The sequence below is a fragment of the Ursus americanus genome, chromosome X (assembly GCF_024610735.1).
Source record: "Ursus americanus isolate L20-20 chromosome X, mUrsAme1.1.p, whole genome shotgun sequence".
Lineage (NCBI taxonomy): Eukaryota > Metazoa > Chordata > Mammalia > Carnivora > Ursidae > Ursus > Ursus americanus.
The window spans coordinates 114388689-114460777 of record NC_142164.1 but is presented as its reverse complement, the minus strand read 5'-3'; the positions used below and the strand labels follow the sequence as shown (position 1 = coordinate 114460777).

General features: G+C 41.0%; 1 protein-coding gene and 1 pseudogene across 5 annotated transcripts; one reads left to right on the top strand and one right to left on the bottom strand.

Annotated features, from left to right (window-relative positions):
* Positions 1-24853: 24853 nt before the first annotated feature.
* Positions 24854-24967, bottom strand: LOC123797295 (U4 spliceosomal RNA; annotated as a pseudogene).
* A 14147-nt stretch (positions 24968-39114) lies between these two features.
* Positions 39115-55477, top strand: MSL3 (MSL complex subunit 3). 5 transcript variants are annotated; one of them, XM_087860229.1, is made up of 15 exons: positions 39116-39345; positions 39889-39900; positions 40210-40339; positions 40618-40700; positions 41089-41184; positions 41512-41612; positions 42177-42262; positions 42846-42968; positions 43761-43921; positions 44722-44880; positions 46788-47050; positions 47707-47816; positions 51675-51774; positions 52265-52349; positions 54665-55477. In XM_087860229.1, exons 1-15 carry the CDS (start codon positions 39173-39175, stop codon positions 54762-54764), a joined length of 1782 nt encoding a protein of 593 aa, XP_087716355.1. In that variant the 5' UTR covers positions 39116-39172; the 3' UTR covers positions 54765-55477. The 5 variants fall into 5 exon arrangements, with proteins under 5 accessions (XP_045661045.2, XP_045661044.2, XP_087716355.1 ...); XM_045805089.2 differs by lacking the exons at positions 39889-39900; positions 40210-40339 and having other exon boundaries at positions 39115-39274; positions 41515-41612; XM_045805088.2 differs by lacking the exons at positions 39889-39900; positions 40210-40339 and having other exon boundaries at positions 39115-39274.
* The last annotated feature ends 16612 nt before the right edge of the window (positions 55478-72089 follow it).

Sequence of the window (72089 nt, the reverse complement as noted above, 5' to 3'; positions counted from 1 at the left end):
ACAAATTCAGTGACATAACACAAATTTATCTTACAGTTGTGGAGATCAGAAGCCCAAAGAAGGACTGCCCTCCTTCTTTCTGGTGGCTCTAGGGGAGAATCTGTTTGCCTCTTCAGGGTTCTAGAAGCCATCTGAGCTCCTTGGTTTGTGGCCCTGCCTTACTCTGATCAGCTTCCCTCCTCCTATCTCCTTTTCTGCTTCAGATCCTCCTGCCTCCATCTTAGAAAGACCCTTGTGGAGCGCCTGGGTGGCCCAGTCAGTTGAGCATCCGAGTCTTGGTTTCTGCTCAGGTCATGATCTCAGGGTTGTGGGATCGAGCCCCACATCTGGTTCTGTGCTCAGCAGGGAGCCTGGTTGAGATTCCCTCTCCATCTACCCCCAATCCACCTGCACACATGCTCAATAAATAAATCTTTAAAAAAAAAAGACTCTTGTGACAGTATTAGAGCCACCCAGATAATCCAAGATAATCTCTCCTTCTCAAGAGCCTTAACATAATCACACTCACCAAGTGTGATCTGCCATGCAAGGAACCATATTCACAGGTACCAGGGATTAGGATGCAGACATCTTTGGAGAGCCATTATTCTGCCTAGCACAGCAGTATTGTCTGTACCTGTCACCGATGACACATCTTCCATTAATGTCTCGGTGTATAAGTAAAACATTTCTTGCCATCTAACTTATTCAAGTCTATGTCTTCTTGCCATCATTATTAATGTAATTTCCTTGAGGGTAGAGACCCTTCCTTAGGTACCTTTGTGTCCTCCAATGTCAGAATTTCATGCATGGTAGTTGTTTGGTTAACACTGATGCATCACATTTTATTTTATCTAAGAGTACACTATGTTACAGGATGATCCAGGTGTAGGTCCCTGATATTTTCCTCCATAAAACATATGCATCAACTTCAAAATTTTTTTAAATTTGTTTTATTTAAATTCAATTAACATATAATGTATTATTAGTTTCAGAGGTAGAGTTTAGTGATCCATCAGTTGCATATAACACCCAGTGCTCATTACATCAAGCGCCCTCCTTAATGCCCATCCCCCAGTTACCTCATCCCCCCACCCACCTCCCCTCCAGCAACCCTCAGTTTGTTCCCCGTAGTTAAGAGTCTCTTACGGTTTGTCTCCCTCTCTCATTTCATCTGATTTTATTTTTCCCTACTCTCCCCTATGATCCTCTGTTTTGTTTTTTAAATTCCACATATGAGTGAAATCATATCACTTTCTTTCTCTAACTGAACTAGAGGGTATTATGCTAAGTGAAATAAGTCAACTTCAAAAAATTTTATAAGGGTTAGGGATAATAGCACATTTACAAAATTCCTATTTGTAGGTAAAGAACAAGGCATAAAATATTTAATCTTCAAAAAAATTTTAATCTTCCTTATTAAGCTGCTTGAAATCTATAATTCTCCTTTCTTCATTCTTGTGTGTTTTCTCTATATTCTATATTTCCTTTGAATAGTTGGCTCTAAATCATGAGTCAATCCCTTATATGTGGAAAGTTAATTGTTGTCTTTCCATAATGAAACTTATATGATACTTTATGGTGATGACGATGTATCACCGAAATGTAATGGGACAATTAATTACATACGCAACCTGAGAAGCTTCTATTTGTGACATTTCCACACTATCGATGTTACTCATTACCCCTTTAAGCATTCACAAGTAAATAGAGTCTTAGAGGTAACTGAAAATGGCCCCAAAGCATGTGCATATGCAAAATAGATTTCTGAACAAACCACTGGTATTTGGAAAGCCAGTAAGGAACTGTCATTATACTTAGGACACCACAATCTCACTCTACCATTTCGATAAAACTACATGCAGCAGTCACAAGACAGACTAGCACCTAGATAAACAATTAAAAGATAGACTAGCACCTAGATAAGCGATTGGCTGCTCTATGTTAGAAACTCATGCTGACCATCTATCTCCTTGGAAAACCATTTCTGGTATGTTAAATAATATAAAATGTCCTCCCCTTTGTGTAGAGATGCTTTTACTGACCCCTATCACCAAGGGATCAGTTGAGAGTAAGTACTGGCACTGATTTACCATTGCCGTCTTGCTCCTTTCCATTTGTGAACAAAGATACGGATTTTTCAATGATGAGCTGGGATCTACAGGTAAAGACTGAAAAAAAATCATACCTGGCCCTACCTGATACCAAATACAGACCTTTAAATTCATTAACACCCTCACAAACTGTAAAATAGAATATGAACAAAGAGATGAAAATGTGCTCAAATTCCTCTGTTCACATATGTAGCGTTGCATGTGTATGTTAACATGCACACACACATCTCACAAACCAATTCAAAAACTAAATTGATTAATTTACAGAATTCCATCAATTAATCTTTGTAAACAATCCAACTAAGAACGTTGGCAATAGTACTGAAACACGATACCATCTGTGTGAATATATGTGCATATACGTGGGCTTAGTTGCAGAGTCCTGTTCAAGTTGCTTCAAGGTTCTGGCATGACATTATTCAACATAACTCATCAATTTCCTGATGAACCCTTTCATTTTAGGACACCAGACCAGGTTCCTGGGCTGTATATTACAATCTCCTGAGTGGAATTAGCCAGAGGTCAATAAGTGCCATTTTGATAGCCAAGGACCTGTCACAGGTACGTTTTGCTTTCTGTTAAATTAGAGGGAATTCTGAATGACTCAGGGCTCTGCCTTCCTATAAAAAAGGCTCAATTTGAGGAAAATGCAAACGAAGGCAGCTTTTACTGCTACCGCTCTCAGCCAGATTTCTTTCCTCCTTGGGATTCTTCAATTTCCGAGCTTTGTCCCATTCTGGTTCATCTTCCATATAAACTAATAAATAGAGTAAGCTAAGTTGCTTAAGAAGGAACGTTGAGGGTCACCTGGGTGGCTCAGTCAGTTAAGCATTTGCCTTTGGCTCGGGTCATGATCCCATGGTCCTGGGATCAATCCCCATGTTGGGCTCCCTGCTCGGTGGGGAGTTTGCTTTTCCTTCTCCCTCTGCCCCCTTCCCCCACTTGTGCTCTCTCTCTCAAATAAAAAAAAACTTAATTTAAAAAAAAGGAGACTTGAATAGAAAGTTTGTGCCATAATAGGAGGCTAAACTTCTGAAGAAAGTAGCTATTATTGTGAAATGACAAGAAGTAGAGTGGACAACGGGACCTGGGGGCCTCTCCAGAACCCCTGAAACTATACCATGTACACCATAACTTCCTAGAATGTAGTTATCAAAAGCTAGACTGTTTTTATTTTTCATGTACCTCTAGGAAAATCCAGTTAGAAGTATTACTTTCTTCTCTTTCAGGGAGAAAAGGAAGATAAGCAATTTCATACATTTTTTAAAGTTTTGGAATTCTTTCTTTATTCCAAATACCATCCCTCATTCTCTCACTGGACCTACTTTTTTTCTCTAAAAGAAAATGATGTCTGAAAACTGACTAGCTGGCATATACAGACTCAAACATCTGGGTGCCAGACTGGAACAGATGTTTTTATGGATCCTGTTATGTAGCAAGCTACAGGCCAATTCATTTGAAGTGAATTGAGCAGAAGACCCATGAGGAAAGGGGATTGAGGGGGACACAAAAGTTCACAGCAGAGCTTAAATGTCTTGGTCCTCTGTTCTCGCTTTCTGCTCAAATTTCTGTTGTTCTCCTGCCTCTCCTCCTTGCTCCTGTTTCTAGTTTTAGATCGCCATATTATAGTTTAGTGATAATGAATACTTCATTCCACAAATGATAGGGATTTTTTCAGACAAATGCTTTCTATAGAACATTCTTACCTTATGAAGTTTTCCCTCCTGTTCACAGTTCAAGGTACAATGATTTAGAACAGAATTTCTCAACTTTGGCAGTGTTGACAGTTGGGGGCTGCCAAACTCTGTTCATGGGCTGTCCTATGAACTGCAGGACATTTAGCAGCATCCCTGGCCTCTTCCCATTAGATGCCAGTCTCACACACCTGCCAAGATGTGACAACCAAAAACGTCTCCAGACATCACCAAATATCCCCGGGGGGGGGGGGGCAAAATATTGCCCCCAGTTGAGAACCTTTTTTTAAAGATTTTATTGACTGATTCATTGGGGAGAAAGAGAGAACAAGTGGGGAGAGAGGAAGAGGGAGAAGCAGACTCCCCGCTGAGCAGGGATTCCCAAAGAGGGTCTCAATCCCAGGACCCTGGGATCATCACCTGAGCTGAAGGCAGACGCTTAACCAACTGAGCCACCCAGGCACCCTGAGAACCACTGCTTTAAAGGAATATGTATTTCTTATTTCCCCAGAGTTGCAATAAATACAATTGAAAATATAAAAATTTCTACTTAAAGTCTTGTGCTGCAGCTGGATATTTTTATTCTTAAATCAGAACTGGTTTCGTATCATTTTGAGTGTCCTTAATAGTCTTTGTAGCCTAACAAACACATTGCCCTTCTAATGTTAAGAGACTGTCATATAAAGTTTATGTCACCATCAAGCTGGATGCTCATGTATGGCAGAGCTGCAGTCCTCATCGCCATTTCTCCCATAGGCTCAGACTTGCACACCAACCTATGTCATAATCACAATAGTAACATCTGGACCTCTTCCCCTGCTCTTTGAATGTAACCCCATCTTCTATCTATTTTCCATTCTGTATCATTCTAAACTTTTTGTTTTGTTCTCTAGCCAGTTTCTCCTTTTTCCCAGGGTTCCATCAAGAATCCCTGCTGTCTTGGGTTTAAGCAGCCCATTAGATGGAACAGTATCAAAGGCTTTCTGAAAATTGAGATTATCCATGTTGTATGCATTACTGTTTTCCAATGTGTCTGTAAGCTGCTCCAAAGTATACAAAGAGCCAGTGAAGTTAGATAGATAACATCTTTCTACATAAAACCCCCTCACTCGGTCTTCTTGAGGCCAAAACACCCATCCGAAAGGGAGAAAGATGCTTGTCGAATATATTTTGAATGCAGTCCAAACATTTGGATGCTTGGCATCATGTCGACAGCCATCTGGAAGGCTGATAAAATTTTTCTTCTAGATAGTTTGGTGGTATGTAGCCAGAACTTCTGAGTCCTCTTGGAATACTAGCAACTGTGGCTGGTTTAGAGTTAACTAACAATTATTGAGCCCTTACCAAATATCACACATACAATAACTATTCAATCCTCATGAACATCCTATAAGGTATGTGGTTTTGTTCCTGCTCAACAAATAAGAGAAACAGGCCTCAAAAGACTGAGGTCACAAAATAGGTGGCAGACTCAAATTTGAACTTGGGTGTTCTGGCTCCTACTCCAGTCTCTCTCCTCTACAACACAGAGGAAAAGCACAGAGTCCCGTACCCAACATACAAGTTTTAATTCTCATTTAGTAACTCTTCACCATCACTACTCAAAATGTGATCCTTGGACCAGCAATGTCAGCAACATCTATGAACTTGTTAGAAATGCAGAATCAGGGGCACCTGGGTGGCACAGCGGTTAAAGCGTCTGCCTTCGGCTCAGGGCGTGATCCCGGTGTTCTGGGATCGAGCCCCACATCAGGCTCCTCCACTATGGGCCTGCTTCTTCCTCTCCTACTCCTCCTGCTTGTGTTCCCTCTCTTGCTGGCTGTCTCTATCTCTGTCAAATAAATAAATAAACTCTTTAAAAAAAAAAAAAGAAATGCAGAATCAGGGGCGCCTGGGTGGCACAGCGGTTAAGCGTCTGCCTTTGGCTCAGGGCGTGATCCCAGCGTTATGGGATCGAGCCCCACATCAGGCTCCTCCACTATGAGCCTGCTTCTTCCTCTCCCACTCCCCCTGCTTGTGTTCCCTCTCTCGCTGGCTGTCTCTACACTGTCAAATAAATAAAACCTTTTTAAAAAAAAAAAAAGCAGAATCAGGGGCTCTACTGCAGACTACAGAATCAGAATCTGCATCTCAACAAGATCCCCAGCTGATTCCTAGGTACAATAGATCTTAGAAAGTACGGCTCTTCAGCTCTATGAATACGGAAAGGCAATCACTTGGTTGGTCACTATGCTATGTTCCTTTGTAACACCAGGTTGATTAGCTACTCAGCCTCTTCCTGTTGCCCCCTGCATACCTTCCTCCACTAGGGTACTCTTGCATCCTCCTGGACATAGCATTCTTCTTCACATTCTAGGCTAGAAAAGAGCAAGAGGTTTCAACTCTTCCCGCGAAGGTTCTATTGGCAGGCTTGTTTCTTCCACATCTTTCAATAATGCTCTAGTCACTTGCAATAAGATGCAGTTTTAAGGTAGGAGGGTTGGTCTGCAAGTACGTCACGGTTTTTTTTTCTTTTCAACTTTATCTATTTTTATTTCTTCTTATTATTTTTTTTAGTAATCTCTCCACCTAATGTGGGGCTCCAACTCACAACCCTGAGATCCAGTCATATGCTCTTCCAACTGAGCGAACCAGGCACTCCCTTTTTTTTTTAACTTTATAGAACTTTATAAAATGTATCCTATTAAGATGGGTTTGGATACTGTATTGTCTGGACCTGTGATACCCAGAAGTTATAAGACCAGTAAATTTGTTAAATTCCTGGAGCTACACTGTTGCTGCCTTCTCCATGGTATACCATGTATTTGTTTCCTGTTGCTATTGTAACAAATTACCAAAAATTTAGTGGCTTAAAATAAGACAAACGTATTCTCTTACAGTTCTGGAAGTCAAAAGTCCTAAGTAAACCTTAAGGGACTAAAATCAAAGCCCCTTTGGCAATTCCTTCTGTAGGATTCAGGGGGAGAACCCATTTCCTTGCTTCTTCCAGCTTCTAGAGGCTGTCTGTATTCCTTGGCTAGCCCCTACCTCCATTTTCAAAGTGCATTACTCCAACGTCTGCTTCTGTCATTCCATCTCCTTCTTTGCCCTTATTGCCTCTCTCTTATAAGGATCCTTGTGATTACACTGGGTCCATCCACTCTGGTATGCCCAAATTTGGAGGTCAAGAGAAGGATCTGACTGGACACTTGGGAGTACTGAAGACACAGAAGCCATACTGGATGACAGAACATTGCATAGAGCAATGACACTTAATGCTCTTGGAGAATCTAATGGACCCTACAGATCTTTGCTTCGGAAAAATTAAAATTCATATACCACTTCACACGCAATTTCAGGGGTTTAAGGGCTCTATAAGTATTCAAGAATGTCAGGTTAGGAACCCTTGGTGTATAGTCATCTAGCATAACTATTCAGTTGGATCCCTTCTTCACACCTCTCACCAAAACACATTCTGATGGATCAAAGATTTGATCATCACAAAAGAAAACATGAGAGAGTTTTAAAAATAATATCAAGGTGATAAAGGTCTTTCTAAACATAAGACAAAAATCTCCAACCCATGAAAGAAAAGACTAGCAAATTCAACCACATAGGAAGATGTGTGTGTATTCTGTGTGCAAATTAAACCATAAGCAAAATCACAAGGCAAATGACAAAATGTAAGGAATATTTGCAACTCACATCAAAAACAAAGGGCTAATTTTCTCAGTATTAAACACATTCTTAAGTTGATAAAACCAATAATTCAATAGATATGAAAAGTTCACAGAAATTGATTAAAAAACATTCTAATACCTGAAAAGATACTCAGTTTCATAATAAAGAAATGCATTTTCAAATATTAAATTGTAAAATATCAAGAAGACAGAGTACAGTCTTGGTGAAGGTACAGACAGAATATCATACAGATACTGCTACTGGGAATGCAATATCTACAACCTCTAGCTCAGGGCTTATCAAACGGAAATGTGCATCCAAATCACTTGGGGATCTTATGAAAATGCAGATTATGGTTCAGTGGCTTAAGGTTAGGCCTAAGATTTTGTATTTCTAACCAGCTCCCAGGTGAGGCCCACACTGCTGGTCCACAGACCACACTCTGTGTTATAGGACCTAATGATCTGGTAACACTTTAAAAAATTTCAGTGCACGTATCTCTTAAGCCAACAATATGATCTCTAGGAATTTATCTTACTTAATTTCCTGCATATGTAGGAAATGTGCGTGCACACAGATATTCCTTGTGAAACTGGGTATAATAATAAAAAACAGTAAACAACATAAATGTCTGTCTTCCTAAGGGTGCTAGCAAAGAACTTTCCCACCCCTTCTTTGTTCCTACTTGGCATCCACAGGGCTTGAAGAAACTAAACACTGCACTTACCAGACTCTCATGCAGCTAGGATTTGTGACATGATTTAGATTTCATCAATGCGCTCTTTGTGTGTGAAACTGAAAATCAAAATGAGACATCTTCCTGATGCTCTGGAGTCTGAAAAGGGAAGTCTGACAAGACACGAGAATTTGCAGCAGCTGGACTCCACTACACCCCTGGGTCTCCTCGCTAGCTCCGGGAATGAGAGGTTCAGCTGCGGCAGCAGCCGTGACAGCAGCAGGAGCAGTTGCCTGACTTGGTAATCACAGTAAGTATGGTGTGACCTTTAAACAATCAGCCCAGTGCTTACCCTTGAATTTAATTCCTGACTTGCTTCCGATGAGTTTCCAAGCACCTAATTTTCTGTAGTAAATCCCTTTCTACTTGAAATTATCTGGAGTGTTGGATTGGGTTTTTTTCTGCATGTAACTCTGACTACAACAGTATTTGTTACCAAGACAGAGAACTGGGATTAGACATCTCACCAGTTTGATGTTTGAGGCAGTGACAATTCCATTACCATACGGCTTATATCACCTCACCGTATAAATAACCCTACCCAACTGAAATACTATCGAAAGGCCAAAGGAACACGGAATGCCAAATGAAGAAAAACATTTGTAAATATCAAGTACAACATCATGATCAGTTGTCAAATTGAGGGATAGCTACATACATGTTTTTCCTTGCCATTTTATGTATATACCTTTATATATTAGCCAAATTCCTTTTCTACTTTCTCCTTTCTACTCTAATTTTATACAAGACATGTAAGTAGTGGTTGTTTTTATCATTTAGTCCTTAGGTTATAGGATATAAAAATTCCAATACGACTAATATTGAGAATATTAAAATTACCCAGGGATGGATTCTGCAACTGATGGAATTGGTTCTCTGTTTTATGGAGGAAGGGTGAATATATTTTTACTTGCATAAGGTATAATTACATGTTGCTGCAATTTAGGGACAGGTGGAAGGCTGGGTATTTATGCTGAACACCCAAAAGGGTGGACAGTGTTGACCAATCAGCCCTTGGTATCCATTTCCACTCCCATTTCTATTTCATTTCTGCTATGAGTTGTTCTTAGACAACAAGAAAGTGAATCCAAGCTGGAAAGTGTCCAGGTGAAAGTGAGACCAGGGCCATCTCTGTGACATTGTGCAGGCTACAGTCAGAGAGGCATGAGTGTATGTGGCTGCTGGCCTCCATCTTCCAGGGTATACTCTCCAGCTTCATGGGTATGAGGCAGCAGTGACACTTGTGGCTATGGCAACAGCAGCTTCTGGAACTCTGTACCATGGCTATGATTGTGTAACTTTGAAATCAACATTCCAGAGACAGAACCATGACTTTCACTCCTTCATCCCTTTCAATTACTTCATTATCACCTAAATCCCCTTACTGAACTTCACTTATGCCAGCAATAGGGTGAATTTCTCCTTTCTGCATTAAATTCTTTTTTTTTAAAGATTTTATTTATTTATTTGACAGAGATAGAGACAGCCAGGGAGAAAGGGAACACAAGCAGGGGCAGTGGGAGAGGGAGAAGCAGGCTCCCAGCAGAGGAGCCTGATGTGGGGCTCGATCCCAGAGCACTGGGATCACACCCTGAGCCGAAGGCAGATGCTTAACTGCTGTGCCACCCAGGCACCCCTCTGCATTAAATACTGACTGATACAAGAGAACTGGTCAAATGAATTATGGTATATCCATATGTTGGCATACTCTACGTCCACCAAAAAAACAAAAACAAAACAAACAACAAAAACCCCGCAGTTCTGTATGTTCATACATGGAACACGCTCCATGATATATTATTAAACAACTGTCTTAGTCCATTTGGGCTGCTATAACAAAATACCATAAACTAGACAGCTTAAAAACAATCGAAACTTGTTTCTCACATTTCTGGGGGCTGGAAGTCCAAGATCAGGACACAGAAATACAATATTAGTAGGGGATTTTAACACCCCACTTACATCAATGGATAGATCATTCAAACAAATATCAATAAGAAAACATCAGCCTTAAACAACACATTAGACCAGATGGACTTAACAGATATACATGGAACATTCCATCCAAAAGCACCAGAATAAACATTCTTGTCAAATGCACATGGAACATTCCCTAGGTTGAATCACATGATAGGCCACAAAACAAGTCTCAATAAATTCAAGAAGACTGAAATCATATCGAGCACCTTCTCCAACACAACAGTATAAAACTAGAAATCAATTACAAGAAAAAAACTGGGAAAACTATAAATACATGAAGATTAAACATGTCACTGAAAAAACACTGGGTAACAGAAGAAATCAAACGGGAAATTAAAAAAAAGAGACAAATAAATACAGAAATACAACATACCAGTATCTATGGAATTCAGCAAAAGCAGTTCTAAGGGGAAATTCAGAGCCATACAGGCCTACCTCAAGAAACAAGAGAAATCTCTAACAATTTAACTTTGCAAACTAAAGGAGCTATTTAAAAAAAAAAAAATGAAGCCTGGGGTGCTTGGGTGGCTCAGTCAGTTAAGTACCTGACTTTGGCTCAGGCCCTGATCTCAGGGTCCTGGGATCAAGCCCCACATTGGGCTCCATGCTCAGCAGGGAGTCTGTTTCTCCCTCTCCCTCTGCCCCTCCCCCTGCTCATGCGTGTCCTTTCTCTTTCAAATAAATAAGTAAAATCTTTTTTTAAAAATGATGGGTAGTAAGGAGGGCACGTATTGCATGGCGCACTGGGTGTTATACACAACTAATGAATCATCGAACTTTACATCGAAAAATAAAAAAAATAAAATAAAATTTAGCTTCAAAAAAAATAAAATAAAATCACATATGCATTAAAAAAAAATGAAGCCCAAAGTTAATGGAAGGAAGGAAATAATGAAGATCAGAGTGGAAATAAATAATATAAAGACTAAAAAGATAAGAAAAAAGATCAATGAAACTAAGAGCTTGTTCTTTGAAAAGATAAAAATTGACAAACCTTTAGCTAGATACAATAAGAAAAAAAAGAGGGCTCAAATATATAGAATCAGAAATGAAAGAAAAGTTACAACTGATACCACAGAAGTACAAAGGATCATAGGAGACTACTACGAGCAATTATACACCAAAAATTGGACAACCTAGAAGAAATGAATACATTCCTAGAAATTTATAATCTTCCAAGACTGAATGATGAAGAAATAGAAGATATGAATAGTCCAATTACTAGTAAGGAAACTGAATCAGTAATCAAAAATCTCCCAACACAGAAAAGCCCAGGACCAGATGGTTTCACTGGAGAACTCTACCAAACATTTAAACAAGAATTATGGCTAATCCTTCTCAAACTCTTCCAGAAAACTGAAGAAAAGGGAAAGCTTCTAAACTCATTTTATGAGGCCAGCATTACTCTGATACCAAAACCAGACAAAGATGCCACAAAAAAAGAAAATTACAAGCCAATATCTTTGATAAATACAGATGTAAAAATCCTCAACAAAATATTAGCAAACCTAATTCAACAATACATTAAAAGGCTCAGACACCATGAACAAGTGGTATTTATTCCAGGGATGCAAGGATGGTTCGCCCTTCACAAATCAATCAATATGACATAACCACATTAAAGATAAAAATCATATGGTGATCTCAATAGATCCAGAAAAAGTATCTGACAAAATTCAACATCCATTTATGATAAAAACTCAGCAAAGTGGGTACAGAGGGAACATACCTCAACATAATGAAGGCCATATACGACAAACCCACAGCTAATATCATACTCCACAGTGAAAGGCTGAAAGCTTTTCCTCTAAGATCAGGAACAAGACAAGGATGCCTACTATCCCCACTTTTATTCAACATACTATTGGACGTCCTAGCCACAACAATTAGGCAAAAAATAGAAATAAAAAGCATACAATCACTATTTGCAGATGACATGAAAATATATATGGAAAACCCTAAAGACTCCCCCAAAAAACTGTTAGAATAAATGAATTCAGTAAAGTTGCAGGATACAAAATTAATAGACAAAAATCTGTTGCATTTCTATACACTAATAACAAACTATCAGAAAGAGAAATTAAGAAAATAATCCATTTATAATTGCATTGAAAAAAAAACCTAGAAATAAATTTAACCAAGGAGGTGAAATACCTAAATACCGAAAACTATAAGACATTAATGAAAGAAACTGAAGAAAATGCAAATAAAAGATATTCTGTGCTCATGGTTTGGAAAAATATTGTTAAAATGTCCATACTAACCAAAGCAATCTACAGATTCAATGCAATTCTATCAAAATTCCAATGATATTTTTCACAGAACTAGAATAATTTTAAAATTTGTATGGAACCACAAAAGACCCAGAATAGCCAAAACAATCTTGAGAAAGAACAAACCTGGAGGTATCATGCTCCCTAATTTCAAAGATACTACAAAGCTACAGTAATCAAAACAGCATGATACTGGCATAAAAAACAGATACAGAGATCTATGGAACAGAGAGCCCAGTAATAAATGCACACATATCTGGTCACTTAATTTACTACAAAGGTGGCAAGAATATATAATGGGGAGGGTGCCTGGCTGGCTCAATCAGTAGAGCATGCAACTCTTGATCTCGGGGTTGTGAGTTCAAGCCCCATATTGGGCATGGAACCTACTTTAAAAAAAAAAAAAAAGACTATTCAATGGGGAAAGAGCAGTCACCTCAATAAGTGGTGGTGGGAGGGGCACGTGGGTGGCTCAGTCTAAGGTTAAGCATCTGCCTTCGGCTCAAGTCATGATCCCAGGGTCCTGGGATTGAGTCCCGTGTCAGGCTCCCCACTCAGCAGAGAGTCTGCTTCTCCCTCTGCCCCTCCCCATGCTTGTGCGTGCGGGTGCAAAAATAAATAAATAAATCTTTTTTAAAATGAGAGGAAAATTTTAAAACAAAACCACAGTGAGATATGACCTTACACATGTCAGAATGTCTAGACTTAAAAAGAAAAGAAATAGAAAGCGTTGGAGAGGATGTAGAGAAAAAGGAACCTTAATGCACTGTTGGTGGGAATGCAAGTTGGTGCAGCCACCATTGAAAACAGTATGGAGTGTCCTCAAAACATCAAAAATGGGACCACAATATGATTCAGCAATTCCACTACTGGGTATCTATCTGAAGAAAGCAAAAACACTAATTCAGAAAGATATATGTACCCCTACGTTCACTGAAGCATTATTTACAATAGCCACCAAATAGAAACACCTGTGTCCACTGATAGATGAATGGATAAAGAAGATGTGGCATACATATACAATGTAATATTAATCAGCCATAAAAAGAATGAGATCTTGCCATTTGCAACAACATGTATGGACCTTAAGGGTATTATACTAAGTGAAATAAGTCAGAAAAAGACAAAAAGTACATGATTTAACTTATATATGGAACCTAAAAAACCAAACAAAACAAAATTCAACCTCATGGATACAGGGAACAGATTGGTGGTTGCCAGAGGGGTGGGGGGGATGGGTTAAGGGGATTCAAAAGTACAAACTTATAGTCATATAATAAATAAGTCATAGGGATATAAGGTATGGCATGGGGAATATAGTCAATAATATCGTATTAACTTTGTGACAGATGGTAACTAGGTTTATAGTAGTGACCATTTCATAATGTATACAATGTTGCATTGGTATGTTGTACACCTGAACAATGTCAATTATAACTCAATAAATTTTTTAAAGCATGACACACAATACTGTATACAGTACTATGCAGTGCCGTGTTTGCATGCCTGTACATGCATAGAATGACTCTGTAAAGACACACAAGAAATCCATAATGGAGGCTCCCCTAAAAAGAAATCAGGTGGTTAGGAGTAGAAAGCCAAGTAGTCTTCACTCATCACCCTTTGTACCCTTGGGATTTTGTACGAACTGATTACACACAAACACACACACACAGTTTATAGAAGAAAGAAAGAAATTTAAAAGGTGTAGTGTAAAAAGAAAAGAAGGCATGGAAGAAAACCCTAAAGAACATCAACAGATAAAGGAAGAGAAGCAGAGACAGGAAGCTGAGGAGTGCCAGAAAGCTTGGAGAAGAACTGCCAAGAATGGTGACACAGAAGCAAAGGGAGTAGAGCATTTAAGGAAAACAAGAGTCATCAACTGGCCCAAATACTGTGAGATGACCAATAAGAGCAAAATTGAAAAACTTGAATTGTCACTTGGTATGGCAACAAGGTCATCAGAGATCTTGGGGAAAGAAATTTTAATGGAATGCACACTCTATCCCTCTGAAGAACACAAAGAGGTCATTGGTCTGAAAGAAGAGACACGAGTGTCCTTTTTTCCAAAGTGGTATTGCTTGTTGAAATGCTGAGTCAATTCAGATGGACTCTAAAGACTGAAATCATTATGGAGACCCCTACATACTAGTAGTGCATACATACTAATAAACTGCTGTTATTAAAAGTCTATTTCTTGCTAAGTGAAATAAAGTCACTTAGGCAGAGCAGTCATTCAGTTGGATTTAGAACATACCCCACAAATATAACTTCCTAGGACATAGCTTGGTTATCCAGTAAGATCTGGCCTCTTATCTCCAAATTACAATCCTAGTCCTTTACTACTGTCTTTATAAAATCTTTAAGAGGTTGACGATTGCTAGTAATGTGGAGGGTAACATGGATGGCTACTTTTAGTTTGTATATGGAAAATGAGATTCAAAGGATTAAAGTGTTCTCATGACTTAAAAAAACGGTTATTAGGAGGAAACAGTGATGTCATGGGTTTTGAGATTTGTTTTATTTTGATTTCTTCCACTAAATTCATGTTAAAGCGCACTATCTTCATTTGTCTTCCAGAATAATTAGATAGCTCAGAGAAATTTATTAGCCACATTTTTTCATCCCTTGGAACTTAAAATCTAATATAAACAATGTTGATGGGGGCACCTGGGTGGCTCAGTCAGTTAAGCGTCCAACTCTTGATTTCGGCTCAGGTCATGATCTCAGTGTCACTGAGATTGAGCCCCATGTCATGTTCTGCACTCAGCGTGGAGCCTGCTTAAGATTCTCTCTCTCCCTCTCCCACACCGCACCCCCGCTGGTGCGCTCTCAATAAATACATAAATACATGCAACGTTGATAAAGGGGTACCTGGCTGGCTTGGTCAGTGCAGTGTGCAACTCTTGATCTTGGGGTTGTGGGTTCAAAAGTCACATGTTGGGTGTAGAGATTACTTTAAAATAAAATACTTTTTAAAATTTTTAAAAACACAATGTTGATATGGATATTCAGTGGTACAGACAGCATAAAGTTTAAATTACATATTAGTTGAAAAAATATATACCTAATATATATTTCATTCCATATATTTCATTCCTCAGTTATAAAAGAATTTAAAAGTCACAATACTATACATTCTGTTGTTTTCATGCTCCTTTTTGAAGATCTATGGGTCTCAAGTCTGTAAGAGACCAATCTGCAAAATAACTAGTTCTCATTATAAAATCGCCTGGAAAATGTTATTAAGCTAATAAAAGTGAGTTAATATTTAGGTCTAGTTGAAATGACACAGTTTAAACAGTGAGTAAAGAATGCATGACTTGTCCCAAGTGCTATTTTACAACATCAGTTTATGATAATCCTAAAAACTTTTTTAAACACTGTCGGATGAAATTTTAAAAGATTTCCAAAAAAGGGAAGTTTGATAACACAAACCTATTTGGTCAGAGACACAGTCTTTATAGGGAATCTAGGAGCTTTCTGTTTATAAAATGAATCCAGTATTATTTGTATTTTTTCCTTAGGGATATAAACAAGGAAAAATGGTAGAAAAGATTCAATAAACTATAAAGTTATCACAATTAATCATCCATCTCAGTGAGAAAACCCAAAGATGTTTATAAGATAGGTGATTCAGATCAGCCACAATCCAATATGAGGATTTAGGAAATGCAGTGAGCTGATGTGACATCCTTGACCACATTTTTCCATTGTCAACTGTGGTCAAAAAGGCCACTCTGGGCATTAAGCAACTCCTGAAGCTCCCTCTGATGTGCAGACTCCAGGCAAAACAGGCTTTGTTCACATCTAAATCTCTGCACACGCTTTTCCCATGTAGCTCCACAACCAACGTTTCCTTTCCAGTTCTCCTTGTCTTTCAGCACAGCATCTCCCCCAGAAAACCCTTCCCTGACCTTCACACATGAAACTGCTTGCTTCTCAATGCAACTTTAGTGCTCTGTACGTGCTATAGCATTGCAGTTTTTTTCTTTGCTGTGTTTGTAAATTAGTCCATGAGGCAAGTCCCTGGTTTCCCGAGGCCAGGAATGAGCATTGGTGCTGTCACCTCCTCAGACTGTCTCTCCTCTAGTATCTAGGGCATACTAAATACCTTCTGCATGAATTAATGATCAACACGATCACACCGCACAATCCTCTCTTCACTGCTCTTGTTGCCTCTCAGCCAGTGTTTCTCCTGCTGGGACACACCTCTTAAAAATTGACATTACGGATTCATTGCAACATAAACTTTTCTCCTTGGTGTAAAAGTACCGCTGGGTAAAAAGCCTACAGGTCTCTTTAGGACTCTCAATTTCCGAATTGTGCCCACTGTAAACTTTTATGTTCATTTCTGTATTAGATCAGGAAGGTTTACATGTCTTGTTTGACAAATTTTTCATGAGTTTGCCTGCCCATACGTTCCTACTGAAAAGGAATGTCCTGAAAACAGTGTTCGTGTCTACCTCTGGGGGTTACATTTGACAGGTGGGAGGGTGGGGGAGGAGGAGAAACAGGACCAGAGGAACGCAAACAATTCTACTTGCCAGGCACACTGTTCTAAGTCCTTTGTAATATGTTCTCATTTAAGCTTTGCAGCAACCCTAGGAGTTAGAGTTAGATAGGAATCTCTTAATCGCCACATGTGGAAATGGAGATGTGAGTGCACACATGCGTGCTGCCTCTCTGTGCCTCTTACAACAGAACCCAGCAGAGGTAACCCGGGTGCTGACCAGGTTGTGTTCTGCACCCACAGTTTGGGGCATTTGTAAAGCATTCACTTTATAATAATTTGTAAGCTATATGTTTAGGTTGTATGCACTGTTTGTATGAATGTAATACTTTGCAATTAAAAAAGAAGTCTGAAAGAGAAAAGGAAGGAAGGGGGGGAAATGGAGAAAGAGAACCAAGGGGAGGGGGCGGGAAAGGAAGGGCCTGACAAAAGAAGCATTATGTAACTATTAGCTATTATTGTCTAAAGACAACTCCCTATGCTCTTAGATGAATTTCTGAATGCAGGAACAAGATATTCATCAGTAAGATATATCCAGCAAAGTGTCATGGGCACACACGCCTAAACAGCTCTCTTTTTTGAGGGGTTCTACTTTTGTGAAAAACAGCACAGCATTTCACTTCCTATTCCTGTTAAAACTTTATTGTAAAAGATTACAGAAAAAGTTAAAGAGAATAATATAACAAATATCTGCATAATTACTATACAGTTTCATCAATTCTTTACCTTGTATCCTGTTTCAGTTATTTTTAAGTAAAAAATAATTAGTTCTACAATTAAGCAAGTGGGACACCCCCTCCCCAACACGCACCTCTTCCCTCCTCCTCTTTGTCTTCCTTCTTTTATGGGCAATCATCATCACGAATTTATTGTTTATTGTTTCTGTGCATTTTTATACAAATAGCATAGATCATAGACACTACTGTTTTGCATGTTTTTTTTAAAAGATTTTAGATTTTATTTATTTGAGAGAGAGAGAGAGCACGAGCAGGGGGAGGGTCAGAGGGAGAGGGAGAAACAGACTCCCCACTAAGCAGGGAGTCCGACGCAGGGCTCGATCCCAGGACCCCAGCTGGGATCATGACCTGAGCTGAAGGCAGACGCTTAACTGACTGAGCTACCCAGGCACCCTGTTTTGCATGTTTTTAAAATTATGTTTTACAGCTTTAATACAATGTTCTGTTATTTATTTGCTGTATAGTGCTCTATTGTCCGAACATGACACATATTTTATCCATTCTCCATCTGTCATGTATTTAGATCATTTTCATAATTTTTTGCAATAAGCAATACTACATTCTCATACTTGTCTCCTGTTACATAAGGTTAAGAATTTTTTCTAGATATCTTCCTAAAAATGGAATTGGTAAATCAAAGGGTGTGTATCTTCAACTTTACCATCTATGGCCAAATTGTTCTCCAAACTTGGTTTCCCCATTTGCACTCCCAGTAACAGCATGTAAGAATTCTCCCCAATTAGTATCTTTACCAGAAATTTGCATTATCTAGCCTTAATATGTTTATCAATTTGAGAACATGAAATTGGTATTGTTGTTTGAAGATCTATTTCCCTAAACACTGAAGAGGTAATACATGTTTTCAAATGCTTCTGTCATTATAATTTTCTCCCATGTTGATTGCCTATTTATTGTTTGCTATTTTTCTTTCAGGTCATTAATCTTTTACTTACTAATTCCTAAGCATTCTATAAAAATTCTTCTCTGACATCTTTTTTCTCTCTGGTAAGCAAATTCTTTGGGTAATTTTTAAAAAGATTTTATTTATTTGAGAGAGAGGGAGGGAGGGTGCACAAGCCCGGGAGGGGGCGGTGCAGAGGGAGAAGCAGACGCTCTGTTGAGCAGGGAGCCAGAGGACGGTCTCGATCCCAGGAATCATGGCCTGAGCTGAAGGCAGGCACTTAACTGACTGAGCCACCAGGTACCCCAGGTAATTTTTTTAATTGACATATACACAAAGTACACAAATCATAAGTACACAGGTCAGTACATTTTCACAAAGGTAACCGGTGGCCACATCACAAAATAGGACATTACCGGCACCCAGAATATCTTTTGTTCATTCTCACAAGTGTACACACTATCTCAATTCCTAATACTATGCATTATTTTTGCCTGTTTTTAAATTTTATGTAAATAGGATTACCCAGTATTTACTGCCTAGTGTGTGGCTTCTTCCATTCAATAATATTGAGATATTCATCTATGTTTGTTCTGATACATTGTGTTCTATTTTATTAGTATGTTATAATTTCTGTATCTAGTCTACAGTTGATGGCTATTTGGATAGCTGACAGTCGAGGTGCTATTGCAAAGAGTGCTACCATGAGCATTCCTGTACACGTCTTTTGGTAAACTTACACTTGCATTTCTGCAAGGCACACAGCTAGAATACAACAGCTGGGTCATAGGGTATTTTATGTTCGACTTTAGCCTCCCAAACAATTTTCAAAGAGTTGTGTCAATGTATACTCCCATCTGCAGGGTATGAGAGTTCCAGTTGTTCCACAGCCTCGCCAAAACTTTGTATTATTGGTCTTTTCCATTTAAGGCATTCTGGTGCACGTGAAATGATTATCTTCACAACGTACATCTCCCTGCTGAAGTCCATCACTTTTTAAATATCCTCTCCCACACTGTAACTTGCTTTTTCGCTATTTTTATGTTGCCCTTTGGTGAACAGAAGTTCTTAATTTCAATGTAGTACACTTTTTCTTTTTAATTAGCTCTTTTAGGTAGCAATATTTTGCTACCTCCAAAATCATGAAGACATTGTCCTATGCATTCTTGTAAGCGTTTTATTGTTTTTACCTTTCGCATATACGCTACAATCCATCTGAGATTGATTTTTGCATATGGCTGAGATTAATTTTTGCATAAGGGTCAAGATACCTTTTTCATATGGACATGGACTTGACTCAGCATCACTTATTAAAAAGACCCTCCTTGCCCAACCACCCTGAAGCAACCATTTCTCATAATTCAAGTGATATGTGGGTGTCTATTTCTGGACTCTCTACTCTGTTCAATTTGTCTATCTTTCTATTCTTATGTTAATACCACAGCATCTTAAATACTGCAGCTTTATAATAAGTCATGATATCTTATTTGTCCTCTAGGTCTTCAAAGTATTCTTGACAATTGCTGACCCTTTTTATTTCCATACAAAATTTAGAATCTGCTTGTCAGTTTTTTAAAAAACTGCCAGGATTGCACTGTATTAATGAATCTGGAGCTCAGTTTGAGGAGAACTAGTATCATTACAACACTGAATCCCCAATCCATAAACATGAGCTATTCCTCCATTTACTTAGGTCTTTTTAATTTCTCAATAATGGTGCACTTTTTGCATCTTTCTTTCATTAAATTTATTCTAGGTATCTGACATTTTTGATGCTATTGTAAATGGTATTTCAAATTTCATTTTCTACTTGCTTATTGCTGGCATATAGAAATACAACTATCTCTGTACACAACAACCTTACTAAATGCACTTATTAATTCTTATAGTTTATAGATAGAGCTTTGGGTTTTTGTTTTTTTTACATAGACAATGATGTCATTTGAGAATAATGATAATTTCATTTCCTGCCCTTGAATCATTTGCCCTTCACATTTACTTGTCTTCTTGCTCTGGCTAGGACCTCAGTATTGAATAGGACTGAGGTACAGTGAGCATCCTTGTCTCATTCCCCAATCTCAGGGGCAAAACTTTCCATAATTCACTGCTAAGTGCAATGTTCCACAGTGACTTTTTTCTGCAATTACTTTTTATCCCTAATTTTTAACACTCATTATACGGGTAGTTTGCTGCATTTAAGAATTTCTTTTTTTATATATAAAAGGTAACCTTGGGGTTTATTTTTTTATTTTGATCGACTGATTGATTTTGAGAGAGAACAAGCAGGGGAAGGGGCAGAGACAGAGGGAGGAAGAGAATCTTAAGCAGGCTCCATGCTCAGCAAGGAGCCCGATGTGGGGCTTGATCTCTCAACCCTGAGATTATGACCTGAGCTGAAATCAAGAGTTGGATGTTTGAGCCACCAAGGCACCCTTGGATTTTTTTTTAAAGGTGAATACTTGATAAATTTCTGGCATATAATTTCCATTTCGGTTATCAATGTAGCTTTCATGAAAATCTGTTAAGGGATCTGTCTCTATTTTTTTGTTGTTTGGATATTATCTTTTTATTGCATTTTGAGAAATAAAATTTAAAAAACATAGATTTGGATTTATATCAAAGATATTCAGGTCACTTACCCACATTTTTTTCAAGAGTGGGAAGGGGGGGGGCGGAGGGAGAGGGAGAGAATCCCAAGCAGACTCCACGCTGAGTGCAGAGCCCAACACAGGGCTCCATCTTACAACCCTGAGATCATGATCTGAGCTGACATCAAGAGTCGGACATTTAACTGACTGAACCACCCAAGTGCCCCTCTTATCTACATTTTTTAATTTAAATTGAGATCAAGATAAATTTTGAAGGCTAAAGATCCACTGATTCATTTCTTTCATTTAAGAAGCAATTTTAGAGCAAATGCAATGTGTCAAGAATGATGCTAGGCTCCAGGAACTCTGAAGGCTGAACATTCGTTAATTAACTATTTCACTTAACAAGTATTTTTTTGAGAGATTATGGTACACCCAGGACTGTGCAAGGCCCTGGAGATATAGAGTTCTCCTCAAAGAGGTCCCAGTACACAGGGGGAGACTGAAACCCAGACACTGATCATACAGCATGGGAAGCTCACTGACATACACACACACATGATCGTACACAGTGGGGCAGCTGCTGGCATCTGCGAAGACTTTGCACAAGAGGTGGTGCCTGAACCGAAGCTTAAAAGAGAAATATAAGTTAGTTAAATAAAAGGGGAAGAAAAGTAGAAATACTACATCAGGAGTAAAGGGCTAAAAGTAAGGAAACTAAACAGCATCATTCATTCATTCCACAAAAACCTACTGAGTTTTTCCTATGTCACAGACATTGTATTAGGCACAAGGTACTGATAAATAAAAATCAATATAGTCCCTGCTCTCCTGAGTACAGCTCTAACATAAAGGAGAAGAGCTTTATTTTTTTAATATATAGCATTTTATATATGGCATTTAATATATGGCATTTTAATAAATGCCATTTATACAATGGCATATAAGACCTTTTGTCTAAATATCCATTAACTTCTTTTTTTTTAAAGATTTAATTAATTTATTTATTTGACAGAAAGAACACAAGCAGGCAGGTTGGCAGTCAGAGGGAGGGGAGAAGCAGGCTCCCTGCTAAGCAAAGAGCACAACATGGGGCTCAATCCCAGGACCCTGGGATCATGACCTGAGCAGACACTTAACCAGCTGAGCCACCAGGTGCCCCTAAATATTCATTAACTTTTAAACACTTTCTGGTAGGGACGCCTGGGTGGCACAGCGGTTAAGCGTCTGCCTTCGGCTCAGGGTGTGATCCCGGCGTTATGGGATCGAGCCCCACATCAGGCTCCTCTGCTATGAGCTTGCTTCTTCCTCTCCCACTCCCCCTGCTTGTGTTCCCTCTCTTGCTGGCTGTCTCTATCTCTGTCAAATAAATAAATAAAAATCTTTAAAAAACACTTTCTGGTAATATAGTCTGCACACTGTTATATTAAGACAAAAGTTAATAACATGTATATTAAATAGCTATAATTTAAGAGTTTCTAACTTTTTAGTGGGAGGTCTCAGAAATTCATTTACAGTTTGGTTGTTCTTAAACAATAGCTTCTAAATGAAACTATATTATAAATCATTGTTAGGTTTACCCTTCGGCCCTCAAAGCCTACATAATGCATAATACACACGGCGTAAAGCATGAATAGTCCTATTTCAAATATACTGAATCATCATTATGTCAAGTGAATGGAAAAATGTAAAGCTCTGGGAATACACTGTAAAAGAAAACATAGACCTACGTCTCATAGAAGTTACAATTTGTGAGAGACAAATAACTATACAAATGAATGTATAAAGATAATCTGAGATGAGTGCTAAGATAAAATGAAGGGATCAGTGGACATATAAGGAGCACCTGAGCCTACCCCTGAGGTCTGGGAAGACTAATTTGGCAACTAGGCAAAGGGATGAAGGAATTAGTATTTTCTTTGGGCAAATACTCAGTAGTGGAATCACTGGATCATAGGGTAGCTCTATTTTTAATTTTTTGAGGAATCTCCATACTGTTTTCCACAGTGGCTGCACCAGTTTGCATTCCCCCCAAAAGGGCACCAGCGTTCCTTTCTCTCCACAGCCTCGCCAACACTTGCTTCTTGTGCTGTTGATTATAGCCATTCTGACAGGTGTGAGGTGATCTCACTATAGTTTTGATTTGCATTTTCCTGATGATGAGTGATCATGAGCATCTTTTCATGTGTCTGTTGGCCACCTGGATGTCTTCTTTGGAAAAGAAGTCCTCTGCCCGTTTTTAATTGGATTTTTTTTCCTCGATGTTGAGCTAAGTTCCTTATATATTCTGGATATTAATCCCTTATCAAGTAATGTACAGAATTGTGGAATCATTACATTGTACACCTAAAACTAATATAAAATTGTATGTTAATTACACTTCAATAAAAAAAAGTGAAGGGGATGAAAGAACATTCTGGATAGGATGTTAAAGGAACTGAGACAAGATCAGCATAGATAATGTAAAAAAAAAGGAAGGAGGAGAGTGCCATGAAAATGCCACTACACAACGCCTTCTTTCCAAGAGCAAAGGGAAGCCCCCGAGAGATCGAAAGCAATGGAGTATCATGGCAGATCTACATATTAAACAGCCCATCCCACTGTACCATGGAGAAAAGATTGTACAGAGTCCAGACTGGAAGCACGGCATCCAGTTAGGAGGTTACCATGCTGATCCAGGAGAGAGGTGACAGTGGCTCAGACCACAGTAGCAGCAGCAGAGATGGAGTAAAAAATAAATGAGTTGGACAGGTATTTAGGTGCTAGGACTTGGTGCAAGATTACTGAGAGGGCAGAGAGAAAGGGGGTGTCAAGAATGAATACAAATTTTAAGAGCTATTTAGGAAGAACTGATTGAATGTTGAAAGTGAGGCAGAAAAGTGAACGGGTGGTATCCAGACATATGCCTTTGATAGACTGCATAATGATTTAGCCACTGAAATTCACTGAGACACAGCAGGAAGTTTAGGAAGAAAGGTGATGAGTTTCATTTTGGACTCGGTGCATTTGAGATACTTTGAGTATTCCATGGGTACAAGACAAGCAAGTAGTTTAGAGACAAGAGTCTGACACTGGAGTAGAGCGTGTGGAGTAGAGACAAAGGAGTGGGATTCATGATTTTGCAGGTTATAGTTGGCCCCATTGGTGGCGTGGAGATGGAACTCTGGGGAAGTACTACCATAAAGAATTAGGGCTACAGGTCTCACCATCTCTTACATTAATTAGAAGCCAACCTCCTTTCAGCCACATGCTAACCCCTAAGTAAATCATATCTTGTCTGTGTAACCTCCCCAGGTTTAATTACAACCCATGAAGGGTTGCCTGAGAATCAGATTCACTATTTTCCTCCAATGGAAACCAAGTGTTGAGTAAAGAAAAGCAGAAGAATTTAACATTTCAGCCTCTTCTGCAATCTTTCTGTTCCTATTTGAGAATTCGTCTTCCTCCACCCTCTCTAGCCTCTTACTGCAACAATCAACATTTGTGAGACAATATGCACAAGCCAGGCTTGTGTGTACCACTCTCAGAAAACCATCTGCAAACCTGGGATACGATTTACCATTATACCTAATATTTATTGTTCATTATTAAAGTTTAATTGCATGCCAAGTCAATGAAAAATTAAATTTGGCATAAGGCTTGTGGACAGCCTTGTACCCCTCTAATACCACCTCTGGTACGATCTTTTATATTTCAAGTTATCACGGCAGGGTACCGGGAAAAGTTTTCAATTAGCAATAATTGCACCTTGGCTAAACCTCATTGGCTACAATACTGTCACTGCACAAAGCTATAATCCTTTATATTTCAAACCTTGTTAAAAGTGTGTCTAGGAGCACTACAGGAAAAAAACTGAGGGTTGCTAGAGGGGAGGTTGGGGTAAGTGGATGATGAGCATTAAAAAGGGCACTTGATGTAAAAAAAAAAAAAAAAAAAGTGTGTCTGGGGCGCCCGGGTGGTTCAGTCGATTGGGTGACTGACTCTTGATTTTGGCTCAGGCCCTGATCTTGGGGTTGTGGGAAGGATTCCATGCTCAGCAGGGAATCTGCTTGAGATTCTCTCTCTCCCTCTCCCTCCGCCCCTCCCTTCAACGCACGCACACTCTCTCTCTAAAAAATAAATAAATAGAGCTTTTTTTAAGTGTGTCTAAAATAACTTGGCTCACTTTCCTGCTTTTGCTACATACAAAATAGTGGCCATATCAGCAGGTACTCAGTATGTTGACTATTACATTCTTTAGGATTCTTGGTTGCAAGTGACAAAAATCCATCTGAAACCAACTTAAGGAAAAAAAGAACGTATTGCCTTTGATAGCTTTGGTAGCTCACTGACTGAATCTAAGAAAAAGCTGCAGAATCTGAGAAATCAGGGAAGACCACCATCAACGCACTTTATCCATTGGGATTTCAACTTGCTTCTGCTTCTCTTTATGAGTTAGTTTCATACATTGTTATATCACCCTCTCTGTGGGGTGGGAAAGATGTCACCCCAGTCAGAGTTTGGCTGCTCCCTTTCCATTCAAGTTGCTTTTTCCCCTTGTCCAAGTAGCAAGAACAGGGAATGATTCTGTTTGGTGGGGAGGTGAGATATTTCATTGGGTCAGCCGTGGGCCAGAGGGACAGATCTGCTATCAGGATAAAGAACATGGCAAATTTTTTGAGGTCTACCAAATAAAATCATTACCATATAATCCAAACATGACCATACAATCCAATCATTACCATACAATCCATATAATGGTGATGCCGAAAATCTTATCTTTTGGGTCGCATGAAAAAAACCTGTGACAATACCTCAGAATCATCCTTGTGAATGTTAATTCTCATTGGGGAGTATTGTATATGTAGACAGAATAAGATTTGGGAGAGAAGCCTGTATGTCACTAACTATCCCTAAAATATATTTGTAGTAAATGTTAAATCTCCAAAAAATAGGATGTAAAAGTCATTTTCAGTTACTTTTGAACTCAAATTTGCCATCTTTATTTTTTTAAAAGATTTATTTATTTATTTATTTATTTATTTATTTATTTATTTATTTATTTATTTATCAGAGCACAAGCAGAGGAAGTGGCAGGCAGAAGGAAAGCAGACCCCCCCGCTGAGTAAGAAGCCTGATGGAGGACTTGATCCCAGAACCCTGAGATCATGACCCGAATAGAAGGCAGATGCTTAACCGACTGAGCCACCCAGGTGTCCCTCAAATTTGCCATCTTTAGTCTAGATTTTGCTACATGCAATACAAGTACAATAAAGAAAAATCTAAACCAGTAACTTTTGATTTAGTGATTGAGCTAATCTTTTTCATGATCCATTAATCACATACTCATATGGTATTCTTTTCATGAGCTTCTGTTTTTTAAAAACACATCACCATGACATAAACATTAATTACAGATTTGAGTAAAGAGGAAGTATACCTCTAGCCATGATTCATGGGAGAACTGAAAGCTAATAATAAACATTTACTGTAGCTCAATTCTCTTTTTCAGTCCTTCTTCAAACACAAAAAATTAATTATAGGGACCAAAAAGCCATTTTCAAACATGATAAAACCAAACAACACTGTTTGGAAGATTCACTAACTGAAATGTGAATGCTTAAATGATCAAGAAACAAATTTCAGAATATGTTTAACAGCAAAATGTAGAGTTTATGTGAATTTGTTCCCCAGTCAAGGTTCACCGATAATTCAAAATATACAACTAAAGTAGTCTTATTATTCAAAATACAAAGTCATTTTTATATGAAATTAGCCAAGAATATAGTCATTTTACTTAGAAATGTCATCTGAGTCTTATGTAAAGCATATTTGACATGAATAAGACATTCGGCACTCCCTTTAAAATTACTACACCAAACTTCAATTAGGCTTTAATATTCCAGAGGCCTTGGCATTTGTACTCTATTATGTAAGTCAAATTTTTAAGAAACTGATTGAATATTTTGGACCTTGTATAAAACTATTTCCTGTAAATTTCTCTGGAATTCCAACTCCAAGGAGACTTTTACTCTGGCTATTGTAGCTGATCTGACTCTCAATATCGTGAAGACTGAAACGATTCTATAACTGTAAGCTCAGTGTCCTTTTGTCATGCAAATGATATTCTCTGTGCTAGCACTAATTTGATATATCACAGGTGCAGAAAGCAGAGATTACACAGTAGTATAAAGACATAGACATTTGAAACCTCTTCAGACTTTTGCATGCCTTTTTCAAAGCTTGTAAAACTTGCTGGGATGTTAACAAGTAAACTAAGAAAGTAGCAGGACCTGGGAACTGGACTCAGAGTGACACATTTATTGACATGCCTCCTTAGGCAAGTCCCTCACTGTCCCTGTGCCTTAGTTTTCTTGTTTTAAGTGGAGGTAATAATAGCTACACCAGGGGACTGTCTGTGGCAATAAATAAAAAGATGAATGAAAACCCTGGCATGTAGCCATTTAACTTCATAAATTATTACTATTATTATTTGATTCTGTTACAAGGAGTAAGCCTCAGCTTTGAACATTTAATTTTGGTTGAGAACCAAAAGTTGTTTTTTGGACTTATCACTAGGGCCAAATCTAATGCCAATAGTGGCTTTACTCAAACTTGCCAATGGATGTCAATGATCACCTGGACCATCTTCAAGAGCACCAGCGGACCCTCGTTAGTGAAGTCCAGAAAGAATGTTAAATAGCCATGTCCCACGCTTCTGAATTCCTGAGAACCATTAATGTTCTTGATCATACAACAGGAAAGTTTACCCCCTCAAAACACTAGGCTTAGCCTGTGCGAGAAGAGTTCAAATTCCTGGGTATACACATGCTGGAACCCCACCATCAATATTTTGTCTCAGTGGGTCTAAACTTCAGGTTTAAAAAGTTCCTCAGGTGAGCAGAAACCCAGATTCTGTTTCCTAATGCTTTTTGCTGTTCCTACATCATTAATGGTTGTTCCATGTCAATAAGTATCTTTCTACAACATCATTTTAAATGGCTGTCTGCTTCTATAATTTGTTTCAGATTTGTGCTTGGCTTCTAGTTCAAGCTAGGCACCACATACATTAATACCCTTGCTATTTATAAAGTGGCCCTGAGTCTTAATGCCCAGGCACAGCTTTATAGTTTTGTAGAGAGGAGCGGTTAAGACCTGGCGTCAGTCTGAACTCACACTCCAAACTTGGACAAACTGGTTAGCAATGCAGGTGCCAGTTCCTACATCTGTTAAATAAGGATGATCATAATGACACCTCATAAGGTGGGGATGATTCAATTTGAATATGTAAGGTACTTAGCACAGTGCCTAGCACAACCTAAACAATAGATCTTAACTATTGAGAAAAAAAGAAGAAAAAAGCAGGCTCTGACATCCAGAAGCTGGCCAGGCCTTCATAGCTGGTCCTGGCTGCTCTCCTAGTGACCATAAACAATGTCACAGAATATCAGACAAGCCCACTTTAGTGACCATGGTCACTAAGTGACCCACTCTACAATCCTGCCTGAACACAGACAAAACACGAATACTGTCCAAACCACAAAATATGAAACAGTCCTCCTCCCAGCAAATGAGTGCTGCTTCTTTGCCTCATTCTAGTGTCCTCCTTGGCAAGAAGTACTCAGCTACCCAATCATAAAAATGCCCTCTTCTTGGCAGCATCCAATACAAAGCAAAGCCCCCAGTTCCTTACCTCCTTCCCAAATAACCTAACACAAGCCCAGTTCACTAATAAGTCCTTTCTAACCCCCTCACTGAGATGCCCCACAGCTCCCCAAGGTACAAAAAACCCACCTTGTTCCACTCAAGCTGAACACGTGTCCCTGATGGTCCTCAGCTGGAGGCCATTGCTGGTATTGTTCTGGAACCCTTTCTTCATAATAGAACTACAATGTAGGAAGCTTGCTTTCACCTTGGAACTTTATCCGTATATCATTTGAAAAAGTAGAGGTGGGAGCCAGGAAGCAAAGGTCATCCCGACTTAATTTGAGAAACACCAACAGAGATTAAGGATTAAGAAGCATTGCAACCCTGGGGGGCACCTGGCTGGCTCAGTGGGAAGAGCGTGTGACTCTTGATCTCGGGCTTGTGGGTTTGAGCCCCACATTGGGTGTAGAGATTATTTAAAAATAAAATCTTAAAAAAAGCACTGTAACTTTTGTAAAAAACAGTCACTGTAACTTTTTATCAGAATATTCATTAACCACAAGACACATTCTTAGAATGCAGGGTCTGCATATTACTCAAGACTAAAGTTTTTTCTAAAGTGTCCAGCTGTAAGGCCATAGGTTGTTCCTAATTTATAAATGGGTTGTTCCAGAAATTCACTTAAGGTTTGTTTGTAACACAGAGCTTCCAACTGAAACCGTATCATAAATGGTCATTAGGTTTACTGTTCATCCCCAAAGTCTATTTAATCCTGAATACATGTGAAGTACTATTTCAAATGCGCCTTCATGTATGACTTCTCGTCCAGGTAAAAATGCAAAATGCATTCTCACTGTGGGAGGTCCATCTCACCAATATCACCAAAAGTAGCAGTATAAATCCTGCTGGTGCCAGTAACTTAACTCCCTACAAATGCAGAAGAGGTGTGACCAGGACAGTTGGGGCTGCACCGGGCTTTATGAGACTGCATAGCAAGAAGCTTGGAGTTGGGCAGCAGGGTTGATTAACTCAGTGAGTTAGAGGCTCAACAAAATATCAAGGACCCATGAGCGAGCCCACCCCTAGCTTTTTGCCATTATTGTCAGAGTATCAGGGACGGCTGCAGACCTTACCACATCCCCACACAAACAATGAAGCCCAGTGAGGAAGAGGAGAGCTTATGCCACAGTGATCTCTTCTTGGGGGAGGGGAATCTTCTTTTCCAGAAGCGCTCCCCCCTCCCAACTTTCTCTCACTATGAAAACTTCACTGGTCGGCCAGGGGTGTATCCCATGGCCATGCCGAAACCAATCACTGCAAGAGGAAAGGTTCTCAGTGCCACCTGCACACTGGCACTGCCCCAGAGCTTTGGAAACAAAATTCCAATTCTCAGCAACAGTAGGTTTTAAAAGTTCCCCAGCTGTTCCAAGAGTATACTTAGAACCTAGCCCTCCTGCATTAGCCTAATCAAGTTTCACCCCTGCATAGGCCTTGGGGCTCTGCCAGCAGCCATGGGGCTAAGGCCGTGGGTGAGCAACGAACTCCATCTGCGGAGTAGACACACCTTGCTATAGCCTAGAGAAGGGGTCTCCGCAGACCGGTCACCCACTAGGTGACCTATAATGACAAATTTAAAAGATACGTTATAAGAGATTTGATGGCTATCTTAATCCCTAATCCCTGCAAAAACTAGACAATGAAGAAAATACCTTATAAACTTCAACTCCAGGGTATTAACATAAAAGCCATTAGGTGATTATAATGTCATGGTGGCCTACATAAGCAAACCAAAATCGGCCTGTAAATACCTCAAGGTTATGAAATCAAAACATTAACAATAACCAATCACAAAGAGCCAACGAGGCCTGAAGCGATAGCCAGTCAATCATTTCCTTACTTCGCTTCTGCCTTTTCTCTGTAAAATCTCTCGCGCCCGAGCTCCTGTAGGCGGAGCCCACCTAACCACTTCCGGCTTGGTGCTGCCAGGTTCAAAGTGATTTCCGCTCAAAGAAACTCTTAAATAAATTTTTAATATGCCCCGGCTTATCTTTTAAGTTATCATCTCAAAACAGGGAACCGAAGGAGACCCCCAGGCGCCCCCAGGAACACGGAGCAACAAGCACGAGTACCTGTTGAGCCCCTTGAGCTCGCTGCTTTCTGTGTGTGGGGACGGCGGGCAAGTCCCTCTCAGGTCCTGGCTTCTCGCTCCACAGCTTTCTCTGCAGCTCTCTGCGTTATGAGCTTTCACGCGTCACTTGAGCATTTCTTTTTCTGGAGAGGGTCCCGAAAGCGGCTGGAATTGGGACTGTGTCCGACTGCAAAACCAGACCGGGTCCGGGACCAACTGGTTCCGTCTTAGAAACTGGTCCGCGGATGGCCTGGGTCCGACTTAGAAACCGGACCGGGTCCAATGTGAGGCCTCAGGTGAATAAAATTTTGTCTTAAGGCTGAACAAGTATTAAAGATAATCTTCAATTACAGTGGCCATGGTGAACTTTGAACCATCTTAGATAACCTTATCAATTTACGAGGTGCCCTAGAGAAAGAGGGGTCTCAGCCAAACACTGACTACAAACGGTAGAGAGAAAATTATTTTGCCTCCTCTACAGTTTCTGGTGGCCAGCATAAGACCTGCTGGGACACCCCCGCTCACTCTGGAGCACGCAGAAGGCATCCTGGGAAAACTGGCAGAGGCCCGCAAAGTGTAACAATTCTTAACCAAAGTCAGCTTTCCCAGACCTCTGTCTGTTGCCTGGTGGAAAGAAGGTAAATTTCACATTTTCCCTTCCTTTCCAAATTCGGATTGGCAGAAAAAAACATTGGTTACCCATCCTTTCTCTCCTAAGGAGAGCGACGGCCTCCTTTGTCTCATTTTGCATCCTGAGAACTTGGCTTGGCAACTGTCAGACTGGGGGCCCCAAAAAGATAGCTGAACAGAAACGTGTGTTGCACCCCATTCGTGACTAGATAAGCCTGGGCAGAAATGTGGATTGCATTCCATTTGTGGCAAGGGTCCTACCAACTGTGGGACCTGATAGTATTTGATAAAAATTGTTACACTTTGCTGGCCTCTGCCAGTTTTCCCAGGATGCTTTCTGCATGCTCCAGAATGAGCCGGGTGTGTGGTGGGCTTACCAGCAGGTCTTATCCTGGCCACCAGAAGCTAGAGGGAAGGAAAAATTACCCAGTAATTCCAGCTCTCAGGGGAATTGTCCAAGTCTTCTTTCTAATGGTTATCTTTGGGAGTGGCTCTGGATCTTGTGAAGGTAGTATCTTTTGCACCTCTTTGAGAATCCCTCTTGGTTCTATGGGGTAGTTCAGTACTACCAGGAATATTTACTGTTTGTCTCAGCTGAAACCTGACAAGATACTCAAAAGGATTTTTTTTTTAAAGTAGCACTATGGTCATAAATTGACCAAATCGGAAGCTGATATTCAGAGCCTGATAAGAACATTTTTTTAGGACTTCTCCCCTAAGCTAAAATGAAACTATGTACCCGGAGGGAAAGAAAAGCATTCTGAAGCCACTGTGGAAGGAGTTCTAAGATGTTCTAAAGACAGGGCACCTGGGTGGTACAGTTGGTTAAACATCCGACTCTTGTTTCAGCTCAGGTCGTGATCTCAGGTTGTGATCTCAGGGCCATGAGATCGAGCCCCCCCCCACCCCCCACCCCCACCCCCGCCACGGGCTCTGTGCTTAGCGCAGAGTCCGCTTGAGAGTCTTTCTCCCTCTCCCTATGCCCCTCTCCACTCTCGCTTTCGCTCTCTCTAAAACAAATATTTAAAATAAAATAAAATGTTGTAAAGAAACCCAGCTCTAGGAGGCAGACCATAATAGACTCTTAACTATAGAGAACAAACTGAGGATTGTGGGAGGGAAGGAGGATGGGGGCATGCGCTAATGGGTGATGGGCATTAAGAAGAGCACTGGTTGGGATGAGCACTGGGTGTTACATGTTAGTGATCAATTACTAAATTCTACTCCAGAAACCAATACTACACTATATGTTAACTAAATTGAATTTAAATTAAAAAAAATTAAAATAAACCCAGCTCTAAATCTATAACATATAAATCTTTTGCTAACCATCTTAGTTGCAGATCTTCTCCCTGATATAAAGAAGCAAATGGAGGATAATGTAGTTGGATGGCTGGGTCAGTGGCTAGAAACCATTCAGATTGCAACCCAATTCTTTGAGGAATTAACAAGTATACTTACCTTACAATTCGAGTCTTCTCAAGAATAGAAATGCAACTCTAGAAACAATTCAAAGCCCACCTATCCTTTTTCCAATACCAAACTCACCCCGATTCATCTCAAAAGACTCGCAGATAGCGTAAAAGGTCTGGATTTAGGAAACTAAAGCTCTTCTTGGAGAATCAACCTTTCTCTGTGGCTTTGAGATGCAAATGTTCAATCCGGTTTTCTCTAGGAACCCAGAGCCATCTATTGAAGTGCAAACTTCAGGGAGATAATTCTTCTCAGAAAAACAAAAAGAAGCTATTTGGAAATTAGGCTGAATGAAAAATCTTAAAAGTTTTTTTCCACAAATATTAGTAAAAGCTTTAGCCATCTGAGCAGGTAACCTTAACTTATGCTATCTGCCGGAAACAGAATTTAGATACAACCATTCTTTTTTAAACTAATGAGTTTTGCACTATCATACCTGTCTCATGGCTAAAATTTTAAAATGGAAAGCTAGAAGATCTCTGTGTCTTGTATGTGTGTCTGTCTATTACAGATGTGTGGTATTTTTCTACCTCCAGATGATAGTCCCAAAATTAATTTGTAAAAAGTTCTATTTAATAGGCCTAAAGACAAACAAGTATTTATATAAATCAAACATACTCTCAGAAATATAGAAACTAACCCAAATGTTTTTCAAGCTCACATCATGATGTAGAATAATCTTCAGTAAATAAAAGCTAGTTTGAGTGTGTTGGTTTAATTAAAACAAGCACGTCTTTAGAATTACCGGCATTAAACAAAATACTTGAGTTCTACCTAGGTTTATTAAAACTCAAATAAGCTAACATATGTTATTTCTTACAGGATATATCAGCAAGAACAGTTAGCTGTTTAATGTCTCACGAAATTTTCATGAGTATTCTAAACATAAGTGTTAAGAACAAGCAAATAAGTGTCAGTAAAAGTTTATAAATATACTTTTCAATAATATTCAATATGGTATGTCTACTTAAATACAGTTTCCCAAATTTTTTTTAAGAACTTGAAACCCTAGTTATACTGAGGTAAGTTAAATGTTGGCTATTGATTATCTCAACCATTCCAAATACGATAAAATACTAAAACATTAATTACTGAACATAAGTTTATCCACTTTTGCCTTTCTTTTCCAGAGGAACTAAAGACATTTGGCTCTATGAGTAAATATCTTTTGTGCCACATTGAAAATTTGACTATGAGGAAGAACCTCTAGAAATTGTGAAATGTATTTATAAATTTCCCAATCCACAGAATGCCAGTGTAACCGACAGTCCACATGGCTTACTTCTTAGTTTTCACTAGGAATAAAGGATTCTAAGGGTTAAGAATTCTAATCAACATATGTAATTAAAACTAGTAGGAAGAGCACCTGGCTGGCACCGTCAGAGCAGCATGTGACTCTTGACCTCGGGTGTTCAAGTCCCATACAGGGCGTAAAGATTCCTTGAATCAATAAAACTTTAAAATCCTGGGGCGCCTGGGTAGCGCAGTCGTTAAGCGTCTACCTTCGGCTCAGGGCGTGATCCCGGTGTTTCAGGATCGAGTCCCACATCGGGCTTCTCCGCTGGGAGCCTGCTTCTTCCTCTCCCACTCCCCTGCTATGTTCCCTCTCTCGCTGGCTGTCTCTGTCTCTGTTGAATAAATAAATAAAATCTTAAAAAAAAAAAAAAAGAAACAATAAGGGTGAAAGGAAACTACCGTATACTCCTGAAACCAGTATTACACTGTATGTTAACTAACTACAATGTAAATAAAAAGTTGATACAAAAAAAAAAAAAAAAAGAAAAGAAAAGTAAAGGAGGGAAACTCCTGTGTATCTATAACTTGAACTGGATCCTGAATTCTCCTGGTTTCCTCAAATGTCCAGCTACAACTCTCCAGACTAACGTTGCCCATTTGTTGCCCATTTTCTCCCACCCTTCTGACTTGGAATCACTAAGAACAAAGGCTGCCCTGGAGCCTCCCTGGAAGAAACCATACCCGGTCCTTCTCACTGCCAAGACCACAGCCAAACTGCAGGGCCTTGAACTTGGGTCCACTTCTCCCAATTAAAAAGGGCTCCTCCAGACTCTTGGAAGTGCACACCAGCTGGAGATCTAAAATTAAAGCCGACTACGGAGGGTCCTCCTCAGAAGCAGATGGCATCTTGAGGTGGACAGCTCCCCAAGATCATGGATCAAGATCTTCATCTCCAATCTGAAGCTTTATTCCTTTTGCCTTTCCGCTACTTGCCTCTTCTCTCTGGTAACACACAGGAAAATAATGCTCCTTCACTTGGGCAACTATTGCTGAATCTGCTGCTAAGGCCACAGCCACACAACAAAGTCTCTAGACTTTCTTGCTAAGATGGTTTCAGATAATAGCACTGCTTTAGATGACCTACTGGCTGACCGAGGAGGAGCCTGTGCCGCAGCAAACACCTCCCGCACTACCTGGACCGACACGCCTGGTCTTGCAGCAAATGCAATAAATTAACAAATCAGCCACTTGCCTACAACAGGTTGCTGTCCCTTCTTTGATTTGATACCAATTGGTTTGGCTCATGGGGGCCCCGGCTAAGTCTCTCCACAGTATCCTTCTTATAGTTGTCACTTTAATTCCCCTCGTACACTATGCTTTCTCCAAAGTCTTAAGTGCAGGTTCACAGCCACCAGCAGCACATGAGATGGTCTCGCTGGGCTTGGAGAAACAGAAACAAGATGAACGACGAGATGAACAGCAAAAACATTGCTTCCACAGATCTGACATCATAACCTATGAGCTTCACACTGAGACAACTGCAACTTTACTCTGATGGTGACTGAGAGTGGCACAAATACCAAAGTTTTGGTCATTCTCTCATGTGTAAGAAGATGACCAAAAGGGGGGAATTATTAAGTTAATTCAACAAGGAGGCTGTTAGACTGAGGTAGCTCTAATGCTTTGGCAGCCTAAAACCTAAGCCTGTAAATGCCTCAAGATTATGAAATAAAACACTAAGGATAACCAGTCACAAACAGCCAAATAGTCTTTACATGATAGCCAGTCAAGAACTTCTTTATTTCTGCCTTTTCTCTATAAAAATCTCTCTCTGGTCTCCTGACACTGAAGTACTCAGCACTTCCAGTTTGGTGCTACCTGATTCCAATTAATTTTTGCTCAAATTCTTAAAGATTTTTAATATGCTTCAGTTTATTATTTAACAAGACAGACTTCCTCTCTGGAGCCTTTTCTGACACTCTCCCTCCTCCTAGGGAGATATAAGCACCTGTGTCTTCCTGAAATGTGTCTTTTTTTGTTTTTAAAGATTTTATTTATATATTTGACAGAGATAGAGACAGCCAGCAAGAGAGGGAACACAAGCAGGGGAGTGAGAGGGGAAGAAGCAGGCTCCCAGCGGAGGAGCCTGATGCAGGGCTCAATCCCAGAACACCGGGATCACGCCCTGAGCCGAAGGCAGACGCCCAATGACTGAGCCACCCAGGCGCCCCTGAAATGTGTCTTCTTTAAGGCCAGGGGTAATACCTTATTCTACTTTGTGTGTCTAGCATCCAGTACACAGGAGGCTCAATAAATATTTGTTGAACAGGGGCGCCTGGGTGGCGCAGTCGTTAAGCGTCTGCCTTCAGCTCAGGGTGTGATCCCGGAGTCCTGGGATCGAGCCCCATATCAGGCTCCTCCGCTGTGAGCCTGCTTCTTCCTCTCCCACTCCCCCTGCTTGTGTTCCCTCTCTCGCTCGCTGTCTCTCTCTGTCAAATAAATAAATAAAAATCTTTAAAATTAATTAATTAATTAATTAATATTTGTTGAACAGGGTGCCTGGCTGGCTCAGTGGGTAGAGCACGTGACTCTTGATCTCAGGGTTGTGAGTTCAAGCCCCCACGTTGGGCACAGAGATTACTTAAAAAAAAAAAATCAATGAACGAATGAGGTCAAGGAGAAAATGGCCAAGAAATGCCCAATATTAATGGCAAGCATGTACCCAACACTTATATGCCAGGCACTACCAAAACGCATGTACACGGAGTAGACTTATTTCTAAAACCACCAGAGGAGGTAGGAGCCAGTATTATCTTAAAACGTAAGGAAACTGCATCACAGAGAGACTAATCACTTACCCAAGGTCACAAACTAGAAGTGACAAGTGTGGCACTGGATCACAGAGCCCTCCATGTTCTCTACCTTTGCGCTTAAGAGGGAAAAGGATGTTCCACCCACATTAAAGATGGAGGCCTCTCTAGTGGTTCCTAATCTAGAGGAGGCCTACGAGGGGTGCTGTCACTGGAGGCTTTTGCATTCTTGGACTGTTTAGGGGGAACAGAGGAAAAGGTGTTGCTCAAGGACATAAGGAGCGGTGGAAATGGAGAGAAACAAAAGAAAGTATCTAAAGTCTTGTGCTGCCAGTTTAGAGTCTGGAAAGGAAATCTCCATTCTCCAAGAAGAAAAATAAAAATGCTAATATTCACATGTGGTTTAGCCACGACAGGCAATTACTTGTGCCCTAGAGCTCCCCCTGCTATTTATGGGGAACATCACCATCAAGAGCTCATTCCTGATAAACCACAACCCGAAGAAGGATCAGTTCTGGTTTCACCGATGTATTATTATTATTATTACAGGCACAGCTCACTATCTGTCCATCTTCCCCCAACCTGTCCCTCTCATGGGCCTTATTCTGGCCCATGGATCCATCTCTCACCCAACTCATTATGCCAGAAAATCCCAATGTCTCTCAAGATTTCTCCTTCCTTCCCCCCCCCCCCACCCCGTCAAGTCCAATTGGTCACTGAGTTTTGGGGATTCTATTTCATAATTCTGTAATCTGTTCATTCACTAAACATTTGTGTGCCAGGAACATGCCATGATGAACTGGATGCGATTCCCCGCAACTCTGCCCTCCCAAATTCAAGGAACTGAGCATCTTACGGAGAGTATTTGGGAAGTGAACAGCCCATTCTGCAGCGTACAGTAAATGCAAGAAACAGGTAAGTAGAAGGCTGGGACGGAATATTGGAGACGTATGTGATTCATGTAGGGAAGCCTGAGGGTTTTTCTCTTGGTAATGTCCAAGCTGAAATGTGAAGGAGGTACACCAAGAAACCCAGTGAAGGGAAGGGCAAGCGCAAATTTCTGGAGGCAAGAATACATCAGAGCCTCAAAGCTGGTCTCTAGGCCGGTCTTAATCCAGTAACTACACTACCCAAACACTTTCCGTCCCTCAAAGGAAAGCAAAAAAATTCACCTTCTTTCCTGTCTCTGGAGGTTTACCCTTCAAGAGTCTCCCAGCACTTGCCATTTGTTCATCAAGATCTCCTGAGCACCTCGTTGGTGCAGGTACTTCCTAGTACCAGCTCCAGCTCCACAGTACTCTCCCGCTTTGGGGAATTTTCAATGTATTGCAGCAGACCTTGAGGGAGCAACTCTTGAGTGCTAGGAGTTGAAAAACCATGCTGGAAGCCGAGACTTAAGATGTTAACGACCTGGTTAAGGACCTCTCAGCCTCACTCCCAATGCTCACCCGCTGTCACCGGAGGGTTCCAGTCCTGCCACTGCTTGTCCCATTCCAGGTATGTCCCAGGGCTTTCTTCACTCCCCCACCACCCTTCGCGCATCTAGACCCGACTCCAGCCCGACGTCCAACTCTCAGAGCCACACTCGGCGGCGCGCAGGTCTGCTAAGATGGCCCACGCGGCGCGGCCAGTAGCTGCAGGAGGGCAGCCGCTGGCGGGCTTCCCCGCCGTCAGTGCCCACCCCAGACAGACTCTCCCGGGCGCCTCCCACCCCCGGGCCATAGAGCGCGCGCCCGGCCCGATGACCCCGCGGGCCGAGCCCGCGCCGGCCACCTTTCCCACGAGCCCGGGAGGGGACGTTCTGCTGGAAGACCATGGCCACGGGTAGCATTCCCGGCCGCAGTCTTTGCCGAGCCCGGGGGTACTCGCGGAGACGCGCTCCACTGGGAGCGCGCGCGCCCCGCGGCTCCCAGGTCCGGCCACGGCGCGGGGCGGGCCGAGGCGGGACTGAGGGCGGGGCGGCCGCAGCCTCCGCCATTCCCCGCTCCCTCCCCCCACCCCCGCCGCTGCGCACCACCTCCCCGCCCCCACCCCCCTCCCCCACCGCGCGCGCTCCGCCCGCCCCGGAGCCTCGCCCTCCGCCACGATGAGCAAATGAGCGCGAGCGAGGGCATGAAATTTAAATTCCACTCAGGGGAGAAAGTGCTGTGCTTCGAGCCTGACCCCACCAAGGCGCGAGTGCTGTACGATGCCAAGGTGCCGCCGCGGAGGGGCAGGGAGGAGGCGCGGGCTGGGGACCCCGGGACGGGTGGCGATTGCGGATGCGGGTGCGGACGGCGGCGCGGAGCAGGGGAAGTGGCGGGGCCCGGCGCTCCATGCCGGCGGCTCCTCGGCTTGCACGGCGCCGTGCGTGCAGCAGGGGGCGCTCTCGGGGCGCCGCGCGGGGGAGTCGGGGCCCGGACGCTTCCGCTTCCGCCCGGCGTGGGGCTGCGCACGCGCCATCAGAAACCTCGCGCGTGCAGTGTCGCGAGGCTGGGTCCGCGACGTCGGTTTGCGCACGCGACGCCAGCGAGGGCTGCGCGTCGAGGAGGTCGCTTGCCGGCGGTCTTCACCTTCTTGTTAAATCTCTCGCCGTTCTGCGCGGCCCATCGTCGCGTGGGCTCCCGTGCGACGTCCCGACTGACCGAGCCAGGTCCTAAGCCGTAGCGCCATAGCACTGGCCGTCGACTTGCGACGTCATTGCTCTGGAGCACCAATCGTGTCTGGGCCCGACCCCTCCCGTAGGCCGCGACCCCCCCACCCGAGGGCAGTATTGACCCGGTGCTTTCGTCCCGCGGGGTCTTGCAGCGTTTAGGTTTTCAACCTCCGAGTCGCGCCCCGTGCCCGTCCGTCTAAGTTTCGGGGACTGGGGGGAGGTAGGGGGGACAGTGAGCCACAACTGCAGCTCCTGGGGCCTAGATGAGGAGTGGGAGTGGGCACCGCAGTCCGGGGTTGGGGTCTGGCCTCGGGCTCCGGGTGCTTCTGGGCGACTCTGGCCTTAAGTGGACTTTGCGAGTCCTCTTTGGTTTTGCGAGTTCTGTTTTCGGGCTCCGCCCCCGCAGCCTCTGGCTGTTTGCTGTCCCACCTCCAGCCCCGCCTTGAGCCTCCCTAGGGGTGACACGCCCCATCATTTGCCCCAGATGTTTCCTCTAGGGACCCCTCTGGGAGGGATGGCATAATCGGCCAGCCGTCCCGGCCCTGGACGCGGCTGAGCTGGGGAGACTACAACTCCCAGAGGTCTCAGGGCTGCAGCTCTCTTGTCCGGCCTGGACTCCTTCGTTAGTGACAAATCGGTCGGCCAATTGCTTTAAAGAAGCTGAGCCCAGTCTCAATATCAGAGACCAATCGCGGGTCGGTTGGAGGGATGTTTCCTATTTTGAGGCATCCACTCAGGAAAAAAAATGGAATTGAAAGGAAAAATGTTTCAACCCAGCTTTCAGTCTAAAAAAGGAGAGAATGCTTTCTTTTCTTTTAAGAAGAGCTCTGTGATCTAGTTTTCTGATCTAGTTTCCAATATTCTTTATGTTCTGTCATTTGTGGACAATATTTCCTGGTTTCAGATTGTCGATGTTATTGTTGGGAAAGACGAAAAAGGCAGAAAGATCCCAGAATATCTGATACATTTTAATGGTTGGAACAGAAGGTGAGTGTACTTGTTAAACGGGATTGAAAACTGATCATCTTTGCGAGACAAGAACGTTGCAAACTTAAGTTTTAGAAACACTTGTAGAAAAGCTTCACTTCCTGTTTCTGCTCTTTTATCAAACCTCGCCTCTTCTGAAGAATGATTACTTTTAGGTCAATTATATTTGGATTCTCTGTGGGTAATTCTAGAAACCCTAGTTGTTTCTGTGTCTGCATGAGTTCTTTTTTAGTTTATGTGCATCTTTTTTGTGATTTTAAAATGTTTAGTTTTTTTAAATGTAAGTACTTCTGGGACACTTCTGTTTCTGTGAGGTGCTTTTAGCATTTGTTTCAGATCAAACTAAAATACTGAATTTTACATGCTTTTTCTTTTTTTGTTTGATCAGCTGGGATAGATGGGCAGCTGAAGATCATGTCCTTCGTGACACCGATGAAAATCGGAGATTACAGCGTAAATTGGCAAGAAAAGCTGTAGCTCGCCTGTAAGAATACAAAAATCATGACATACATGTTATTCAATGTGTTTTCTTCTAGTGTTTAGAATTTTAAAATATAAAAGTAAAAATACCGCAAACATGGCTTATTAGTAACTTTATATATTTAAAGTGTGTTCGTGAAGAATTGCTCTTGTATTCTAAATGCTGTGTTTTCAGAGAGGTTACTGTATAATCTTCTGAAGTGGAGATTAACATTTATGTTCTAGGATTTAATGATTTTTAGGTCCTTAAGAATTGTTGTTATATCTTGTTTGTACTTCAAGACCCATATCAGCATCAAAATTTGTTTCAGTTGTGTTTATTTTCTCTCAGAAGAAGCACAGGAAGAAAGAAGAAGCGCTGCAGGTTGCCTGGTGTTGACTCTGTCTTAAAAAGCCTCCCTGTTGAAGAAAAAGATGAAAATGATGAAAACTGTGAGTGGCTTGACTTCATTTTCTCTGGCTGAAAGAACTTTTACCCAGTCCTTTTATACCACAGGATTGAGGGGTAGGAGTCATTGCAGTTACAGACAAGGAAACATTTTAAGCTCATCACATATAACATGTGCCCCTTTTGTTTTTTTAACAATTAAAGTAGCAGTCAGTTAGTCCATAATACCTCATTGGTCTTGCTCATAACCACTGTCTTTTCAGCCAGTGTCTTTATCTGTACTAACCCCTCATGTTTTCTTCTTGGCACTTCCTGAGCCTTGGCCCCAGTTATGAATGCAACAGAGAACCATAGAATTCTATGTGACTGAACACTTTCAGATCACTAGCTTGTGTGGGTTTTGCCTTCACTGAAATTGGTGTTATATTTCTCAAAATAAATTTCTATTCTGAAAGATACAGTATTTGTGTTTGGCATTTAAAATCTATGCAGGACTACAGTTAATTATTGCCAGTGGTAGGACACACGCTCCACCTTGAAGAATTATAATTGTAAAGGTTAGGGAAGTATATGAGGCCGGTTCGCCTGATAGTTTTTGTTTTCCCTAGCAATAAGCAGTTCCTCTGATGACAGTAGTGAAGAAAAGGATGAAGAAATAAGTGAAGAAAGTGATATTGAAGAAAAGACGGAAGTGGTATAAAGTTTCTATTGTAAAAACCCTGTCTTTGGCATATATTTAGTGGTAAAATTATGTGATAAAATTATTCAGTTGCAAATCATTTTGTAAAAATGCATTGCTTTAACCAGATACTATAAAGTTGTTCTTGATCTTTAAGGGAAAATAACCCTTATTTATATTTATAGTCACTGTATGAACCTCTTGGTGGGTCTTTTAACCCATAAAGTGTTTTCACAAATCATAGTTACCTCTTTCTTTCCATTGTGGCCATGAACTTTATTTTTATAGTGGTGATCAGTTTTTAAATGTCGTGTATCAGAGTTTGGCATCTTCTGCCTACCTTCAAAGTTAACATAAATCTCACTGGCAAACTTAAAAGGGGAAGAAGCAAAATTAGTATTGGCAACATGGTTGGTGCCCTAAAACACATTAACTTTTGGCCTTTAATGTACTTTTCTCTAGGACATGTGGCACTCTGGTATGAATGTTGAGGATTAACGGAGTTTGTTTCATAGTAGGCTCTCCTGTGTTACTCTTCCTTTGGATATAGACTCTCTTACTGTTATGAGTAGTTAAAAATGAAATTGTGATATTGCAGAAGGAAGAACCGGAGCTGCACACAAAAAGGGAAATGGAAGAAAGAACAATAACTATAGAAATCCCTGAAGTTCTGAAAAAGAAGCTTGAGGATGATTGTTACTATATCAACAGGAGGAAACGGGTATGCAGGGAGAATACCTAAAATACGGATTTGTAATAGAGCTTTCCTTTAGCCATATTTTACAGTCACAGACTCAAGCAGTTAACAACCTTGTAAGAATGAAATTCACATTTTAAGTTTTGTACTGAGTTAGGTTTTAAAGTTCTCTGACAGTACTGCTCTGCTGCTGATTGAATTAAGGCATGCAGAGTCTTTCCCAGCCTTGGCTTCCATTAGAATCCTCTAGGGAGCTTTGTCAAACTCCTTATGCCTGGGCTTCATTCAAGAGGTTAAGACACGGGGCACCTGGGTGGCTCAGTCAGTTAAGCGTCCAAATCCAGGGTTTCAGTTGAGGTCTTCGTCTCAGGGTTGTGAGATCAAGACCCGCATCAGGTTCTGCACTCAGTGGGAAGTCTGCTTGAGATTCTTTTTCTCCCTCTGTTCCTCCCCCCTCCACCTTACACACGCACATGGACGTGCTTTCTCAAATATTTTTAAAAGAAGTTAAGACATAATTGATCTCTCATGGAGGCTGACTGTGGACATAGTCTCCCCAGGTGGCTGTAATTGATCATTAAGATGTGAATCACTGCTTACATTTATTTTTAAAATTCATACTGTAATTTTGATGGGGATATGATTAGTAAAAGCAATCATAGAGCCTCAAAGCATGTTTACTTAAAAGATTCTCCTCAAATAGAATTGGCTTTATTTTTGAGTTAAAAAATTTATATAGACAAGAGCACTGTTTCTTGGAATATATAGTTTATACAATGAGATGCATGCATCAGATGTCTGTATTTTTATTAACAGTTAGTGAAACTTCCATGCCAGACCAACATCATAACTATTTTGGAATCCTACGTGAAGCATTTTGCTATCAATGCAGCCTTTTCAGCCAATGAGAGGCCTCGTCACCATCATGCTATGCCACATGCCAATATGAATGTGCATTATATCCCAGCAGAAAAGAAGTGAGTAGTGAGGAAGGGGGGGATTGATGTCTCAATGGCTCTCTCTTTGTGTATTAGAAAAGTGACTTCCATTTAGAACAGGTGACACTCCATTTTTATAATTTGGAATTTGTTTAATATATCACTTGATTAACTTAGTAATTCATTTAAGAACAAATGTAATACCAAAATATTGTCCCATTTTCAAAATGCTCAATAACTATTCAGGTATCTGGTCTGGATATATTGAGTATGCACTGCCTCAACACCAAAACCAGTTTTGTTCAGTGGTATAATATAGGGAGGTAACTCTTTGTTCTTGAGAGGCACCAGAATGGGCAAATAAAATTTGATCAAAGCTTGTTTACAAATAGGTTTTTATTCAGCCAGGATAATCGTGTTCATAGCCTGCCTTGTGCATGTGACCCAGCAGGATTAGAGTCAGACAGGCAGATTGTTTGATTTGAAACAAGTATTAAGAGTAGTTCATCGGGTCTGCCCCCTTCAGCTCCCAGTATTGGGGTCTGTCCATCTTCTGCAGCACAGGCTGCTCGGGTTCCTCATGTGGCACTGAACGTACTCATTTGTGTTCAGTGCAGTAAGCTAAAATTACTGGTGTACTTTTTTCACTTTATGTTACAGATCAATGTTTCCATTTAGTTTTTCGTTGGCAGCGTCTACAAACTCACTGTAGTGTTTATATATGTAGGTGTAAAATGTAGCATTTAAGTTTAAAACTTTGCCTTATTAAAAACATGCAACTTCATTATGACATTTTGGAAAGTATTTACTGCATCTCTAATCTCTTCTTATTCTCCTAGCGTTGACCTTTGTAAGGAGATGGTGGATGGATTAAGAATAACCTTTGATTACACACTCCCACTGGTTTTACTCTATCCATATGAACAAGTTCAGTATAAAAAGGTGACTTCATCCAAGTTTTTTCTTCCAATTAAGGAAAGTGCCACAAACACTAACAGGTAAGTCTGCAGTTTGACTTTCAGATGTCAGCAACCGAATAGTTGACTCTGTCTTTAAAGATTTCCATCTAATGCTATGGGGCCAACAGATTTGGAGGAGGAGATTGAAAAGTGGAGTTTTTTCCTGGGTAACCTAAGTCATCATTCACTTTCAAATGGCTCTAAAAGATTTTACTAAGTGAAGATTCCAGTGTGAGAACTTGGTTTGATTTTGGGCAGCTAACCTTTCTTTCCAAAGACAAGTGGATTGACGAAGGCACAGGCTGAGAAGGGCAGAAGATGTGGATTTGAATTTAGCTCCTTCACTTACTGGTTGTTTGACTTCAAGAGATGCCTTCTGAGCCTCTTCCTTTTGCCTCTGCACAATGGAAAGAACAGCTGCCTCCTTGGGTAGTTATTAAATGAGAAAGTTCACAAAGGGCTGGCCACCTTTTGCCTTCAACTAAAGGTTAGTTCCTTTCCTGCTCTGCTGTGTCACTACTTTCTTTCCTTGGTCACCAAACATGCCCAAGTCTCTTGTGTTTGGTTGGGAGAGGAGGGGCGGAAATCCCCAACCTGAAGTCTATACCTTCACCGATACAAGCTGCTTCCCTATCTTCCTGTGCCTCTCTTCCTGAGAGTGGTCTGTTCTCATGATTTCCACTTCTTCATCTGCTCTTGCCTACTTTACACTCTGCCTTTGTCTACCAACTGCCCCTGCTAACTCTGCTCCCCAAGAGAGGGTACTAATAACTACCCACTTGTCACAGGCCATGCTCTGCTTTGGCACCTTTCCCCACCATCCGCTTCTTCCTTCTCTTCATGGCTCCTTGCTCCTGGTTCTCTGTCTGCCTCGTGGTCCTTTCTTAGCCTGCCTGCCTCTCCCATTGGTTTCACCCTATGTGACAGGTGTGTGCAACTCTCTGGGGACCTGTGTTGATGTTCCCATACCCTCCAAATCTCAAGGTTGTCTGTCCTGGGTGGACTGTGTGTTCCACAAAGCTTGGCGGATGCTTGTGGCTTTTTTTCTAGTCTGTGAGTAGTTACAGGTGATGAGATTACATGGTATTTTTACTCTCTTTGTTTAAAAAAAAAAACACTTTTTTTTTAAAGATTTTATTTATTTATTCAACAGAGATAGAGACAGCCAGCGAGAGAGGGAACACAAGCAGGGGGAGTGGGAGAGGAAGAAGCAGGCTTATAGCGGAGGAGCCCGATGTGGGGCTCGATCCCAGAACGCCGGGATCACACCCTGAGCCGAAGGCAGAGGCTCAACCACTGTGCCACCCAGGCGCCCCTAAAAAAAAAACTTTTATTGAAGTATAGTTGACACAACGTTCCATTACTTTCAGATGTAGGACACAGTGATTGCACAATTCTATGTGTTATGCTGTGCTGCTCACCACACGTTAGCTACCACAGTAATCCTATTCTCTTGACCAGGGTTTCTCAGTCTTAGCCCTATTGATATTTTGAAAGAGATCCTTCTTTGGGGTGGGGCGTCCTGTGCATCGTAGGCTGTTGAGCAGCAGCCCTGGCCTCTATCCCGTAGATGCCAGTAGCACTTTGCCAGTTGTGACAAGCAAAACAGCACTGTCTCCAGATAGTGCCACTGTCCCTCGTAGCGCAAAATGACTCCCAATTGAGAACCATTGCTATAAAATAAATAAAAAAGGGGCATCACTTTCTTTAACGCCAGCGGGCCTTGCAGAGTTATCCAGAAGATTTAAATGGTTGAATATGCCTGGTTACTCTTTAAGAAAACACTTGTTTTGCCACATTTGAAAGTACAAGTTTAGAACTCTCCTGGAGTGGAGTCCAGAGTGTTTTCTGTTCTGTCTGAAGAAGGACATTGAAGAACTGCTCCAGGTTTTGCAGAGATTTCTCTGGGCCAGGTGTGTGTGATGCTCTCTCCTCTTCTTCCATAGGAACCAGGAGGAGCTCTCTCCAAGCCCACCATTGTTGAATCCATCCACACCGCAGTCCACGGAGAGTCAGCCCACTACAGGTGAACCAGCCACCCCCAAAAGGCGCAAAGCTGAACCGGAAGCCTTGCAGTCTCTGAGGCGGTCCACACGCCACTCTGCCAACTGTGACAGGCTGTCTGAGAGCAGTGCCTCGCCTCAGCCCAAGCGCCGGCAGCAGGACACGTCCGCCAGCATGCCAAAGCTGTTCCTGCACCTGGAAAAGAGTAGGTCCTTTCTCAGGTGCGGGAAAGCCATTCACTTTGTGCTTGGCCTGTGCCAGCCACTGCTGTCCTGAGGGGAGTCCAGCTGACGAGAGGCTGGGAGAAGAACGGGGATGAGTGCACAGTCACACCCAGATTCACCCACTCAGCTGTGGGAAATCCAGTCAGGGGTTTGGCTCCAACCAAGACTCACGCGGCATTTTCCCTATGGCATGGAGAGAGGAGTCACCACACCTTCAGTTCTGCAGTTGGATGCTTGGCACCTGCTGGTTTAGCTGTGTCTCGTGGGTCTGATAGCAGTAGCTCCCCATTCGCTCCCCCAGCCCTAATCTATCATGCTAGGCAACCACTAGTTACTTCCTGTCCCTATGGATTTGCCTCTTCTAGGCATCAATTCCTGTCAATGGAATTATACAGTAAGTGACCTTTTGTCTGTGGCTTCTTTCACTTAGCATGTTTTCAAGGTTCATCATGTTGTAGCATGTATCAGTACTTGTTTCCTGTTTTTTTCCTCCAAATAATCCAGGTACTGTCTTTTATGGTAGGAAAGTCTTTTTAAAGATTAGTAATTTCTTTACTATTTGTGACAGTCGTCCAGCAGTCTAATTCGGTTGCTCTGTGATTTACAAGCGAATAATTAACATCTTTTCCTTTTGAAGAGACACCCGTGCATAGCAGATCATCCTCACCGGTTCCTCTGACCCCTAGCAAGGAAGGGAGTGCAGTGTTTTCTGGCTTTGAAGGCAGAAGAACTAATGAAATAAACGAGGTAAAGCATTAGTGTTGCTGGTCATCCCCAGTGAGTCCTTCTTTCTGTGGTGCTTAAGGCCTATGAGCGGAAATCAGGTTTCTTTAGAAACACTATGTTGCTCTTGCTGTGGATATTAACAAAATACTTCATATGATGATGTTTAATACTGGTTTTGGTTTCTAAAATGAGAAAATTGCTAAGATTCCAGCCCGGTGCTTATGGTTATCTTTTAAGTAAGCACAAGTATTGAAATATATGAGCATTTTCATTTTATGGAACAGACGTCAACACGCTTGTTCCGCAGAGGTCCAGAGAGTAAATATTTTAGGCCTCGTGGGCCCCACAGTCTCCTTCAAGACTACCCAATTCCAAAAGCATCCATAGACACTATGTAAATGATGGGCATGCTGTGTTCCAATAAAACTTTATTTATGGACACTAAAATTTAAATATCAGATAATTTTCATGTTATGAAATATGGTTCTTTTGGGTTTTTCCAACTATTTAAAAATATAAAATTCATTGTTAATAGTAGTACCAGTAGCCATCCCTTTGAGGGCGTGCTATATGTTAGCATTGTGCCAGGTACTTGACCTAAATCATACTTGACCTCAGATTTTCTAGAATAGCCTTGCCATCAGGTTTTCCATTTTATAAGTGGGGAAACTTCATTTAAAAATTCTGTTTTTAAAGCTAGTTAACTGATGTGTAGGTAGTGAGTGTTTCGGGGATTCAGGAGATGTCTTAATTAGTCTACTGGGATATTCTGTGAATCTTGCCTAGGAGGTAGGATTTCCCTGTTTCTGTGCATAGGGGAGATGGCTTTACTAGGGAAAGAGAGCATTTAATGATGAGGGTTGGCAAACTTCTTCTGTAAAGGGTCAGATTGCAAATATTTTCAGGGTTGTGTACCATACAGTGTCTTTCGAGATTATGCTACTCTGCTGTAGCGTGAGAGCTACTCATAAATGAATGGGTGTGGCTGTGTGCCTCCAGAATTTATTCATGTACACCAGTAATTGAATTTCATATGATTTTTCACATCATGAAATATTTATTCATGTGATTTTTATGAACCATTTAAAAATATAACAATCATTTTTGGCACAAGGGGGTTGGGCTGGATTTGGCAGAAGGCCTTAGTTGGCTGACCCCTGATAGAAAAACTGGAAAGCTTAATCTATTTTACAATGACACTGAGGGAAAGTTAGGAAATTCCTATTACAGCAGTCCCTAACGTCCTGTTTTTCAGACAAGGCCCTGCAGGTGTTACTAAGGGGAGTCCTGTTTCTTTTAAAAGGCACATGAATATTCGGGCAAGGCCATTCCCACTCAGGTCGATAGTGCGAGCCCACCATCTAGTGGTTATAGGTACAGCTGCAAGCTCTAGCAGAATAGGATTTCTAGTAAGACAGGTTCTCAACAGTGACTCATGAGACCTTAAGGAATTCCCACCTTCGTGAGTGCCTCTGTCTCCGTGTGTTTTAATAAAAGCTCTGCATCCAAATCTGAGACTCTCTGTTCACTGACCTACTGCATCAGGGTAGGGTCTGCACGTACACGTTTACGATTCACAGGTGGTTGTCTATATACCCCAGTTGAGAATACCTCTGCTAGAAACCTGTTTTCCCCCACGAAATTTATCTTTGGTAAATAGAAGATGATATACTGCATTGAAACGCAGAGTTGAATGAGTGAGGTCGGCTGGCCTGCTAACTAGCCAAATGACCGGCTTTTGCACACACGTGTGTCTCATGATTCCAATGATTGCAGATTCCTCTATGTTAACTTCAAGTATCACTGTCAAAACAGTTGCCAAGCTTCATTTGTGTGCACCAAGGCTGAGGTGCTGGGCATGGAATAAAGCTGCTGAAACCAAATCCCTCCCTTCAGTGATCTACACCACAGATGGGTTGGGGGGGGCGGTGAGGCCAGGGCTGAAGCTCGGACTTCCAGCAGGGAGCCATACAGCACCATGGTGAGACTTACTCGCTTCTACAATTTCATTGTGCTAAATTGAGTACATTAGCCTTTCTGGGGTGGTTTTGGCATCCTTCTGCTTTGTCTTAAAGAGGCTTTTCTTTGGCCCTACCATATTTCCGGATTAAACTTGACAGATCCCAAAAGGCAAAGCAGCAACTCAGTAAAATAGTCCTAAAATTTGCTGAAGTATTTCTGTGGAGGCTCATCAGAGAGCTTTTAAATACAACTCTGACTTTAACAAAAGCCCGAAATCCACCCACAGTTCTGAAATTTAGAAGGAGGGAAAAGAAATTGGTTACCAGGGTTGAAGTCTATTTTCACTCAACTCAGTGGTTCAGATTAGTTTCCAAAGTGAATCAAATATATCAGGAAATTAAGGAATCTTAAAGCAATAGTAATATTACTCAAAACACGTTTGGGTTACTTTTTACTACTACATTCTTTAACATGAGTTCCAATAAAGGAAAAGGGACAAAATGACCAAAACAGTTACAGCTAATTTATAGGTAATAGCTGTTGAGAATTGGGAAACCAAGTATCTCCTTAATTTTAAGTCTCCTCTCCCCCTACACACACACTTTATTTAATTTTTTTAAAAAGATTTTATTTGGGGCGCCTGGGTGGCGCAGTCGTTAAGCGTCTGCCTTCGGCTCAGGGCGTGATCCCGGCGTTTCGGGATCGAGTCCCACATCAGGCTCCTCAGCTGGGAGCCTGCTTCTTCCTCTCCCACTTCCCTGCTGTGTTCCCTCTCTTGCTGGCTGTCTCTCTGTCACATAAAAAAAATAAATAAATAAAAATAAAAAATAAAAAGATTTTATTTATTTGACGGCGAGAGAGGGAACACAAAAAGAGGGAGGGTGAGAGGGAGAAGCAGGCTTCCCGCTGAGCAGGGAGCCCGACGTGGGGCTCAGTCTCAGGACCCTGGGATCATGACCTGAGCCAAAGGCAGACACAACGATTGAGCCACCCAGGCGCCACCATGCTTTATTTTTAAAAGCTTGCCCTTATTTTGACATAATGCCATATTTTTTCCCTACATGCAATTTATTGTTATAACTTTTAGGTGATTAGAAGTGTCTCCATGTGGCCAAGGAAGGTGGATCCTCACGTGATTTAAAAGGCAAAAATGTTTTGAAAAAATTATAGGAAACTATCAGATATATGCTGATATATAATCAATATGGAAAACGTATACCTTTATCCTCCCAAACTGCATAAGTCATGATTTCACCAATAAGAAATGGACATTTAACATTTTGGTATAGGGGCGCCTGGGTGGCTCAGTCGTTAAGCGTCTGCCTTCAGCTCAGGGCGTGATCCCAGCACTCTGGGATTGAGCCCCACGTCAGGCTCCTCCGCTATGAGCCTGCTTCTTCCTCTCCCACTCCCCCTGCTTGTCTCTCTCTCACTGGCTGTCTCTCTCACTGGCTGTCTCTGTGTCAAATAAATAAAAATAAAATCTTTAAAAAAAACCATTTTGATATATACTACTTCTTGGTAGTTCTGTGTATTTACATAATAATTATACACATTATTTTCCAACTGTCATATTGAACTTTGTTATTTTATAGCTTGATCCTTTTCAACATAATGCATTATACTCTCCTATGTGCCAAGATCATGCCCTTAAAGAGCTTCATGGGAAAGTTAGAGGGGTGGCTTTCAAAATTCCACATTGGTTTGTTGTTACTGTTTACTCTCATTTTCTGGTCCAGCTGTGAAGCAACTCCTTAGTTGCTAGAAGGACAGGAAGCTTGGGAGTGAGAACGTGACACTCAATTTGAGATGAGAACCTCAAAGCATGTGTACTTCTGCTGGGATTCCGAATTTTGAGATCTTTTGATAACAGTGTTAGGCATGAGTTGAAAGATTTGTTATTATATCTTTTCTCAGGTCCTCTCCTGGAAACTTGTACCTGACAGTTACCCGCCAGGTGATCAGCCGCCTCCACCCTCTTACATTTATGGAGCACAACACTTGCTACGATTGTTCGGTAAGAAATCCTGGTCCCTGCTTTCTTCTTCCTTCCTCCTCCCCTTCCCCTCCACTTTGGGGTTTTTTTAATCTATTTTTTTTTTTTTTTTTTTAGTAATCTTTATACCCAGTGTGGGGCTCGAACTTACAACCCTGAGATCAAAAGTCCCATGCTTTTCCAACTGAGCCAACCCAGCACCCCTCCACTTTGGTTATAACACCCTTGTTAGCTTATGCACATCTTGTGGTAATTTTGAGGATCTAAGAAAAATCATTGAAAAATGACCTCTTAAAAAAAAGGCACTGAATGAATCTTAAATTTCATAAACATTGTGTTTGTACTATTTTACCACTGTGCTTGTGTTCAATAAGAATTTTTGGTTTTGTTTGATAATGTAGATGTTAATTTCAGTTTGAGTAGGATAAACAAGGACCCTCAATGTGCCCTGCTCGTTGCCAGAGTCTGCCAATTGTAAATGGTTTTGGCTTTGGTTTTGTTTTTAATGCAGTGAAACTTCCAGAAATCCTTGGAAAGATGTCCTTTTCTGAGAAGAATCTGAAGGCTTTACTGAAGCACTTTGATCTCTTTCTTAGGTATTTTAAATTTGTTTGTAAAAACTTACCTTTGCTGCCTTATATATGACTTTTCTGAACTTCTCCATAACAGATGTGGAAGCTAGCTCTGTATTCTAAATAGTAGCAGTATTAGCGAAGTATGATTGATTCTAACTGTAATTGTAACATCGGGGTTTTTTGGCTTTCTTTTTTCTGTAATTTATTGTATAGAGGTAAAATTTTTTGTGTCACTAGAAGAATCCAGTTGGGTAACTGTGTGAATAGAAAACTTTTTACAGAAGTGATTGAGATTTATAATAATTTAGTTTTACATTTTTTATTTAGAAGTACCTTAAGTATTAGACTTTTCTTTGTTGCATATACATAAACCTAAATATTAGCATTTACAGGTTGGATTTTTGTGTTTAGAGTTAAGATAAATGACCAGTAGTTCATGCTGACAGTTTGTAAACTCAGAGAAAGGTATTGTTTCTTTCGTCCAGCAGAGCCAGTCATCGTATCTTAGGATCATTTGCCCTGAGGCTATGCCCCCTACTCCTTGCACCATGCTGTGGGCCCCAGACTCACTTGGGCCCGTGGCCCAGCTCTCTCCCACCCAGAGGTCTATTGACCATTTCCTCTGCTTGGTGTTCAAGGATGCTCACCACACTGCCTTACCCAGCTCATCTATCTACCTGATCTTATTTCTTCCTTCTCTGTAAGAGGGTACCTCTTCCTTATAGTCAGACTCCAGCCTGCAAAAACTAAACAAGTAGGATTTATCAGTGTGGAAAGTATGCCAGCCAGAGAAATATGTTTTCAGAGTTTTTAAAGGATATTTTTATGTAGACATTTTGAGTAAAGTGTCCGTGAGTGATATTAGACTTTATTACACCTTATTAGAAACAATTATGAAAAATACACTCTTTCCTTCCAACCTCCCCCTCAAACACAATTCTATTTGGCATAAAGATTATGTAGGCCAACATCAAATAATGCCAATAAAATACGAAAAATAGCTGCAAGTTAGCTTAGGAAAGCCTGCTGATTTTGAGGTATGCCCAATATAAATTAGAAATTAGGGTATTAAGAATTAACTTAGAAAGATTTACAAATATAGCAGTTGGTTTTGAAAATGTATCCAAAACGTCAACTAGAGAATCAGTGGACTCAATAATCACTTTAAAAGTGGCACAATCCAAAGAAGAAAGAGTTAGCTATCCAATGAGCTTTGATTCAGCTTTTACTAAAGAAGGTATTAGGTTTATCCTTATATTTTTCGGAATTTGGACAGGTGGAAAGAGGCTGGAGAAGTAAGCATGAAACTAATTAGCTGTGGTGAAATCTTTGACATTTCAGATACAAGATAGCATCTGCATAATGTGAACTTTTGAATGACTGTCCTTATTGTAATATCCATCATCAGACATAAGTCAGCCTTGTTTGTTTATGAGTTTTGCTACTATAAGCTAAAACTGTAACACCATTCGGATTGGCAAATTAGGACCCGGATACCCTTTACTATTTATACTATTCAATTTTGAATTAGCTTAACCTGTAGAAAGTATTGGGAATTTCTCAAGTGACATTTGTTGAGTTTACAGCTTTTTTAAAAAAGATTTTATTTATTTATTTGAGAGAGAGCGAGCACAAGCAGGGGGAAGGGCAGAGGGAGAAGCAGGCTTCCCGCTAAGCGGGACTCCATCCTAAGATCCTGGGATCATGACCTGAGTGGAAGGCAGAAGCTTAACAGACTGAGCCAGATGCTTAACCGACTGAGCCACCCAGGCACCCTGAGTTTATAGTTTTTTGTAGTTTATTTTTATTTTTTAAATACTTTATTTATTTGACAGAGAGAGAACGTGCACAAGCAGGGGGAATGGCAGGCAGAGGGAGAGGGAGAAGCAGGCTTTCCACCAAGCAGGTAGCCCAGTGCAGCCCTCAATCCCAGGACCCTGGGATCATGACCTGAGCCAAAGGCAGGTGCTTAACCGACTGAGCCACCCAGGCGCCCCAATACGGTTTGTTTTTATAACAAGAAAATGCAGTTGTCAGAGCCCCTTTTTTTTTATACAGTGTTTGTATAATGAAGCCTGCCACCTCGTGGAGTTTAGGTTCTATTTCTCTTTGTACACTTGATAGTGAAAGGATCCTAATGAAATGGTAATTAATGTAGAAGCCAGATATATGCAATGAAAGTGATCAGTATATAGAAATCAAGATTATATTCATTTTTTTTCTTTGGAATACCAAAAAAAGGGTGAAATGTTAGAATGGTTGCTAGCTAAAATTTTGTTTGCTGGTGTTGAGTACTCACTGTAAAGATCATCAGGGCCATTTTCTTCTTTTCCCAGGTTTTTGGCAGAATACCATGATGACTTCTTTCCGGAGTCTGCCTATGTTGCTGCCTGTGAGGCGCACTATAGCACCAAGAACCCCAGGGCGATTTACTGAAGTTTTGATGGTTCTAGAAGAACAGCTTCTCGGTCTAGCTTTGTACTCTAGGTTCCCAGTGTAGATCTAGGGAGATGGTGGACCTTCTTTACAGAGTTGACATGACACCCACCCCTGGGGGCTCTGGCAGAGGTGGGCCCATTTGTTTGAGTTGTTTACATACTATAGTTATTTCTGTTAAGGTTTACTTCGTAGGTGCCTGAACGGCCTCCAGCATGAGACCCTTGCCACCATTCATGTCATCTGTGACAGCAGGAAAAGAACAGCTGTGTTCACAGTGAAGCGTTAATGAGAGTATGTGTAGGTCAGGCTGTTTCATTCAGTAGCTATTCAAGTTAATTTGTTAGCAATAACCATGTTTTTTAGTTATTTGTTAGTATTAAGCAAAATTGTTTTCCAAACTGTTTTCATTCTTATGATGAGGCTCAACAACTCTGTCCAATAAATTTTAGTTTTGCTTAGGAAATCACAAAGTAGTCCCAGAATATTTTAGAGGGAATTGATATTGATGGCAAAAGAAAATTTGCAGTCACACATTTGCTTGTTAAAGTTCCTTTTCTCCAAAACCTTATTTTTGGTAATCTAAATAAAGTGTTGCCTCTCTTGTTTGAGATTTTACAGCTATACTTTGTTGTGTAATGTTATGGTTCCCTTTCTGTAAAACCTTATTTTTGGTGATCTAAATAAAGTGTTGCCCATCTTGTTGCAAAGAACCAGGAGTTTTCACACTGGCTTTGTCCTCTTTCTTTGTTTCAAAGGAACAGTGAGGTAATCTCTTGACTCATAACTTTTTGTTTTATTTTGTTTTACTTTTGTGCCTTTTTTGCTAAGGCCTTTTGTTTTCTGTCCCTCTTTGATTTTGCCCCACTTGGTGGCTTGATCAGAAGGTGGCTACTGGGGGGCGCCTGGGTGGCACAGCGGTTAAGCGTCTGCCTTCGGCTCAGGGCGTGATCCCGGCGATCTGGGATCGAGCCCCACATCAGGCTCTTCTGCTATGAGCCTGCTTCTTCCTCTCCCACTCCCCCTGCTTGTGTTCCCTCTCTCGCTGGCTGTCTCTATCTCTGTCAAATAAATAAATAAAATCTTTAAAAAAAAAAAAAAAGAAGAAGGTGGCTACTGGGAGTCAGTGCAGTTTTTTGCTGTCTTGCTGCTGCCCTCTGAGGTGGTCTGGGGCCAACACATTTATCCTTGTCCACCATTACCAGCTGATGGTCTCTGCAGTCACCCTTCTAATCCTCGTTTTAATCTCTCATGTGCCCCTCTGTTCCCCAGAATGCTTGAAAGGAAAACATTAGCATGATGAATGTGATACTTAACTGCAATGTTTGGCAGTTTAGGAAAATAACAGTTTAAAAATTGGCAAGAGGAGGATAACATAATTTTTATGAAAATGGCCTAGACGTTGAAGAAAGTCGTAATTCAATTAAAGGGATCCCAGTACCATACAAGCCTCGACTATAGTGCCTGCCTTTTCTTGTAGCTCAGTTCAGTTTAACTTAACTCCCAAAGACCATTGGTCATGAATGACAAAGGCCACAGGGGATTTTTTAAAAATCTAAAATGGTTCAATGGTTCCATCAAAGAGACTTCTGCACATACTGACCAATGAGATGCAGAACCTGTAAATCAGAGTAGAATCATCTTAGTGTGATTAGTAGCCAAGTAAGACTCAGGTTTTTGGTGTCTAATTAGGAATAGCACTGAGTTCATACTATGTTTCATCTCCATTTGGATTATGCGGTGGCTCTTTAATTAAATCTGGTACACCTGCAGTGTGCTCTGAATTGCTGAAAAAGTTTAATCAGTAATTATTCATGGCCTGGAAAAGAAAATTTCCCTTACGAGAATCTCCTTGCTTAATGTCTCCAGTGAAATGAACACAGACTATCTCTGGGAACATTTACACAGTTGCTACCTTGAGTTTACAATTTATTCATTATCTAATAATGAAAAATTTTCTTCTACAAGGCATTTCCTAATCATAACTTCCTTTAAGCTAATTATTTGCAGCTTAGGTTGATTTAAAGAACTTCAAAATGTCCCTTTATTATATATATCATTAATAATTTTTCAAATAATAAATTAGTTAAAAATATGATTTAAATGTCTAGACCATTCTAAAAATTATGTTGTCTTCTTCTTGTCAATTTTTAAATTGTTATTTTCCTAACTGCCAAACCTTGCAGTTAAGTATCACATTTATCGTGTTAATGTTTTAAGTCATTTAAAGGTATATTGAAAATAATATTTCAATAACTTGTATATCAGGTCCTCATACTAGGACTTTGAAAAGAACATTCAAGAACAAAAAAACCCACTTCTGTCTAAACAGAAGTAGATTTATAAATCATTCTGTAGTACAGCGTGCACAAAAAAAGCAAAAGAAAAATTGAGATGCCTGGCTGGCTCAGTCAATAGAGCATGCGACTCGATCTCAGAGTCGTGGGTTCAAGCCCCATGTGTGGAGTCTACTTAAAATAAAAAAAATTTTTTAAACTATCAATTTATAAAAGTTGACGTCTGTCATTAGATTTTATTAACTCTGATAATGTCTATCTTAACTGTAATTTGAGGAAGTGCAGTTACCCTGTTTTTCCATTGTTTTAATAACCCAGTGGCCTCTGCCCTTTAATGTTTAGCTTGTCAACAATCAGTTTATCTGGACATTTCCTGACAGCCACCTCCTGTGGTGCCAGAACCTGTGCTAGGTGTTGGGAAGGTATGATCCTTGGTGCGGAATGCACTTAAGATTGATTCTTCCTTAAGTTCTATATTAAGGAATTGTGTTATTTTCACCAGTTCTTAATTGTAACCAGTCTAATGTAATCATAAATGGCAACGTTTTCCAAAATTAACCTTCCCGTGTCCAAGAAAGTAGGGATAGTTCTATTAATTGATATATGGATGTCAGTTTAGGTAAGTTTGATTATTAAGTTTTTGCTAGTTTAAGAATCTGGCAAGATGATAAGGGACTTGATATCCATTGGGGAAGGGAGTTTCAACAGATTAAAATTAAAAGCAGTAATTTGGGGAAATCGTGTTTACTTCACAATGAGATAAAACTCCTCAGTAAACCAATTAAATCCTTTTTTAAGCAATGCAATTGGAGAGACACCTTTTTGTTCTAATTCTGTTTGTCTTATTCTTGTGCCCAGATGCCCATCTGGGACAAATCATTAGTGCATATTTAAGTTAATTGAGTTGTGGTGTTTTTACCTAGTTCCAGTAAAAAGAGAATGCTACTTTCTGCCTCTCTATTCCCTGGAATACATCTAAACTCAAAGTGAATTTTCTAAATGGCCATTTCTTTGCTTTAGCTTTTCCTCTGATTAATGAGCAGAATATAAGTCCCCTGTAAATGTGCACAAGGCCTGGGATGAGGTGCTTAGCCAGCTCCTCTGTCTGCATGTTGACTAGAGCATCTATTGGGACCCTAGCCCAGACCATCTTCTCGAGATTATACATGTTGCCGATATGCCTCATGCGTTGATAAGCCTACATGTTATCTCTGCCCTCACACACCAAGGACTACAATTAGCATCAGTGGGTGAATGAGCAAGTGTTCATGTGGTGGTGGACAGTCGGCCGTGCACTCGGGAAGGTGGAGATTTCTGAGGAGGAAAGGAAGAGAAAAGCAACAAAAGGTCTGCTTTAGAAATGGAGAAGGATTGGGATGCTCTTGCTGCCTCCCCTTCAGCTCTCTAAGATAGCTCTGCCAAAATAAGACTTTAGGAAATGGATTTGTACTTTTGACCTTTTGTGGAGATGGGTTGCCAGGCTGAGACTGGCCTCTAGGCAGGTGGGGCAAGAGCAAGGGCACCCCAGGAGTTGGGAACATCAGGTTTATACGTTCTTTTCACTCATCAAAAGGGTTCCAGGAAAAGCCAGACACAAGAGGCCATATATTCTATGATTCCATTTCTAGGAAACGTCCAGAATAGATAAACCATAGGGACAGAAATTAGACTAATGGCCTTTAGAGGATGGGGAGTGGAGGGAATTGGAACTGGCTGCTAATAGGTCTGAGGTCTCCTTGGGGTGGTGGAATATTCTGGAATTAGTAATCATGTGCCACCCTGTGATTTTACAAAAAAAACCACTGAATCGTATGCTTTTAAAGGGTGAAATTTTACAATATGTGAATTATATCTAAGTTGAAACAGGGAGATCTGGGGATTGGATACAACTCAAGAAAAATACACCATGAAAATGCATTTTTGAGAACTGAAAAGCTATTTGATTCAATACGTCAACATGGCTTCTTTTTTAAGATTTTATTTATTTGAGAGAGAGAGAGATAACAAGAGAGCACAAGCGGGGCGCAGAGGGAGAAACAGGCTCCCCGCTGAGTAGGGAGCCAGACATGGGGCTCGATCCCAGGACGCTGGGATCATGACCTGAGCTGAAGGCAGACGCCTAACCAACTGAGCCACCCAGGCGTCCCTCAACATGCCTTCTTTAATGCACCATTGGCTAAGGCAGGCCAAGATTCCTTTTCTCACTCCACTTCCACTGAGTTCACACTTCACCTGAAGTTCAGAAGACACAGTGCTGTGCCTTCATACTGTTTCCTTTGTGAGCAAATACAGAGTTGACAGATCTTCAAACTTTCTTGACTTCCAAATTCTGCACTGCGGGTCTTAAGGAATAAGTATATAAGCAAACAAAGTTAATATAACAGAAGAAGTTAGTGACAGCAAAAACAGCATGAATCAAGAATAATGCAAACCATTGCCAGTTCGTGTTTACAAGTTTTCATGTTCTGGAATTTCTTTACAACATCAGTCTTTATCCTTCCAGAAGGTCGTGAAAAATCATAGGTAGTAAAGTGTTCAACTGTGTTTTTCTATCGATTTGTACTTTTCTCACTCAGATTTACAACTTTCAGTGGAATGATTTAATAAGTCATTTTGGAGGTATGCTTTGGTACAAGGTAAATTACACCAGCCTGCTGATTTTATTTACTGCTCAATCTTCACTATTGTAAAGGTGACTTCTGAGACAATTTCAGGTCGTCAGCATCTATTAGTTGTTTATTATTATCCAGAAAATGGGCTGAGATGATTTGTGAGCTGTATAGAAACACACCTATTAGTGTTAGAGGAGGAAGGTTATTTAAGTGTGTTTGGGCAGTACATAAAACGAAGTCTGAAAGCCTGAAATGGAGGGAAACCTAGTAAGATTTCTTTTGATATATGATTGTTCATCTTATCATTTATATTCTGTAGCACATAAAGTTTAACCAATCATAGCATTGAAACCCTTTGTTAATTTGGTGGTCCATAAGAAGCCATGGTGTGGTAGATGGATTGAAAAATGTTTCTAAATCTTTACACACAAAATGCTACTAAATCTTTACACGCACACACACACACCCATATCCCTATCCCTAATCTTTTAAATGTGTGTTTTTTAAGTTTTTAATTTAAATTAAATTTAGTTAACATGTATTATTAGTTTCAGGTGTAGAATTTAGCGATTCATCAGTTGCATATAACACCCAGTGCTCATTACATCAAATTCAAATGTGAATTTTTAGTTTCTCTTACCAAGAGTTAGGATCCATTTTCCTTCCCCCTTTTTTTTGGTCTGGCTTTTATTTTTCTTGTGCTGAGGGCTGACTTTCAATAGATCACAGCAAGGGAACTGCTCTGCTTAGTATGAAACCTACATTAGTCTGGCTTTGGGACTTGATTTAGCCAAGAAAATAGGGCAGAAGTGCTTCACTTCCCTTCTCTCCCTTGGAACCTTGCTGAGATGTGAACCAACCCCAGGCTAACCTGCTGGATGATAAGAGACATGTTGCCTAGTTATTCTCATCACCCAACCACCTACCAGCCAACTGCCCCACATGTGAATGAAACCATTTCAGACCAGCCAACCCCCAGCCTACCTGCGAGCCCACTACAAATGCAGAGACAAGCGAACCGAAATCTGCCAAACTTAGCCTAGGTTAGAACCACCCAGTTGATCCATGTATTGTTGATCAATAATGAAGGCTTATTGTTTTAAGCCACTGTGTTTTGGGATAGTCTGTTATGTAGTAACAGCTAACATCACAACATGTCTTTGTGATGTTTATGTTTTGCATCCTGTCTGTGTAACAGCTCTAACTTCATTGCCTTAGCTGAAATTGCTGAAATTCTGGTATGTTCCGAAGCCATCAGCTAACCAAGGGAACATGAACTTGCTCTTGCTACTGTTCAGGTAACAAGGAAGAAAATGGATAAAGACAGCAACATATCTTTGGGATTTTGTAGCTAATACTACATGGGAAATATAGTTTGCAGAAACTAAAGAGAATATAAAATATGTTTTTATCATAAAATTAACAACTATTGTTATTTGGTAAGATTTATTTCCAGCCACTAAGAAGAAAGAAAAACATTTTGGATTTGGCTAAAATTTCCTTTATTGTTAACTGGATCTCAATCCCCAGCCCTTCTCCCAGAGGGGATAATACCCTGAGTCTGGTGTAGTGTGGGCTCATATTGTGCACATGGAATTTCTTGCTCTTGTACCCTTCATCATGTTCCTGACATATACATAGATGGATATTTACACATACACATGTATGTGTAATAGAAACATATATATATGTACATATATATACATCAGTTTGTGTTTTCACATATATACACATTTAGTTGAGTCTTGTTAACGGCTGTGTAAGACTACCACATGCATGTAATACCCGGTATTAATTTCTCTACCATTGTTGGACAGTCAGATTGTTTCCAAGTTCCCCTTTTACTAATAATGCTGCAAAGAACAGCACTTGTATGTAGGTCCTTGTATTCAAATGCCAGTCTTTCTGTAGGTCAGATACATGCTTTTTCACATTTTCTGGAGTCTAGAGTTACCCTGTTGGACAGGTTGCTGGCTTTCTAAGAGTTCCTGGGTATTCAGTTTCAGGGCTGTTGTCTTATGAGACAGATTTATAACACTGGGAGCTAAGAAGAAGAAAAATGGGATGAGAACTTGAAATCTCTGCAACATTCTCCATGTTACTTCATCTCACATTGCCCACTCTCCCCTTTCCCTGTGTTTTTATGCAGTATTGGAGATTATTTGGTGGTCTCGTAGAAATTAGAAATAAATAACTTCACAGTGGTTAAAAGCAGGGTAGGAGGTGATGGCCTGCTGCTTCGTTCACTGATTTCCAGGGCGACTATTAATGACATTGTGGAAAGGAGTTGGACGAGCATCCAAGGACTGTTTCAAATATTGCACTGAATGGGGTAAATGCACCACATTAGATCATTTCTGAGGGGTCCCGGGTTTCTTATTCTATAAGGCAAACCAGCTCTCTTTGGAGTTCTCTCAGTTGAGAGGTCAAGTTTAAAAACCTGTGTGTTAACATGCCAGGACATGAGATGGTAAACATACCATGGAGGATCAAGGTTAGGTCAAACAATATTGTCTCTGTAAGCGAGAGAAAAATCATTCTTGCTCTTTAAGCAGTAAATAGCTGAATGTTCTTAGATTTTACACATCCCCTGTCAAAAGTGAATTAGTGCACAAGAAGCCCATCCTCATAATAAATGTTGTTCTCAACAAATTGTGTGTGCCCTTTGTCCTTTGGGTTCAGTCCACACCAGCTGATCATAAGAGGATGATGTCAACATTGCCCTATTGCTTTCGATGTGTAACCATATCTGAGAGCTGCCTGAGGTTTTTTGATTTATGTCAGGTTACATTATAGGTGCTCTGTAATGCAGCTGCTCTTAGTTTAAAATTTTTATAACCGTCGATAAGAATTGCTGGTTAGTGGGGGCGCCTGGGTAGCGCAGTCGTTAAGCGTCTGCCTTCGGCTCAGGGCGTGATCCCGGCGTTCCGGGATCGAGTCCCACATCGGGCTCCTCCGCTGGGAGCCTGCTTCTTCCTCTCCCACTCCCCTGCTGTGCTCCCTCTCTCGCTGGCTGTCTCTCTGTCACATAAATAAATAAAATCTTTAAAAAAAAAAGAATTGCTGGTTAGTAGAAGTAATACTCTATTGTGCATTTTGTATAGAAAAATGAGGAGAAATAAAACTATTGAAAAACTACATCCTTGTCCTCGAACTTCCAAGCCAGGCCAATCAAAATCATGATTAAAATGAGTAATAAGATAATAGTAATGAAGTAAACTCTGGCATGCTCCCAGAAATCACTCTAAAGATTATTTATTTATTTGAGAGAGAGACAGACAGAGGTAGCGAGTGGGGAGGAGAGGGAGAAGCAGGCTCCCCGCTGAGCAGGGAGCCAGACGCAGGTCTAGATCCCAGGTCCTGGAGATCATGACCTGAGCAGAAGGCAGACTCCCAACCGACTGACCCCACAAGAGCCCCCCAGAAATCACTCTAAAAAGAACATCTGGGGATGTCAGGCTGGCTCAGTCGGTAGAGCATGCAACTCTTGATCTCACGTTTGTGAGTTCAGCCCCACATAAGCCATAGAGCTGACTTTAAAATAATAATAAAATAATAAAAGGAACATCTGATGCTGGTTTTTTTAGTTCTGTTCTTTAAGATTTTTGGAAGCAAGGCTCTGATTTCGGAAATAGCATATTTTGTGCACTTGAAGGAAATTTTATAAAGAGGTTTCAGGTGTTGCCAGTTTTTCATTGATCGTCTGGCAGCCCCAAGTCCACCGCTCTCTACTGTGCTCTCTTTCTGAAAATGGGACTCCGACTCTGCAAACCACATCTCTCTTGTGCCGGCTGGCTTCCCGTTTCTGCCAGGTGGGGGCGCTGGAGAACAGGGAGACCGGACTTCATCCTGACTGGCTTGCTTTCCTGTCCTGGACGCTATGGCAGCCTACTCCTTCTCTCAGCCCTTCCAGAAGCGGCCTCCTGGGAGGCGCCCCCACCTCAGAAGGCCCTTCTCTAAAGCCCTGGTCCCAGCAGCAGCCTGGCAGCAAGCTCCCTCCTGCACAGGTATCGACATGTATAAACGTGTTTCAAGTTCTTGATACATTGCAAATTGCTTTGCAGACGAGTTATTGTGATTTACACTCTCACTGGTTATGTGTGAAAATACTTCTAGAAAGCTTTCTCCCACAATTATTAATGAACTCATCATTGTCTTTTCCTGATTTTTACATTTATTTCTCGAATTCGGTGGTTCCCACAGGCCAGTAGAAATTGGTCACGACAGAGCCTGTATGACCCACAAAGCCTAAAATCTATGTATTATCAGGTCCCTTACAGATCAAGTTTGCCAAACCTGGTCTGGATTTTCAAATATATGACAACTGTGTCTGCCTAGTTTGTACATTTTCAGAGTTACTTTTCACTGGCTGTTACGGTCCATTTTAACACTCAGAATGTCTTTAGGAGGCATTTTCTTTTTTATTGATTATATTTGTCAAAGATCATCACTGCTATGCCTTTTTAAGAAATTTGGTCTTGGATTTATACATAATGAATATATTTTTGTTTTCTAATATATTTACCTTTATGTTTTATTTTCTTCTAATTACTTAGTCTTAAAAAATCATTTTCTAAAAATGTTACGGTATTAGTCAACCAACCCACCTCCACTTCGTTTAAAACCAGGATCCTAACACGTTCGGCCTCCAAACTAACACCGAGTTAAAAACTAAAAGGCACCAACACGTCCAAGCACAATTAAAGGGGTGGGGGGCAATCATCCCTCGTCCCACCACCATAGCTGCTTGCCATAATCATTTCAGAGTTTGTTTTCTTCTCGTCTCCTCTTTGAGGCACACGTGTTTCAAGGGTTAGTGGAAGCCACTCTGCCTGCTGAGATTTAAATTCAATTTGCCTGAGCCCGTTTTCCGCCCTCCATGGGGAATTGAATCCCCTGCTCCAGGTTTCTGTGACGCCAGGGGGACTTTTCTTTTCACGTCCATATCCATTTCTTCTCTCACTGCCTTCCTCTCCTTGACCACTTCTCTTTTTTGCTGGGAGTCGTGATCAACTTGAATCCTTTCATCACTAGTCAATCACAATCATCTCTCAGCAGCAGACGGGAATTGAACAACTATGTTTTCTGCTTCCGTGAAGTCTTTCTTTCTCCTGACCTGTGTTCTGTGTAATAAGACAAGCAGAAAGGGGGGAAAATGCTTTCTTCAAAGATGAGGTTCTGAAACCCTTGGCACTGAGTTGGTAGATTTAAAACGATCTTTCCAGAGTTTAGAGTATGATTGTATTTTGTGTCTTATGCTGTTGCCAGATGATTTTGCTTTCTTAAACAATTCTCCATGTCTCACCTATAGTTTAGTAGAGGCCTTTCTCATCCAGCCTGCTCACGCTGCCATCTGAACAGAATGATGTTTCTTGCTGTTAAGTTATAAAAGGTGATGGGGTTGGCTTGTTTTAGAACTGTTTTTAAATATCTTAAAGAAACTTTTGAAATACTAAATGGGACATCGAAACCTTAAGTTGAGTTCATTTATTGCTGCATAATGACAAAGCTTGTTATTTAAGACAATTCCTTCTTACTGCCTCGTTGGTTGCCACTGGGCTAGGCAACTCTGCTTCATGAGGCTGCAGCCCTCCTGTGGTTGCATTCAGCTGGGAGTTCATCTGGGGTGGGAACATCCAAGATGGCTTCACTCACGACTGGCACTGCAACTGGGGCACCTGCTATCGAGGACTGCCAGGGCCCCTCTCTTTAGCAGAGGAGACAGACTTTCAACATGGTGACTTAGGGCACGGAGAGCAAAGTAAAAGCCTCCAGGCATCTTTTGTCATACTGTGCTATCGAAGCAAGTCACAGGGCTACCCCATATTCAAGGGGGGAGAAAACAAACTCCACATCTCGATGGAGAGAGAAGAATGCAACACAGTGAGGGGAAGACTCTTTGGCAGCCATTTTCGAGGAGAATCTACCAAAACCTAATGTAAGTCCCATCAATTACATTCGGGAAAATAACACACTAGATATTGAAAATGTACCTGTCTGCTCTTTATTGTGCCATAGGGACAATGAGGATAAATAATTAAATGTCTGTGCATTGATTGGCAAAGGGCCAGATAATAAATAATGTATGCTTAGTGCACCATATAGTCTCTGCCGCAACCCCGCACCTGCCATCGTGGGGTGAAAGCGGCCGTAGACAATATGTTACAAAGCAGGCAGGGCTGGCTTGGTGGGTAGAATTTGTCCTGTGGGCTGTACTTTGCTGCCCTTTGTTCTAGAGAAATAGTGCTTTTCCTGCATTCTAAAGGAATTTAAAAGTAACTATGTAGGAAGGAGATTTCCCATTCTAATAATACCCACATAAAGTATCTGAAACCAATGAAAGTTAATATAATGATCAACATGTAGTGAGCTTGTACTTGGTATTTTGAAATCAACATCACCCCATGCTAATAGTATTAAGCCCTATGTGTGGACCCATTTATTATTTGAGAGCAATGCATGGCAACACATCCTTTTTCCTTACTTGATTACCATAGCCTTTTAGATTTTGTAAAATCTCTCAGTATCCTCAGAGAAAGGATATTCGATAATGTGAAATCCTGTTTGGTAAGCAAAAGGCCAACAGTGGGATAGTTGCTATTTTCAAAACACATTTACTAGCTTTATGTTCTCATGACTCTGAATATTTGAGTTCTTGGGTTCTTTATAATGAAGCAAAAGGCAAGGCATGATTTCAAAACCCTCACCATTTTTGTAGTAAGTGATTTTTTTTTTTTTTTACTTTTGCACTTTTCTGTAGACTGTCACCTGTAGACCGACCCTCACCATCTCATATTTTATCCAGGACACGTTAGTGCTTTATGAGGTCATGGTTTCTTGTTTTTGTTCATATCTACACATGTCCGTATGTGGCTGGGAGTTGTGGAGAGTTTCTTATCAGTCCGCATTTCATGTAAAAGTACAAGAGGGGGCGACCAGCGGGCTCAGTCGGTGGGGCTCAGTCAGTGGAGCGTGTGACTCTTGATTTCGGGGTCGTGAGTTCAAGCCCCACCTTGGTTGTAGAGATTACTTAAAAAAGTAAATAAATAAAATCTTTAAAAGTACAAGAGTTCCCAGGGAAAATGATTTCCACCCTCAGCACCAAAGATACTTCTTTTCATACATTTTTATGTATGTGCATTATATAAATCAAATATGCCATTCTTTTCTTTGCTACAATATGGCTTACATTAAATCCAAGGAGAAGTATTCCTTTTTGAAATTCAAATAGGGAAGCTAAGCAATATGCAACATATTAAAAAGCAAGTATTATAAATGTTTTTCAAAACGGTAGTAATATTATTGCCCTTTACAACTCAAGATACTACACCGCAGTTTTGTTCTTAGTTAACATCGTTTTTCTTTTCTTTTAAGTTTCTTTATTTTTTAGTAATCTGTACACCCCACATGGGGCTCGAACTCATGACCCCGATATCAAGCGTCCCATGCTGCACCGACAGCTGGCCCGGTGCCCAGAGCATAGTTTATTTTCTGCCCTGCAAATGAGACACCAAATCGCAAAAGCTTTTGCTGCCCGCTGGGCTTCGTTTTCTCAGGTATTGACGGACGGGCCCTACCAGCCTGTAAGAGCTAATGTGAAAATGCCATCTTTTGTGGCTGTGTTGCCACATTTTCCAGCTTGCCCCCCTGGGCCCAGCTGTCACCACCGCCAACCCCATCCCCCCACTCCCTCGCCCCCCCAGGGCCCCAGCTGTAGAGTAAGGGTCTTGAGGCACAGTGGAAAGTGAAAAGCCACACTTGCCTACAGAGTTGTGCTTCCTGAGTGCCTGTTTTGTGAGTGTGAAGGGATTTGTGTAGCTTCTCTCATGTACCCTTGTCCATGGAGCCCGTGTGTGATTAAAATAGCACTGGGCATTCGGTGGCTGACGCAGACAACCAGTGAAGTGCTTTAGACCGAAAATGTATACATCACTAGAATAGCAGTTGTTGCCTGAGCTCCTCCTACTCCTGCCACAGAAAGCGCCTCCTCTCAGCGCCTCTGCCCACCATGAGTCTCTCCAGGAACTGCCTCAAACATGAAATAAAAATAAATAGAATCCATTCTGAACACCTTGGTTTGAACGTGGGTTGTGCCTTCCTCTTCAGCCCTTTCCAGTCCACACCTCCTTTGTATTATCTTTTCATTTTCTGATTGTTTTCCCTTCGAGCACTGGGCCTGAGGGCTGGCTCCTCCCCTTCGGCTTGATGGGACGGGCTTCTGGAACCCAACAGGAGCCTGGGTGTCTGGCGAGCGCCATTTTTCTTTTATACTTCCTTAAGGAAAATCAATCCACGGCGATGCCCACACTTTATTCAGTTTCATCCACCGGCCACTAACCGGCACTTCCTTCTGTACCTACGAAGTTTCCATGCATTAGCTTAGATTCTCTAAGCTTCCTTTTGGAGCCATCTCCTTTGATTCTTGTCCTATTTCCTTTTCCACCATCTGTTCAAATGTCTTTTTTAGAGATACCGAAATTGAGACATTAAATATGTTTGCGAGCTGCTGGCTAATGTTGGAGATTTAAGGCTTGAGAGGGCAGTCAGGGATGCGCTCTGAAACAGAATCCTCTTTTTACTCTATTTTCCGAAAGGCACACAGTATTTTCAAAGTGCCAGTAATGAGTTTTTTGAAGACTTAGAAATGACAGTTATTTCATTTTGATTTCCTGGATTACTGTGTAAATTGCTGCCTCATAAAGATCCAGGCTTTGGCAGGTGCAAAAAGAGTTCTTTAGAACATGCCATTTACTTTTCAGTCGAGTTGCCTTCATAGAAACTTCTGTATGCTTTCCTTGGGCACTTCACAGTATGTATTTTTAAGAAATTCTTCTTCTAATAGATTGTTCACGCCTTCTAAACTGATTATTTTATCTTTAATGTCTCGTAAAGAATAATCTTTTTATTAAAGATTTTATTTATTTATCTGAGAGAGAGAGAGAGAGCGCACAAGCAGGGGGAACGGCAGGCAGAGGGAGAGGGAGAAGCAGGCTCCCCACTGAGCAAGTAGCCTGATGCGGGACTCGATCCCAGGGCCCTGGGATCATGACCTGAGCCGAAGGCAGACGCTTAACTGGCTGAGCCACCCAGGGGCCCTCACTGTAAACAGTAATCTTAAGAAGGATATTCTTTGGGGCGCCTAGGGTGGCACAGTCAGTTAAGTGTCCAACTGTTGGTTTGGGCTCAGGTCATGATCTCAGGGTTGTGAGATTGAGCCCCTGTGTCTAGCTCCACACTCAGTGAGGATTCTGCTTGAGATTCTGCCTCCCTCTCCCTCTGCCCTTGCCCCCTTTGATTTCTCTCTCTCTCTTATAAATAAATAAATAAATAAATAAATAAATAAATAAATAAAGTCTTTTTTTTAAAAAAACAGGATATTCTTTTCCCAAGGATATTTTCTTGTTTCCCAGATTTTCTAAGTGAACCAAATCTAGTGTCTTTTTCTGTGATGCACTACAAAATTAGCTTGCTAGCAGGATATGCAAAGAGAGTGATGTGATGCAAATTATGTTTTCATGTTGATGACTGAGTTGTGTATTTCGATCAAGTTAACCAAAGAGCCTCTGAGCATATTTTAGTTACCTTAAAATATGGAATTTTTTAAGACAGCATTACACAGATAATACCTAGTAATTAGTGGCAATCATGTGCTTTTTGCTGGAGACTTGCTTCCAGTCAAGTTAAAAACCATCACATGCACCGCGGGCCTGTTGCTCCTGGCCAGGTTGACCAACAATGCATGCCTGCGCCCCTCTGACTGCAGCACCATTTTTCATAGTTGGCTGTTCTGTGACCAATTTGTCAACATGAAGTCTGCTCTAAAGTTTGTTAAATTAAGTGTTTTAACTTAGGCAATGCTACATGATTCTGTAATTTTCCCTTCACGTTGACACAATAGGGAGATCCTTTCCACATGGACTCCAAAACCAAAAGGTAGAACAAAGACATATATATATATATATATATACACATATATATATATATATATATATATATATACACACACATATATATATATATATATATATATACACATCTTTTTATGGTACCTCTAGAACACGAAACAGAGGAAATTTGTCCAATGAAATGTATTTCATGTTTTATAAGAGGAAAGGAGGGTATAATGATTTTTTCCAACCAAAATGAAAAACTATAAATTCAGCGTTTAAAAAAATTTGGCTTGGGGCACCTGGGTGGCTCAGTCGGTTAAGCATCTGCCTTCAGCTCAGGTCATGACCTCAGGGTCCTGGGATTGATTCCCGCCTCAGGCTTCCCACTCAGCAGGGAGTCTGCTTCTCCCTCTGCCTCTGCCCCTCCCCTCCTGCTCCTGATCTCTCTCTCTCTCAAATAAATAAATAAAATCTTTTAAAAATATTTTTGGCTTTAATTTATGAAAAGAATGTAAACAATATGTTTTTATTTATTTATTTATTTTAAGATTTTATTTATTTATTTGACACAGAGAGACAGCCAGCGAGAGAGGGAACACAAGCAGGGGGAGTGGGAGAGGAAGAAGCAGGCCCCCAGAGGAAGAGCCTGACGCGGGGCCCGATCCCAGAACTCCAGGATCACGCCCTGAGCCAAAGGCAGAGGCTTAACCGCTGTGCCACCCAGGTGCTCCCAATATGTTTATTTTTAATCTTTTTATTCTGGGAAATGTTGAACATAGACAAACGTTGACCCAGTAGAATGTTGAGCCCCCAGGTAGGATCGGCTTCAGCCATTATTTATTCATCGCCAATCTTGTTTTATCCATACAGCTCTCAAATTATTTTGAAGGGAATTCCAGATGTCATATCGTGTAAAAGTACCTTTACAAATAGAAGCATTTAAAAATGTTGGGCAGGGCGCCTGGCTGGCTCAGTAGGTAGAGCACGTGACTCTTGATCTCGGGGTTGTGAGTTCAAGCCCCACATTGGGTGTAGAGATTACTTAAATAAATAAATCTTTAAAATCGATTTTTAAAAATGTTGCACAAAATAAAGTATTAACAGATAATAGGTAATAAGAGCTATTATGTCTACATAATTCAAGAAATAGAGTAATGTCTGGCATTTAAATGTCAACCATATGGCAGAAAACTAGACTTTTACAAAATAATGAATTAGGTATAACTTGAGAGCCAGTCAAACTGAAATATTCTAATTGGTCAACAAAGACTTATTTTATGTGTGTACATATTTATATATGTATATAAAAAGAATTTACACAATCACTGAAATTTTAGCCATGGTTGCTCACAGTAGTGAGATTTTTGTTTCTTTGTGCGTTCCCTCGTTTTACAAATTCCTTGCAATGGAATTTATTTCTTCTGAAATGATTCTGAAAGTATTAAAAATGATTTTGACTATGTGCAAGCTATTGGACAAAGTGCCAGGTGGAGGTAGAAAGATGATACTAGATTATTTCTTGTTCCCAATCCATGATTAGTTTGGGTTGGGCTAGCTCTATGTGCTTGGAAAAGCAGTGTGGCAGGTGTTTTTGCTTTTTGCTCTCTTCTTTGCTCCCCCTTCCTCACATTTCCTGTGGGTGCCACCCCTTCCTCAGTCCCAGTCCCTATGGGTCATATGGGAAGTGGGTGGCTTCCGCCCCAGCTCCAAGGCTGGGCCCAGGACATATACTGGCCAGTCAGCTCCCCACAGACCCTCGGCCACCGTGGTGATTGGTTCAGGAGGGGCATGTGATCAAGGCAAACCAGTCCAATAAGAGCTGGAGTGGATTAGACACCAGGAAGTCATGTGGGGCAGGTACTCAAAAACATTAAATATGAAATTATCCCATGACCCAGCAATTCCACTTCTAGGTATATACCCAAGAGAAGTGAAAATGTATGTCCACACAGGGGTGCCTGGATGGCTCAGTTGTTAAGCCTCTGCCTTTGGCTCAGGTCATGATCCTAGGGTCCTGAGATCGAGCCCCGTGTCAGTCTCCCTGCTCAGTGGGGAGCCTGCTTCTCCCTCTCCCTCTGCAGCTCCCCCTGCTTATGCCCACTAGCTCACTCTCTCTCTCAAATAAATTAGTAAAATCTTTTTTAAAAATTAAAAAAAATGAAAAGAAGAAAATGTATGTCCACACAAAAACTTGTGCACAAATGTTCACAGCAGCATTCATTATTCATAATAGCCCAAAACCAGAAACAACACAAATGTCTATCAGCTGAAGAATGGGTGAACAAATGTGATCTGTTCATACAGTGGAATAGTATTTGGCCGTAAAAAGGAATGAAGTACTGATAGATGCTACAACGTGGATGAGTCTTGAAAACATACTATGTGGGAGAGGAGTTAAGATGGCGGAGGAGTAGGAGACACCGTTTTCAGCCGGTCCTCCGAGTCGAGCTGGATAGGTACCAGACCAGCCTAAACAACCACGGAACCAGCCTGAGACGCAGGAAGACGCATCTGGATCTCTACAAA

Coding starts and splice junctions, on each gene's coding strand:
- MSL3 (XM_087860229.1), top strand. CDS start 39,173: ATGAGCGCGAGCGAGGGCATGAAATTTAAATTCCACTCAGGGGAGAAA. Junction 41,185..41,511: donor AGAAAAGCTGTAGCTCGCCT/GTAAGAATACAA, acceptor ATTTTCTCTCAG/AAGAAGCACAGGAAGAAAGA. Junction 43,922..44,721: donor TATATCCCAGCAGAAAAGAA/GTGAGTAGTGAG, acceptor TTATTCTCCTAG/CGTTGACCTTTGTAAGGAGA.